General features: G+C 44.2%; 6 protein-coding genes across 14 annotated transcripts; 1 reads left to right on the top strand and 5 right to left on the bottom strand.

Moving 5' to 3' along the window:
- Positions 1-23,144: 23,144 nt before the first annotated feature.
- On the bottom strand, positions 23,145-27,149 carry LOC136491398 (uncharacterized). 3 transcript variants are annotated; one of them, XM_066487676.1, is made up of 3 exons: positions 26,567-27,149; positions 23,762-23,850; positions 23,145-23,461 (listed from the first exon to the last, which is right to left on the bottom strand). In XM_066487676.1, the coding sequence occupies exons 1-2, from the start codon at positions 27,000-27,002 to the stop codon at positions 23,783-23,785; spliced, it is 504 nt and encodes a 167-aa protein (XP_066343773.1). In that variant the 5' UTR covers positions 27,003-27,149; the 3' UTR covers positions 23,145-23,461; positions 23,762-23,782. The 3 variants fall into 3 exon arrangements, with proteins under 3 accessions (XP_066343773.1, XP_066343772.1, XP_066343774.1); XM_066487675.1 differs by having other exon boundaries at positions 23,747-23,850; XM_066487677.1 differs by lacking the exon at positions 23,762-23,850.
- Positions 27,150-27,174: 25 nt separating this feature from the next.
- On the top strand, positions 27,175-33,487 carry LOC136491395 (uncharacterized). The gene is made up of 5 exons (XM_066487671.1): positions 27,175-27,333; positions 27,625-27,824; positions 32,095-32,310; positions 32,431-32,573; positions 33,002-33,487. Exons 2-5 carry the CDS (start codon positions 27,625-27,627, stop codon positions 33,187-33,189), a joined length of 747 nt encoding a protein of 248 aa, XP_066343768.1. The 5' UTR covers positions 27,175-27,333; the 3' UTR covers positions 33,190-33,487.
- Positions 33,488-33,667: 180 nt separating this feature from the next.
- On the bottom strand, positions 33,668-37,152 carry LOC136491396 (putative RNA methyltransferase At5g10620). 3 transcript variants are annotated; one of them, XM_066487674.1, is made up of 8 exons: positions 36,760-37,152; positions 35,665-35,696; positions 35,277-35,419; positions 34,932-34,998; positions 34,727-34,804; positions 34,413-34,558; positions 34,116-34,232; positions 33,668-34,017 (listed from the first exon to the last, which is right to left on the bottom strand). In XM_066487674.1, the coding sequence occupies exons 1-7, from the start codon at positions 36,827-36,829 to the stop codon at positions 34,193-34,195; spliced, it is 576 nt and encodes a 191-aa protein (XP_066343771.1). In that variant the 5' UTR covers positions 36,830-37,152; the 3' UTR covers positions 33,668-34,017; positions 34,116-34,192. The 3 variants fall into 3 exon arrangements, with proteins under 3 accessions (XP_066343771.1, XP_066343770.1, XP_066343769.1); XM_066487673.1 differs by having other exon boundaries at positions 33,668-34,010; positions 36,742-37,152; XM_066487672.1 differs by having other exon boundaries at positions 36,742-37,152.
- A 642-nt stretch (positions 37,153-37,794) lies between these two features.
- On the bottom strand, positions 37,795-39,230 carry LOC136491399 (probable plastid-lipid-associated protein 8, chloroplastic). The gene is made up of 4 exons (XM_066487678.1): positions 39,020-39,230; positions 38,701-38,824; positions 38,243-38,419; positions 37,795-38,136 (listed from the first exon to the last, which is right to left on the bottom strand). Exons 1-4 carry the CDS (start codon positions 39,197-39,199, stop codon positions 37,949-37,951), a joined length of 669 nt encoding a protein of 222 aa, XP_066343775.1. The 5' UTR covers positions 39,200-39,230; the 3' UTR covers positions 37,795-37,948.
- Positions 39,231-40,129: 899 nt separating this feature from the next.
- Positions 40,130-44,273, bottom strand: LOC136491394 (glycosyltransferase BC10-like). 2 transcript variants are annotated; one of them, XM_066487670.1, is made up of 12 exons: positions 44,210-44,273; positions 44,028-44,136; positions 43,361-43,821; positions 42,631-42,729; positions 42,053-42,153; positions 41,898-41,969; positions 41,636-41,726; positions 41,467-41,547; positions 41,022-41,084; positions 40,796-40,918; positions 40,660-40,698; positions 40,130-40,572 (listed from the first exon to the last, which is right to left on the bottom strand). In XM_066487670.1, exons 3-12 carry the CDS (start codon positions 43,748-43,750, stop codon positions 40,444-40,446), a joined length of 1,188 nt encoding a protein of 395 aa, XP_066343767.1. In that variant the 5' UTR covers positions 43,751-43,821; positions 44,028-44,136; positions 44,210-44,273; the 3' UTR covers positions 40,130-40,443. The 2 variants fall into 2 exon arrangements, with proteins under 2 accessions (XP_066343767.1, XP_066343766.1); XM_066487669.1 differs by lacking the exon at positions 44,210-44,273 and having other exon boundaries at positions 44,028-44,197.
- A 5,540-nt stretch (positions 44,274-49,813) lies between these two features.
- Positions 49,814-52,948, bottom strand: LOC136494612 (spindle pole body component 110-like). 4 transcript variants are annotated; one of them, XM_066490780.1, is made up of 11 exons: positions 52,746-52,948; positions 52,337-52,443; positions 52,083-52,148; positions 51,896-52,009; positions 51,721-51,789; positions 51,556-51,612; positions 50,864-51,450; positions 50,677-50,757; positions 50,547-50,608; positions 50,347-50,458; positions 49,814-50,067 (listed from the first exon to the last, which is right to left on the bottom strand). In XM_066490780.1, the coding sequence occupies exons 1-7, from the start codon at positions 52,885-52,887 to the stop codon at positions 51,370-51,372; spliced, it is 636 nt and encodes a 211-aa protein (XP_066346877.1). In that variant the 5' UTR covers positions 52,888-52,948; the 3' UTR covers positions 49,814-50,067; positions 50,347-50,458; positions 50,547-50,608; positions 50,677-50,757; positions 50,864-51,369. The 4 variants fall into 4 exon arrangements, with proteins under 4 accessions (XP_066346877.1, XP_066346875.1, XP_066346874.1 ...); XM_066490778.1 differs by having other exon boundaries at positions 50,677-50,746; positions 52,286-52,443; XM_066490777.1 differs by having other exon boundaries at positions 52,286-52,443.
- Between the last annotated feature and the right edge of the window lie 16,529 nt (positions 52,949-69,477).

A 69,477-nucleotide genomic window follows, 5' to 3' on the forward strand; every position in this document is an offset into this window, starting at 1 on the left:
AATGCAAAAATAGTAACAATTTAAAGGAAAAAACAAAGTTATACCTAATGGGCAACATAGGCTCTGATACCACTTGATGTAGACTAGGCCCGATCTTTCGAAAGGTATGATAGCGTTGATTGGTGGAGACTCGATGTTCAGGATCTAGGCTTCGAACCAAGACTGGTTCGAATCCCCGCAACCGTTATACCACTGCTCTATTGGTTATCAACCACGTGAACGCGATTGACCTTGCCGAGAAGGCTTTCCTGCAAGCGAATCGAGAACACAAGTAAGAATGGAATGAACGCAATCTGAAATTGCAAATAAATATGAGGCTTATGATAACTAGAAGGAGATCAAGTCTTTATTCAAAATGACTAATCGCCATAGGTGAATAAGATCAAGAACTAGGGCCCTGGTTCACAACAAACAGCCTTGACGGCACAGTTGCAGCAAAACAATGTCTGTTTTATAAGGAAATCAAGAACTAAACAAAACCCAAACTCTAAGGAGAGCGATGGCTGCTAATTATAGAGTTTTGGATGTCATCCCCTGGACGCGCCCTCTAATGGGCCCAAACACGATACACGGTCCAACGGATCAAAAGACGGTGTCGCAGCACCCTGACAGATTCTGAATGCTAACTTATTTTGATGATTCTCGTTGATTTCAAAGGGATTTTGATGTGAGACCACTTGCATTGGCTTTCTTATCAAATTAGTTTTCCAACCATATGTGGATCGTCGAAAACGGAGTCCGAATGCGTCCTGGGTGACCAGTTTAAGGCAGACTGGTCCTGAAACCTGAGATGAGCTCCAACTTTAGTTGGACTGGGCGTCTGAGCCTCCACAATGAGAAAGATGAATTGGACGCCATGCTGGACCTCCTCCTCTCCTTGGCTTGTATGTGATGAAGAAGTGATATCCTCATCAGGATAGCCACTTTCTTTGTTTTGTGCTCAATGACTCACAAACAGGCATATTTGTGAAATATTGAAAGTGGCTAATTAGATTCAATTGAAAAGTATTTTATTTTACCATATGATGCTTTTAATGACTCTCTAGCAGAGCAATTTATTTGTTGAGATGCAGTGCATAAAATAAATACTATAGCTTAAATAAATAATCACAAGCAGCGGGGTTATTTATTTCTGTCCTACACCTATCGGACGTGTCCGGTATTACTATCGGACGTGTCCGGTATGGCCGGGGACAGAAAGAAAGTGTTTCTGTTCTACATATTCCGGAAGTATTCGGTATACCTACCGGACGTGTCCGGTGTTACAGGAACCAGAACATTAATAGAATTACAACTGAGTCTTTTGATCCATATATGTTTATATATCCTCAATTTACTAAGGGTCCGTTTGGTTGGGCTTTTGACTTTGGCTTTTGGCCCCAAAAGCCAAAAGCCCAACCAAAGGGGCTGCTTTTTCAGGCGGTTTTTTCAGAAGCAGCTGCTTTTCCGTAGTACAGTTTTGAAAGCTGGTTTGACCCTGCTTTTGGCTTTTGGCTTTCTGCTTTTCAAAATTGGTGGAATAAAAAGCTCTTCTATAGTTGTTTCAAGAGAGATAAATATAGAAGGTATATTTTATACTTGTTTAACCAAACAGCTTTCAGCTTTTCTACAGCTCACAGCCCACAGCAGCTTTCCCACAGCTCACAACCCACAACAGCTTTTTCCCATAGCCACAGCTCAACCAAACACACCCTAAGAAGCTTGTGGTTTACCGAATCTAAGTGGATTATAAGCATATCTTGAACTTAAATTTAAATAAGGAAAATTATTTGGTTATGGTTCAAAAAAGATAATTGACTCCCAAATTCTTAATAGAATAAAGTGCTAGTTGAAGTTATTCAAATTACTTAGAGCACTTATTTAGGGGAAGCTCAGTTTCTATCTTGCAATTTTATGGACTAACAAATTTATCTAGCATTCTTTGTAGTCCTTTGAATGAAAAATTGATTTCGTATCTAGCATAATTATTTGACAATTAAGGTCAACATAAAGATTATCGTGCTATGTATCTTCTAAGTGGTATGCTTGTGGCCTCAAGGCAAAGGTATGTATTTATATACATGCACTGAAAGTGCATCTAAGGCCCTTTATATGTTAGAATGTGCATTTGTATGACATAGGAGAGATATTTTTCAAAATCCATAACTAGCATGTGTAGGTGGTGTGAATTTGAAAAACTATTTGAATCTTGGTCTTTGTGACCTAGCCTTGTCATGTGATAATTATAGCTCTCCTTGATTGTTTGATTGGCTACTTACACATGACATAGCTTTCTTAAGTCCACACTCTACTATGTCTCACTATATATCTCTCAAGTGAGTAAAATCATGTTTATGCCATATATTTGGAAAAGAGAAAATCAATTAATGGCATTGGATAAGAATATTGATGATTCTCAGCTTGGATCAAGATTGTATATCTTTTTGGACTGAGTAATGACAAAGAAGGGGATTAGAATCAAGAGAATGAATTTTCAGAACAAAAAATAGCCAGCCCACAAATACCGAACATGTCCAATATGCACGGGTCAATAAAAGGCTCGTACCCCTTCGGTCCTAGTCCTCTATCTCTCTTTTCTCTCCTCCAAGTCATCACTGCCACCGCTGTTCCACCATATTGGCAATCGAGTGATTCCTCCAAGAAAAAAAAGAGAGGGAGATTGGATAGAAGGAGGTTTGCATCAAGATTGAAGGCTCTGGGACTTGGATTTTGAATCTCATCTTCATCCTCTCTCTCTCAAGGTACCCTAATCCTAGATCCCGTCCAATCTATGTGGTTGATGCTTCAAAATCAAATTCCTTCGGTAGAGATGGTACATTACCTGTCTAAAAGCAATGCCCAGAGTTTGGATTCAATTGGTTAAAGATTGAGCAAAGGACCCTGGTTAGGGTTGCTGTCCGCACGGTATGTGTTCGGTATGGGACAACAGAGCAGGTTTTGCTCCCTTGTTTCAATCTTCTCAGTGGTTGATTCTTAGGACCAAGTTTAATTGTCTATTATGTTTTGTGAACCTTGTGATCTAGTTTGGTTGAGGTGATTGTAAAGCATAGGAGAATTATTCTTATTTCTATGTTTGAACTAAAATAAGCTATCGTTTGGGCATGTATCTAAAATTCTTTGCAAATGTTTAGATACAGGATATCAACCATGAGTGGAAGACAGGAGCCTAGGTCCAAGCATAGGCATGATCCAGCACTAGAGAAATACAAAAAGGTAAGGCAGGATATGCATCCCAGATACAGTCAGCAGGAGCAGGGCAGCAACAGGAGATTCTCTAGAGCTACTAGGGGTGCTCCATAGTACAATGAGGGAGACAATAGTTCTTCCTCTAATATAGATATAGAGGAGTATAGAGTGGAGCCCAGTACTAGAAAGAGGAAGAGCACTGACAGAGGTTCAGATGGTGGCAGCTCAGATGATGAGCAAGAGATTAAGGAGGAGTAGGCAGTACCTCTAGCTCTGCACCAGCCTGGCTAGGGTATGCACTATGGATTACTTGAGACACATCCATCTAGTGTATCCTCTTATGTTTCTAGAGTTGACTATCGAGGGAAAGGTATGACCAGAAGGGCTAGAGATGAGAGGAGAATTGATCCAAGGGGCTTGCCTAGGATTTAGTTTGATCATCGATTTTAGACAGCCTTTCATATGGACTTCTACACCAGTGTGATCCTCACCAGGAACCCAGTGATTGCTAGGTCTTAGTGGATTGACTGATAGTACGTCAGAGATTTGTAGAAGTCCTCCATTGATCATGCTATTACTATTTGTGAGCATACAGGGGTATAAGAGATCATGGAGTTCTAGCATGACTAAAACACAGAGGTGATTGCTCAATTCTATGCCACTCTGTATGGTGAGGAGGATGAGAGGCGTATGCACTGGATGCTTGAGGGCCAGTGTTACAGTGTTGATTATGATGCTTTTGCAGCTCTTCTTGGCCTCTTAGATGATGATCTTCAGAGAGACATGATTCATATAGAGCAGGTACTCCCTCTAGGGCAACTGGCCTACATGTACCCACCAGGGGGTGAAAGAGGAGCAGTAGGGAAGGTTCTAGGTCTTCACCCTACTTATAGATACCTAGACAGGAAATTCAGGAAGACCATTGATTGCAAGGGTGGAGATAAGAGAAACAGTGCAGATTACTCCAGAAACCTGCTCCATAGGATGGCACCTGATGCACGACCCTTCAGTGTCTTTGACTTCATTTGGTGCGAGATCAGGAGTGTTGGAGAGAGGCCTCTCAAGGGCTATGGTTTTGCTCCCTACATTATGCACATGATTGAGCAGGTCACAGAGAATACCTTTGAGTATGACAAGGTACATAAGGCCCTAAAGATTGTTGCAGACTTGCCTAAGATTGGGATACCTCTAGCAGAACCAGGAGCAGCAGCAGCAGAGGAAGACACATCTGTAGGTGGTGCAATAGTAGGAGGAGCTTCCCCTCTACCACATGCTCCTTCACGTTCCTCTTCATGTCACCGCAGTCCTCTTTCTCCTATTCGTAAGATGTTCAGTGCCATCTTTGGGATGTGCAAGGACATTTAGGTCAGGCAACAGAAGGAGAAGGAGGCTAGGGGGAAGGATACTCAGACTTTGAAGTAGATTGTTGCTAGACTTGAGCTTGATCCTTCTAGGTCTCCACTGTCAGATGAGGGAGCTAGTGAGCCTAAGACTGAGGAGCAGCAGTAGGCCAGGTACGACACAGAGTTTGCTGAGTTTCTTCAGTGATAGGAGCAGTAGCTGGCACTAGAGCATCCTAACTCTTTTCCACTCTAGGCTCAGGTGCCTACTCACTCTCAGCCACGTCCCAGTGCTTTAGTCGAGTATGCTTTTAGACTGGTGGAGTGGCCTCACAAGTGGTTTCGGCTACTATGGGTCTGGTGGCTATGACCCATCTGGTGCGGGTGGTTCTCATCCAGCCGGTGCTTCACACTCAGATGATGAGGATGTTGGTGGAGATGAAGATGGTGATGAGTGATCACAGCTTTCAGAGACAACTTGCAGTCCCTTTATCCTTAGTATGTCATTGTTGGACCTTTGTGGTGATAGATGACAAAGAGGGAGAGAGGCTGATCAAAGCTTCAGGATATTTGTTTTATTTGCTTATCTTTGTATCTAAAGATATGTACTACAGGCTGCAGTTTCTTGAGCTTTATTTTAGTTTTTGAGCTTCATTGATATATCTTGAGTTTGAGATAGATTATATCATGTGAGAGATGAGACTTACTTATGCTTTATCTATGTATCTCTTGAGACATGATCTTTATTTATATATTAGTGGCTTGTGGACTTGAGAAAATGTGTAATGAGTGCTATGTGTGACATACATGTGTTGTATTTATTTTCATAACGACTATGCATGCTAGAATGAAAATATTTGATGTGATGCATTTATATTTATTCTTGTGTGATATATCTTGTCATATGCATCATGGTTTTACTTTGTCACACACACATGCACCCCACGGATGTAATGATTTAGGGGAGTCTCCTATATGTTTTAGTATGTGCAATTAACATTTAAGGTCATTTTATGAATTCTAATCATAAGCACATATTAAGGGGGAGCCTCTCATAAATCATTGAACCCAAAAGCTTAAATGTTTATATTCTTTTGTAAGCTTTAATTAAGTTGTCATCAATCACCAAAAAGGGGGAGATTGAAAGTGCATCTAACCCTTTAGTGGGTTTTGGATGATTGAATGACAACATGATTAAAGGTCTAACCCATTTGCTAAGTTGGATAGGTAATAGGTCGTCTCACAGGTACTTAATGAAAGCCAAAATAATATGTTGTTGTATAAACAATCTAGTTCAAGCACAAGACAACAATACAAATGGAATTCATGCAAAGGCTTATTTATTGTGAGGTTTCCATGTACTATGTGAAAGCAAGTCTGATAAAAATTAGTTGATGAGACATGAGGGATTGCATATGGAATGGTCTCATATTTGAAGCTTGCTAAATTGAGATGAAAAATATAACAATACAAATAAATGGATGATTCAACACAAGATGTGACTTGATGGCTTGAGATGGCGAAGATAGCAAGGAAAGACTTCGAGGTACTAAGCAAGGGTGAAGGACAAACGATGGCTTGGTGGTCGAAGAACCTAGCTAGGGTGAAGAAGAAAGTACTTGCATTTAGTTGAGGTACTAATCAAGCTATGATGGTCATATTGATGTGGAGGATCAAATTTATATTGGACAAAGTGTTGGAAGTGACTTGATGCATTTGGAGTTATTCAAATTTGATGAATGGAATCAAGTCACGTGCTCAAGATGGCTATGCTCAAGTAAGAAGATCAAATATCGACATGTTGGCACCCTCACTTAATGAATATTTAAAGACACGACATCAATTCAAAAGAGATAAACTCAAGTGGTATAAATTCATTTTTTCTTTGATCTTGAGTTTAATAGGTATGTCATACTATTAAGAGGGATGCATCATGTTGATAGATAATCATTCATAAGTGCTCATGCCGACCCTTGTGGGTTTTGAGTGTTTGAGAGACAAAAGAGCTAACCTATTTTTTTGCTGGTCTGGCATATTGATATTGGACGTGTCCGATATTTGCCCAGCAATAGTAAAATTGTTGTTCTCGAGTTGGTTCATCGGGAGTTCTGACGTGAGTCAGGAGTTCCGATGGTCGGGAGTTTCGATGTCTCACGCTAAAACTAACTTGGAGAGTTCACTATCCTGGTCATACCGGACATGTCCGGTATGGACGACTAGAGGCCAACGACTAGTTTTCAAATGTCTTAAGGGTCGGGGGTTCCGACGGTCAGGAGTTCCGACATGCGTCGGGAGTTCCGACACCACACACACTTTAACTTAGTTACTATAGTTTTTAAATGTGCTAAGGGTCGGGAGTTTCGATGGTCGGAAGTTTCGATATTCATCGGGAGCTCCGACGCCTCACAACTCAGTTATCGTTGGCGCAGTGTAAGTCATACTGGACATGTCCGGTATGGCAACGGCTATAAAATGGCTAGTTTTTCTAAGGGGGCTATAAATACGCCTAAGCCTCCACCTTTGGAGGCTACTAATTCTAGTGATCCTCTAGCATATTTTTGAGCTTTGCTAACTCTCCCAAACCCTCTCTTAGTGAGTGTGTGATCCAAATCGCAAAATCCATTTATGGGTTAAGAGAGAATTTGAAAAAGAGAGAAAGACACCACTTGAGCACTTGTGCATATTGTCAATCTCATGATTCATATTTGTTACTCTTGGACTCTTCGGTCCTAGATGGCTAGGTGTCACCGGAGGGCACCTGAGAGATTGTGGTGTGCCTTAGAAAGTTTGTAACGGTCGATTCCTCCACCTCGGAATCAACTAGTGGAAGGAGGAAAAGGAGTTGGAAAAGACTCTGACTAGAGTGACCTTTGTGGTACCCTCTAGACTAACCTTTGCTAGGCCGCCCACAGCCCCCTCAACGGAGAGTAGGACTCCAACGAGTTCAAACTTCGGTAAAACAAATATCATGTCTCAATTCGTATTTCATTTGATATTTATGTTGCTCTAGCTCTTGTGTAGGTTATCTGTAAATCTTGTCATCTCTAGTAGGTATCTACAATTTGGTTTAAAGTTAGAAATTGAAAGGAGCAAGTTTAGGCCTATTCCACTGCAACCGTGTATACCGGACACGTCTGGTATTGATCTCTGTGCCAGGATATTCTGTAGAACACGTGTATACCGGACAAGTCTGGTATACCTACTAGACACGTCTGGTATTATAGCCCAGTGTTGAATTTTATTTGATACGTGCACTAATCGTTGTGTTGCAGGATTGTGGCTCCTAGATTTATTTATTATATTTTACATACTCTGTGGCTAACTTGTGAGGGGTGGTATTACTCTTATTTAGAGTTTTCATTTTGGAAACTCCCTTTATTAATTGTTTTTGTATTTAAATGTGTTAATTTTTAGAAATGCCTATTCACCCCCCTCTAGACGACATCCTAAGTCCTTTCAAGTTGTAGTAAGCTCTTTAGTGTATCTAGAATTAAGAGATTGCTTTGTAGCTTAAGTTCATCTAGTGGAGCTCTTTAGTGTAGCAAGTGTGAGAGCTCTTAGTGAGTAGAGACTTAGTGAATTGTATGTCTAGTGATCATAGTAACTAGAATTATTGGATAGGTGACTTACAACCCTTATAGAGCTAGAGAAAATTTGCTTTTCGCTATTTGTCTTACTAATCAAATTGCTCTAGTTGGTTTGTAGATTTTTAAATAGGCTATTCATCCCCCTCTAGCCATATTAGGACCTTACAATCTGGCCGGTAGAAGTCGAGTGATTACCTGTCACTCGCGAGAGATATGAAAGATATTATTGTTGTTATTATATTACTATCACATGGAATATATATGGAGGAAAATTGGAGACCGAGCGAAATGATACTTTGGATCAGGACTTGGTTAGGCATTCGAGCAAGGCTCGGATTGCACTTGTTTTGCCTATGTCGATTGAGGACCGTCTATTGCTGTGGATGGTAGCCAGGTCACAGACTTATTATCTTGAGCACATACTTGCTTATGGGAGTAGGAAGACTTGTTACTCTCTTATCATGGGTTCTGACTCTTTTTGGACCAACTTTTAGGAGTGGGTATTAGGTGGAGGTCTAAGCACCATATTGAGACCGGTTCTTAGGTGTTGGGGGCTTGGGGTCCAAGTTTGGACTGGAACCTAGACCCCTTGACAAAAGTGGAACGGGTTGGTTTTGTTTGTGCCTAGGGTACAAGCGAGGCATGTGTTTCGGGGTACCCAGCTGAGATACATTGACTCACGAATCGCAGTTTCTGTGAGACGGTATGACTTGGCTATAGTGTAGCACTATAGTAAGAACTAGAATATGAAAGATGGTAAAATGGTTCTGATTGCTTACCACCTGCTTGAAAGTAGCATAGATGCTTACATAGAATGGTAAGTTAATGAACTAATGATGACTGCTAATAAAATTGAATATAAGGACGCATGTGTAGTAATACTTCCTGCGGATGCAATAACCCACAAGCCAGATAGCCTTGCATATCCTAGGAGTCTTTTATTTTCCTCCTGTCGGTAAGTCTTACTAAGTATAATCGAGTACTCAGGATTTTATTTCCCCCTGTTATAGGTAACCGAAGGATACATAGAGCTGACTCTTGTGTGTGGAAACCTTCTGGTGCACTCAGAAAGGATTCCTTTCGTGCTACGGTCGTAGTGTTTATTTACAACCCTCACTAAAGATTTTTATAAGAAAAGATATAAAAATCTGCTAGAATCTCTTGTACATAAATGTCCATTATGTTAATACTTCACCATGTCATTAAATTAATCTTTGTTTCCGCTGTAACTCTGATCATATGTTTATTTTCCGCTGTAAGATAAAACTTGTGAACTTGAAATGTATAAAGTCGATTACATGTAAACTGTTTTAATCTCGATGTTGAATTTAACTTATTTAAATACTCTAATGTTGTAATAAAGTGATGTAAGAAATAGTTAATAATGTTGTAAGCTTTATTCTCTTATTTATGATCCTGACAAAAAATGTGGATTTTCGAGTTCCCCTTGGGGCGTGCTCGACGGAACGGCACGATTTAGTGCACTCTCTTCGGTACTTAGTGTCTAATGGAAGACAAGTACTCTTGAGAGAGCATTAGATTAGGTGGTTCTACCATAATTGTGGATGCCCTAAGACCAGTTTAGTGGAGGTTTCATGGCCTAGTTTCCAATATATCTATATTTTAGAAACAGTGCAGAAGAATTTCATCCCATAAAACTCTCTCTGCTCCCATAAAACTTTCATCATCTCTCTCTTCACCAATACAGTATCACATCAACATATTTAATGCCCATAAAATTTTAATGAAACCCCATTAAAACTGACCTAAAGACCAAAACTAACGGCCATGTCCTTCCACTACCGAACTAGCTTCGATATCTGTGGACTGTGGTTAATATATCAAGTCAGGATCTATTGTCCCTCGTTGTTTTCCTAAAAAAAATATCAAACTATTGCATTTGCACCAGAACCGCTAGACTATGTATGCTTCATCACTTCTCCTATATTAAGGTGCTTGATATTTTGTTGCTTTTTGACAACATGTAATTTCATCATTATTTGATTATAAAAAATTATAAATTATCCTTTTAATTGTACTAGCTAGCTGTTTAAAATCATTATCTTAAAATTCAGCCACATAAAATATAGCAACACGTATACCCCATATCTGTTTTAAAATATATGGAACATCTTAACCCTCATGCATCCGTTTAGTAATTCATCCTTCTATATGCTGAAGTTGGCGATCTATCGTGCTCAACCCCATGCCTCACTTGTAAGCCACACAACATGGGGGGACTAATTGTGCTGGTGGTCGTTGAAAGGTCCTAATGGCTAGAGGGGGGGTGAATAGCCTAATAAAAATTTCTACAACAACACTTAACCAAATGGTTAGACAATTATGAGGCGAAGCGAGTGTTGCACTAGTCTACTTAAAATGCAAGCCACCTACCACAATTCTAGTTTAGATAGTGTCTATTCACACAATAGCAAAGACACTATCCTATGTTAGTGTGCTCTCAAAGACTAACTAAAGAGCCACACCAACCAAGCAAGCAAGCTCTCACAACTAGCTATACTAAAGAGCTTATCAACTAGTTTGCGGTAAAGTAAAGAGAGTGGTTAGGATAGTTATACCGCCGTGTAGATGAAGAACCAATCAATCACAAAGATGAATAACAATGAAGACCAATCACCTCGGAATCAATGATGAAGACAATGATTTTTTACCGAGGTTCACTTGCTTGCCGGCAAGCTAGTCCTCGTTGTGGCGATTCACTCACTTGGAGGTTCACGCGCTAATTGGCTTCACACGCCAAACCCTCAATAGGGTGCCGCACAACCAACACAAGATGAGCATCACACAAGCCACGAGCAATCCACTAGAGTACCTTTTGGTGATCCGCCGGGGAAAGGTCAAGAACCCCTCACAATCACCACGATCGGAGCCGGAGACAATCACCACCTCCGCTCGATGATCCTCGCTGCTCCAAGCTGTCTAGGTGGCGGCAACCACCAAGAGTAACAAGCGAAATCCGCAGCGAACCACGATCACTAAGTGCCTCTAGATGCAATCACTCAAGCAATGCACTTGGATCACTCCCAATCTCACTATGATGATGAATCAATGATGTAGATGAGTGGAAGTCCTTTGGCTAGGCTCACAAGGTTGCTATGTCAATGAAAATGTGCAAGAGCTATCCCTTGAGCCGGCCATGGGGCTATAAATAGAGCCCTCATCAAATAGAGCCGTTATACCCCTTCACTGGGCAAAACACGCTCTGACCGGATGCTCCGGTCACACTGACCGGACGCTGGCCCTCAACGTCCGGTCACCCGATGGACGCCACATGTCATCCCCTTCAAACGCTGTTCGTCAGATTCCAACGGCTACGAAGCTGACCGGACGCTCTGGTCAAAACTGACCGGACGCTGAAGCCCCAGTGTCCGGTCGTTTCCAGTAAGCTCCCCGAGGCATGTTTTTTCGACCGGACGCGTCCGGTCCACCTTGACCAGACGCAGCCAGCGTTCGGTGCTCAACCCTAGCCTACTGTGCCGTCTGACAGCTCGACCGGACGCAGCCTTTCAGCGTCCGGTCGCTGAGTGACCCAGCGTCCGGTCAGTAGACCGACGCCAGCATCATTTCGACCAACTCCATTTCAACTCTAACTTCTTCACCCTTGCTCAAATGTGCCAATCACCAAGAATTTTGCATCCGGCGCAATAGAGAGGGACCCAAACCCATCTCAACCCTGCAAACACCTTGTGCACATGTGTTAGCATATTTTCACAAATATTTTCAAGGGTGTTAGCACTCCACTAGATCCTAAATGCATATGCAATGAGTTAGAGCATCTAGTGGCACTTTGATAACCGCATTCCGATACGAGTTTCACCCCTCTTAATAGTATGGCTATCAAACCTAAATGTGATCACACTCTCTAAGTGTCTTGATCACCAAAACAAAATAGCTCCTATGGTTTATACCTTTGCCTTGAGCTTTTTGTTTTTCTCTTTCTTCATTTCAAGTTTAAGCCCTTGATCATCGCCATGCCATCACCATTGTCATGCTATGATCTTCATTAGCTTCTTCTACTTGAAGTGTGCTACCTATGTCATGATCACTTGATAAACTAGGTTAGCACTTAGGGTTTCATCAATTCACCAAAATCAAACTAGAGCTTTCAGTCGTTAGATCCGAGTCCTCTCTATCAAAGCCTCCTTGAACACTAGATAGAGGCGGGAAGGGATCAGAGTGAACCAAGGTGAGTGTGCTCCCACTAGTGAGAACACCGCTCCTCTTCGCCTCTTGTGGCTATTTTGGCCTTAGATGCATAGGGTGTGTGTGCTTCTTTGTCCGATGGTGTAGATTAATTCCTAGTATATCTAGGCTAATGAGTTCAGGCAACAATGGTGAGGTCATGGCATCGTTGGCACAATGGAATAAGTCCCTCTAATCCTTCCTTCGCCTCGGTGGCACTTACTCCGGCACTGGCGAAGGATTTGTGAGGGTTTAGTTTCTGGAGTCTAGTGCATGCCTCGATAAATGTACCAATTTCTTGTTGCTCTTATATAGGAGTCTGATGCTATTAGGTGCTTCGACTTCTCATAATGGCAGCGGCCTAGTTATGCGCATCTGGAAGAGCGGCCGGTTGTGTGGGTCTAGGAACAATGAGGTATGTGGATCTTAGGTCTTCTATCGCCTCCTTGAGGTAAGCTTAGATCCTTGGCTAAGGAGGCCTAGGGCGCATCCCCACTTGATGGATTTTAAGTTTTCATTTTCTTGCCTGGCGGGGCTTTACTTTGGCTCTTCAGAGCTTTCAATGGTGCCTTCCTTGGTTTGGGAGTGCTAGCAATGGTGTTGGGTCCTGACAGCGGTGGTCTTAGTGTTGCTAGAAAGCATGGAAACCCCAAAGGGCTTTGTTGTAATTTTTATTTTCATAGGGGTCTTTGAAAGTTCAGCTTATATCTTCGTTCGTTGCTAGCATTTTGTCTGGCTCAAGTTAAGTGATGGAATCTATTTCCATATAAAAATCATCCTTTTACAACTTAAGAGCAGCTCCAATGTAGAGTGAAAACGAATCGTGGGCAGGTGAAATCGAACAATGCACACCGCAACAAGCGAACCGTCGTGTCAGAATGTAAAATCGGACTTCAATGACAGTTCAGTTGGTGGGGAATTAAAGATATTAGATGAGGTGTGTCGTGGACATGCAAATTCCTAGACCTACAAGCTTAAAGTGATTCTTTAATCAATATGGGGTCCAAAAATCGATGTCTACACTATGATGGTTGAGCAGTGCAAGAGTAAATCGAACTCTGCTTCCACGGTTGGGATACGACACTGGAGCTACTCTAATAGAACATACAAGAACACACACACTTAAATTACATTTGATGACAGATCTAGTGGCCATGGCTACACTAGTAGAGAAATGACTTTCGATTCGCACTTTTAATCTCGGTTGTGTTGAGATCCAAGACAAATGTGAGCATTAGTTCTAGGTCTAAATTTTACTGGCATCAAAGGCCCTTTTATCCCGGTTGGTAACACCAATTGATACTAAAAGCCACCCTTTAGTCCTGGTTGGTGTTACCAACCCGGACTAAAGGTTGTTGGCGCGAAAACATGGTAATCGCACCGGGTGGACACGCAGCAAGCCAGAACGATCTGGAGATCTGCCTGGCTTCAATATAGCACCAGTCGATCCTATGAATTCCCAAGGGCGTGCCAGTTAATTTGACCTGCAATTAATATGGAGAGAAAGTTTATCAATAATTTAGGGTGGAACATGCTGGTTTTGCCCAAACATTCCAAGTATGCCGCTTCGGGAGCAGCCAGACAGAAAAATCTACTAAATAGCCGATACAAGAAGAAATCAACTGTTAAGGACTATAACGCTCGTGGGTCATGATTGATTTTATAGTAACGAATACGACACGGCCAGTTTTAATGATCCTTTCCCTTAAGCTATTAACATGTATGCGTCAATGATACATCAATGGCTAAATTAGATTTGATCAATACGTGGTGTAGATCCAATGAATCTGGTGAAAAGGGATATGCCACATAAACAATCGACTGTTTGATATAGATAGATCTATGAACTGTCTAGATCTAACCTATTACCGTCAACAGTGAGGTTCGACCGGATCAATGCAGCTATGATGATGATGATAGTCTAGAATAAAAAAAAATCATAGAACCGACCATACTTCAACAGGTTTATGAAAGCGTGCCATATCTATGAAAGCACAGGTGAATCGACTAAAATAGCCGATTCGGGTAGAAAAGGGATTACAGTATGTGAACAATCGACTGTTTAATATGGACAGATCTATAAACTCATCAAATCTAACCTATTATCCTCAACAGTGGGGTTCGACCGGATCGATGACAGACATGATAAAGATAACAGATCAAACCTTTAAAGTAAACAGATCTATTCACATTTAACAGAATCATAAAGATACACTATAAGCGTTAAAGTACCGGCAATCGGCTATTTAGCCGATGCAGGCATAGCAAACAACCTAGGTCATGCCTGGTCGAAAGCAAATCTACCAACTAGCATACTTCGATCTAAAGTGCTGATAGTGGGGATTGACCGGATCATTACAGCCATAATAGCAAGCTATAGACTAGATTCAACTAGCTAGTAAACATTCTTAAGATCAGACATGCCTTAGCCGCGTACTATGCATGATGAAGATCGAAGTAGAACGACCGATAAAACATAATATGTCGTTTAAAGTAAGAACCATCGCAATGTAACAAGATAAACGATAGACTAAAAGGATGTGAGGCCGATCTAGATCGATCTCGATCGGGCAGGTTGATAATATTGAAACTAATGTCAACAAGAACATCAACAAGATCGGTAATTTAATGAATCTACCTAAAGGATGCCACCCTTAGGTAGAGCCGATAACTTGAACTTAGTCTAATTCGAGCAGTGAATGTCGAACTTAACCGATGTAGCCGTACTTGAACTAGATAATGATCGATAACTAACTTATGCTAGAGCTCGTAAGAGGTCGGCCAGACCGATACAACCTTACAAATAAAAGTATAAGCCATGATGGTACTTACGGACAAGCTAGAGGTCGACCAGATCGATGCAGCCCTGCTTGTTGAAGAACTCGCCGAGATCTACAGTACTCCTACTCCTATGGGTTGGTGTGAAGCCAAAAAAAGTAATTGGTATTGATTGATTCGATTCCTTTTTACAATAGCCGGGGTTCAATATTTATACCCGAAACCTAAACATAAATCCTACTCAAATACGACTCATTACAATCTTTGGTATAAGTGAAAACATTTCTAACTTAAGATAACTTGGACCTTAATCTTTCTCTTTTTTTAGAGTCCGACATGTTTCCCCCTCGATGCCATCCAGGGGCGGATCCAACGGTGGGGCGGGGGGCTCGAGCCCCCCCTACCCATACCGAAGCAGTGGAACCCTCCTGGAGCCCCCATAAATTTTTAGGCAAAGTGCTATAGTGTAGGTGGGGCTGAGACTTATGATCGAGCAGCAGTCGGAGGTATGTGTTGTTCAGCCCCCTAAATTTTTTCCTGGATCCGCCGCTGACGCCATACGTACGTAGTCCGTTGATATTGTCTGCTGACGTCATCTATAGAATAGCCGATTCTGACACTGCATCAAAACCATCTGACCTCGATTCACACCCGATCGATCCCTTGATGATACAATTTTACAAGCCTTGAGTTCCCGCGTTCTTTTTTCTTAAATTTTGGTGTAAACAAAGGTCCTCCAACCTTTAGTCCCGGTTGGTGTCACAAACCCGGATTAAAGGTCTTCCACCCAAGACTAAAGGTCCCCTACGAGTGAATTCAAAAGGAGAGCGCCCAGGACTTTATCAAGTGTGGTGTGCAGTTCAGTTGGAAAGAAAGCTATGCACAAGGCAACGGGTCTTGATTTTAAATCTCACGCACTACAAGAACGGTCTCACATGTTTTAAACTATTTTTTAGTTCGGAGGATGGGCTTTAGACCCGGTTACGTGACCCGTCCTTGATCCACAATCCCGGTTGGAAAACCGGGACTAAAACCCAGTTTCTAACCGGGATTGAAGCCCAACCATATGTACTCTTTTCATTTTATTTAGCTAAGTAACCGAATAAATATATAGTGTTTGGGAGGAAAAGAAAATCATTGGTACGATGTGTGTTTGAAAACAGAAGGGAGTAGTATGTCCTTGCATGAAATTGCATGCAGTGCTGTCAACCATGGTCTACCAAATGCAAACGTCATTTGAAACACAGACACACACACAAAAAAAAATTATACTGTATTACTCTGGTAGACCTCCATGCAATCTATTTATAGTTTATTATATCACGACAGTACGTTCGTCTTTTGTTTCGTGCAGATGAGATCGATGAGCACATGTGAATGTGCTGCACGCCTGGCCCAGAGAAGAGGAGAGAGCAGCAGAGAGCGAGACCACCTCGTATACAGTATACGCACGTAAGCCCGTCGTGGTTGGTCGACGACATGGCACATGCAGGTCAGTACAGCACGTATACTGTGCCGCGCACCATGCGTTGCACGGTTCGTGGATGGATGCAGCATGGATGGGCCGTTGTATCGTGGCCGAGTACTTTGGAGTTTGGTACACCCAATAGTGTACGTGCTCTGTAGCAAGCACGCACGCCTGCCTGCCCGCCCGCCCTAACACCTGGTACCTTGTACGTCCTGTCGTAGGCTGGTCCGTTCAAGAAAACATGCAACTATGCGCGGCTTATCAGAAAAAATAGCTTACGTTTAAACAATATAGTGAATAGTATTCATACTTATGAATCCAAATTAATTTATTATAAAAATATGTTTTTGTAATTAATCTAATAATATTTATTTAATATCATAAATATTAATACTTTTTTTTATCTATAATTAGTCAAACTTAAGATAATAAAACGTGATACTATGCTAGAATTGCATGTTTTTCTAGACGGAGGGAGTACTGAACACGCAATGGCCGGTAGCCAGCCAGTTAATTAGGCTGAATCCGAGGCTAGCTCCATCCGGGGGTGGTCAATTAAGGGCCTGTTTGGCGCAGACTGTTGTGGGCTGTTTTTCTTACCAAACACTTATTTACAAAATAGCTTTATGGGTGAAGCTGTTTTTTTTCTTCTCTCACACAGATGTGAGTTGGAATGAAGCTGAAAAAGTAGCTTATCCCAGCTCTCTCCCTCGTTTCTCTTTCTCATCCATGCATGAAGCTGTTGGTAAAGCTATTTTGTCGAACAGTTTTTTCAAAACAGCTCACCTTCACCTACAAATTTGCTCATGAAGCTATTTTCAAAAAAAAAGTTTTACTAGTGAAGCTGAGCTGTGCCGAACGGGACCTAAAGCAAAACAAAATATATTACATCTGGTTTGATTGAGCTAAACACATACATAAACTAGCTAGAAAATTAAAGAAGGTTAGGTCACTAGTTCCAACTCAAAGAAAAAGCTACTTATTTTCACAAAAAACAAGTAGTTTCTTATTAAGGCTACAAATAAATTGGCTAGGAAAGAGGGTATTTTGTACTATAAACAGGTGACATATGAGGACCTGATGCATGGATTCATGTTGATTGATCAGTACACAAAAGTGTACGTCTGCGTTACAATTAGGCATATGAGAATGTTGCTTTGAGCTTTTTTTGTCGAGAGCTGGTTACCTTTTTTTTTTCCAAAAGAAAGGATGCAACTAACTAGTAGTAGTGGACCGGTTAACATGTTCGTTTCGTCGTAAATGATCGTGGATTATTTACTGCTGGCTGGTTTGGTGTGAGAGAAAAATATTGTTCTTATAATCCACGATCGTATACGAGCAAGCGAACATGCTGCATCCAGGGCATTAGCTATTGATTGAGATGATGTGGACATTGTACCTTCTCCGCCAAAAGAAACATACGAGCACAATATTTATTCGCATCCAGAGTACATCCTTCAATTTATATCTTTGAGTTAATCAAGGACGAAATTTGAACTTGTTGATGTGCAGGATATATGAATATAAAAAAAAGTCAATACGAATTGAGCGTAGTAGTTGGTTAGGTTATTTATGGTGAAACTTGCTCACACAATTCTTGGCTTGATGAAGATACTCGTATTTTACTAGATTTATTCCAAAATTTAGTGATGCTATTCTTTGGTTGATGGACATGCTTTGATTTGAATGCTCAAATATTTTAGGTTTATTTAGGATTTAATAGTGTTATTATTCTTTTAGTGTATATATAAGCGATGGGCCCTCAACTATCTATCGAGACTTTATCGATCCCGATTCCCAATGTCTCTTGGCTCGTCATCTTATTCTCAAAATGTATTTATAGGGATAGGTGTCTACGTCTATGCTTTGACTCATAAAAACAAAAATCAAATTCTTCATCTATCAAAAGATCAATTTTGTTTTTTTTTTTTGGATATAGCTGTATATATTCTATACGAGTGTAAGGCCTCTTCCAACAGGACGGACAGAGCGAGGCCACAATAAACCAATGCTAACGCGAGACTGAAGTCAAATGGGAAACCCAAACATAGCGAAAGAGCACCAATGACTTTGTAGTTTCATGAGTTTGATCAATGAGCTTGTTCATTATTATTATTACCTATGACTATTCACCTTAAAATTATTCGTATATTATTATTTACTACTTGTGTTTGTGGGCCGGCAGTTGTGCAGAGGAATCACACGTTTTCCATAATCCAGCAATATTCAATCATGCACCGACGACGAGTAAATTACAATATCTACTGATGCTGATCATCACCCTAGCTACGACCGAAACACCATTTATAAATATTTTAATTAATGGTAGGTTTTCTTCCCCAAAAGCTAGGCAACCACCAACCAGTTTATGACAGAGTCTTTTAGGAAAAAAAAATCACCACTATATACAACGGTTACTGACCACTACGTACTACTCGATCATCTGTTCATTTGTACATGTCGTAAGTGCATCCCTGTAACCCCCCAAAAAAACCAGAGCATGTGAAACTGGCTGACGAATCAGAACTTCAGAAGGGTCTCCGCTCTGAAATGGACCAGCAAATGGCAAAGCTTCGGAAAGATCAGGTCGCCGTTCACCCACGAATTTGCCTCAATAACCTCAAGATCGTGCGGTTGCATTGCCAGAAACACCAGGCAGAAAGGTAAAGGAGGTAGACACCAGAGGCAACTCAAGTGTACCGTCACTCACTCACTCACTCAGACTCATTCAGAGCCAAGATTCCAAGAAGGGACAAGGAGAAACTTGGGAAACCGGCCATCTCGTCGCTGTAAAAAGGCTACATGCACGCACGCAGATGCAGGTGCAGTGCCGACTGATGAGATTTTCACTCGCGGTCGTGGAGCTATTCTATCTCGAGGCTACAAACGGAGCGCGAGAACGGGGAGGGGGCACATGCGGTGATGCCGCATCGTCAAATTATTTGATGGCTACCTCAGGAAAAGGACAGATGAGAGGGGCGCCAACTAACCATGGCTGGTGATGCATGCTCAAACGCTAGCCTTCAGGCTTCAGCAGACATCTCCAGGAACATGTTCAGACTACAGTTAACATGTTTTTGTAGAGTGAAGAGATCTTTATTTTGTTCTGTTTTATAACCTGATAGCTGAGTTTTAGCTTTAGGATGTGAGTAGAGGCTGGGCCGTTTCTTGAGACATTTGTAATTTTTCATGTAAAAAAGAGCAAAATGTAGATGATGCCACCATTGCTTTTCTTTTGAGAACAGGCTGTGAAAAAATTTAGGATGTGACTAGGGATGGGGTCATTTCTTTTCTTTTGAGATACTAATTGGGAAAAGGAAAAAGAAGGAAAAGAAGAGGTGATATAAAATTAATCACCAAAAACTGTCGGAAGGTAGGTAGGGAGGAGAGGAGAGGAAAGCTCCGCGGGAACAGCTATGCTATGCTATGCCAGGTGCAATATTGAATTGATTGGCTGGCTCTACCATCCTACAAAACAATACAAGGCCATATTTAGTTCCACCAAAATCCAAACTTTGGCACTATGTAAAAAAAAAGATTCACCGTCACATCAAACTTATGGTACATGCATGGAGTACTAAATGTTGACGAAATTAAAAACTAATTACACAGTTTGGTTGTACTTTGCAAGACGAACGTTTTGAGCCTAATTAGTCAACGATTGGACAATTATTACTAAATACAAACAAAACGCTACGTTGCGCTACATTGCTGCAGGGAATCGGGCGGCGCCGATTGCGCAGGCAACTAAACGCGGCCCAACAGGGGACTCCGGCACATGCAAGCGATGCGACCCGTTGAAAAAGATTTGCAGCAGGGACGGAGACAGATAAGACACAAGTTAGTCGCCGCCGCGCCTGGGTTGCATACATACTCCTACATTATTTGTGCAAATATAATGCAGGCTACCTAGCCTAAGCATGCATTGGAAAAGGGTCTCCTCAGTTCTCGTCAAGTATCTGACACTAGTATCTAGTGCAGCGCATGTATCCAAACCTTCAGATTTTGTAGCTAGTGTGAGCTCTAGCTACCCAATTATGCTAGGCCTTGTTTAGATACAAAAAAATTTATAAAATGGCTACTGTAGCGTTTTCGTTGTTATTTGACAAATAGTGTCCAATTATAGTCTAATTAGGCTTAAAAGATTCGTCTCGTGGATTTCGTCTAAACTGTGTAATTAGTTTTATTTTTTATTTATATTTAATGCTTCATGCATGCGTCCAAAGATTCGATGTAACGGGGAATGTGAAAAATTTTGCAAAATTTTTTGCAAACTAAACTGCACCCTAGTCGCCGCCTTGCAAGTCTCACTGGGCTCAAGTAGAAAATGGAAGGGAAGCTGTAGACCCGTGGCAAATGTGAACCTATTGGGGGATGTGAAGCTCTGCTCTGAACACTGAAGACACAATACTGACATCAGTAATATAGATTACTCTAATAAGGACATTAGTTGTGGATTATTGTAGGCGATCAGTCATCAGTCCACTATACAAGGACAAACGAGAAAAACACCAGTGCAAAGGTGCGCTGCATGCTGTGGGGTTGAAGTTCTTTTAAACTTTCTAGCTAAGCTAGGGGGTGTGATTATATGTAATCATAGTAGCCTAGGGCACAGGGCGATGTCTCTCAGTTTTCCTTCCAGCCTTGACAAAAATGATGACATAAACCAAACATTGGACGACCAAGGCACCAAACAAACCACAATGGGAGAAACTGGCGAGGGCTACTAATAAAGGACCAAGCTACGGCCGTTCGTGGTCGATTTGCTCATGCTACTGGAACTGGAAGGTCCACCCATCGAACTCTTTGGCTTTCTTTCGCCATTTCGCAATCATTTTTTTTATAACAACCATTTCGCATTTGAAACTGTTCATTAAAAAACTATGGGCTCCCTAGCTCCATGATTGGAGCAACAACTAAAGAGGAAAGCGAGGACGGCGACCGCTGTAAGGGAACATGGCAGCAGCAGTCTCCTAGCCCAGTAGCTCACTCACGCACAGGGGCCATATAGCTACCTTGGTGAAAATGAAATGCTGCTGGGATGCATGGCAGGGTGATCGAGTGCATATATTATTGCTAACCAATCTCTCCTGTGTCCTGTGGCATGGCCTGTTCAGTTTTTGGATGATTTCGGATGATTTTGGATGATTCAATAGTATTCTAAGCTGAAACGAGGTGAGAAGTGATCAGCCGAACGGGCATGCATCACATATTCTTACTCATGGCGGTCAACAAGTCCTCGTCATCGTCACAGGACTAGTCGAGAATGCAATGAGCAATAACAATGATGGCTTTTTTATTAAAAAAAAGAGAAACCCCAAAAAACAGCGTCCTGAGAGTCCTAAAGTCGGCAGGGCAGCGATGGACATGACACTCGGATTTCAACGCCGACCGGCATTGCACCAACCGCGACGTTTACACCTGGTACCGGCCGGCGAGTAAGTGACTCACATTCTCGATCGATTAGTTGAAGGATCACTCTCAAAAGGAATTTACTTGTAGTTTCAATACGAGCAGATATTCGGGTGAGTATTGGAGCAGTCGGGCCCGTGCTGTAGCCACCAAATATGGCATTTCTTCGAGCCAAATATCGCAGGCCCAGCAGGGCTACATAACTCTGGATTGATTATAGGTGTAGTGCAGAAGCAGGGTACACATTCAGATGGCTGTTACGGACGCTATCGCCACTGCTGTCCAGTGCGTTACATTAGTAGCCCCTCAATTCCAAGTTTTGAAGTCAAAACGACCTAGGAGTACAATTTAAAATGGGGAGATCGCTACGTTGTGGCGTCATTTTTTTTGAACCCTGAGGAGAAATCAGAGTTTCAGTACAAAGGCTGGAGCTACGACTGAAGACGAAGCTGAGCCTGGCCTGGTTGTCCAGACGTAAGGGGTGATCTCCGGACGCCGTGGATGCCACCGGCCAAACCTCCGGATATTGCAGGTGGCCAGCTCGGCCCACCTGACTTGTGTCATTCTTTCCCTGAACAAAGTGCATACGATACCTCAGTCCTGACGATTTCATTTGGTAGCTTACTTAATTACGGCCTTGTTTAAATTCAAGGGGTAAAGTTTTAGGTTACAGAATCCGTCAATAACGGCGAGACAAATTTATTAAGTCTAATTAATCCATCATTAGCACATGTGTGACTGTAGCACCACATTGTCAAATCATGGACTAATTAGGCTTAAAAGTTTCATCTCGCAAATTAGTCACAAACTATGCAATTGTTATTTTCTTAGTCTATATTTAATACTCCATGCATATATCCAAACATTTGATGATACAGAAAGTAAACTTTAGGGGCGGAACTAAACAAGACCTCACAAATTGCTCCTGACAGCCCAGAGCTGCATGAAACTTCAAGCAGCCCCTCTGTCTGACCATTGTAGCCAACAACCCAACAACATGCAAGTCCGATAGTAGAATCAGAAAAAAAAACCCCTCAAAATAAGAGGGGCGAAGAACATCCCAGAAGCGCACCACCAGAAACACTTCAAGATCAGTGATATAGCTGGACATTTTCTAACAGTGGCCACAGCACACGTCTCAGTTGGAACATCGGAAGGACAACAGCCAAATTGTGGTTACACACCGAGAGGTATCATGTGCCACAAGTGTTCAGCATAGCACATGCTTTTATTCAAAACGAAAAGCATGGTACAAACACTATTACATCAAGCGCCACGGCTTCCGTGGACCATACACCCACCATGCCCCGGTGCTAGCGCACCGGGTTCTACCAAATACATAAGATTGAACCAGTGTCATTTTACCAGCTGTGAGCACACCATCCGAAGATGCTTGGGGGGATTCATTATTGCAGGGCTCCCTAGCTGTCTATATCTACAATCATCAGAGGAGGTTCACAGCCCCGAGCTTCCTCTTCGGTAGGAGCCTACACAACAAAAACAGTGAGGCCCCAGATTAGAGATAATATTCATATATGGTTATTGGTGCATCTCAACTACCGTTTCAGAATGTTCTTTTTATAACAGGGAGCCACTTCAGAACGTTAGCTAAAAAAACTAACTCTTGATACTGTAGGCATATATTGAGTTGAGGGCCAAGTGTTTTGGGACAGATTTAAGCATGGTAGCAATGGCAAGGCCTGAAATGCAGCCCAAGGATACACAATAAAGCGAACATAAAATGCTTCCTTGATGAAAGCGAATCAACTTACCCCGGATCAACTTACCCCAGGTGAAGCAGCAAAGGATTAGCTTTCATCATCGTCAGTTTGAGTAGCATCTTTCATTGATTTCTTCACTGGACGTGGGAATTTTCCTTTGAACAACATTAACTATTTAGATTAACAAGTAACAGACAATGACAACAGCAGAGCAAGAAGAGCGAGATGTCAAACAATCAAATTCTAGAATAAGAAATATCATGTCTGTCTCAGCGCAGAACCAAAGGTCCTGACTCCTGATAGCTAGCCAAACTGAAAGAAAAGGAAGGTTTTGTTTTATCCAGCTTAAGTAATCAGGATAAGCTTAGAAGTCTACACTCTACAAACCAAAACAATATAGTTTTCTCTTTTTTTTTTTCAAATCAAAATATGTATATATATTTGAGTGTTTGACAGACAACCAGATACAAGACTTCATACTTGTTAGATATAGCCAAAAAACTGTCAATTGCTGACAAACAAAACCATCAGTGAACTATAACCCAATCCCAGGTCTTATATGCAACATGAACTCACCACCCAAACTCTGCATGCAACATGGACTAACCACCAAGACAAATCCAATACAATGAAACATGGTTTCAACTCACCACACATACTACTGAAATTGTGACCTTCCTTACCAAAAATATTTCTGCCGCTGGACACTTCGGAGCCTAAGGAGACCAAAAACTCTGACCTCCTGTACATTTGTGAAAAATTGACCAGACACAAAAACAATCAACTAAACATCTAGATCTCGTTTATCAACTGTCCACCATCAAGCTATAAGCCAACCATTTTTTCTTCAATCCTCATTTAAACGCAGCAACCAGCAAACGTCAAAAATTCTCCAAACTAAGAGATATTTAAAGTCCACATCTTGCCTTGTTACCAGTAACATGACAAATCAAATACGAAGATGAATGTTTATGCTAGCAGTTTAGCGCAGCATGGCCGGAATTTTTACTGAATCAACAAGTGCCGAAAGGAATAGTATGCGCCTTATTTACAATGCTTTCAATTCCCGAAACGATTCTGCTTCAATAGCACATCTAACGAAATACTTTAATGCATAATTGGATGCAAAAGCTTTGCTTCACAGAAATTTGTGACGAACTGGGGACATACATAAATTAACTCTGTACGGAAAGCATAGCCAACTACAGAACCATGGTATCATGTATACTGATAGCAAAGAAGTTTTCAACTTAACAGGGGTAGGAGAGGGAATAATTGTAGGATGACACATAAGAAAGGGAATAACATGCAAAAAGAACATGCCAACATGGTCAGTGATAACTAGCTGTTGCTTCTGCCTTGCTATATCTCAGAAACTAGGCCATTGACAACACAAAAAACAATGGCTTTGCAATCTATCAGAACTAAATGGCATTACCAAATACCTTAAGGAATGACATATATTCTGAGTGAAATAGATACATAACCAATCTCCATGCAAATTTCATCAGGATTGATATGACAAGCGGCATGGTTATTAAAAAAATGCAATTCTATCGTCTGATCTTACAACTTTACAATCTTGTTGATCATGTTGATTTTACGATTCTATTTGGTACGATCTATGATTTTGCGATTCCATTAGCTGTGATCCTATGATTTACAATCCTACCATTTGAGTTCCAATGCCATTTAGGATCGCTATTTTGACAACCTTATATGCCAACTACCTACATGGACAATTCATCAGAGCATTCACATGTTTACAAAATAATATATTAAAATTCTAAGAACCTGCTATGGAGCACATAACCCACCATAGTTACAGGAGTCAAAGGCACATTGCTTTGCAGTACAGGCATTGTTTGGACTCGCGTTAAGTCATCAACAAACACAGGTTTCACCATCAGGTGAAGTTAAGCCAGAAAACATACTCCTTTACATCAGCATACATTCCGAAACATTTCAACTTCATTCGTGCAGACAATGTACCAATAAATTCTAGACTTATTATATCCCCATATCTACATGGTAAAAACTCATAGTTTGGAAAACAAGAAACAAGATATGCTTTGAAGGAAAGACTGTGAACAACCCTATTGAAATTGTATGCTATGCTTGTTCTCTTATGCGATACTGGGCAGGTCTATATGCGAAGGGAGATAAGGAGAGGCTGGTGGAAGGCGTGAACGTCATGCTCAAGATTGCCATTAAGCTCATCAGCAAGACAAAGGCGCCTGGTGACACAATGATGCAGATTTAGGATGCGGATCGTCGGGAGGATGATGAGCAAGACCCTAGTAACTAAACTGGAAAGAAAGACGTGTCAGGCTGGGGCGCATTAACCCATTTTGCTTCTTTTGGCGTAGTCTGGTCTGTTTGTTCTGTAAAGTCTGGCTGATTGAATTGTCAATTTTTTTTTTCTGTTTTAACTTTAGCGTAGGTTTGTTCCCTTATTCCTGTTAGTCAGGCTGAATCAGCTTGGCCGAGTAGGAAGAAAACAAGAAGGGCAAGCAGGGTGGTCTGTCTGTATCTTTTGCTTCCTGAACATCTCTAATGATGCTGCATTTCCGTTACTTGTTAAGGGAAATGGGGAATGCCTGAAATAAAATGGTAACAAAACCAAAACGAACCAATTATACGTCCACGTGGACCTGAAGTAATGTTTCTAACTTATGCATCAATCCAATGTAAACACCGCATTTAGCTAGCCATGTAAAGATAAAAGCACAAAGAATTTCAGGCACAGATTCCAAACTTCCCGCACAAGAGTACCGAGTTACCTATGATTCGGTGACAAATCAAAAATATGCAACCCTAACACATCATCATTTCGCAACCCCAATGAAATGCTAGCTTAATCCACCTCACCTCCCACAAAGTACGCCGAGGATGGCCACCCCCGCACGGTAGTGAAGCTCAACGCCTCCTCCTCCGTCATCGCCGCGTCGCCCCTCGCGGTGTACAAAGCCGCGCCGAGGAGGTTCGCCACCCCGAGCGGCCGCGGCAACGGCGGCACCCAGTAGGATGCCCCCGGCACGAAGGGGAGCCATTCAGGCGCCGCCCGGCGCACGAGCACCCCATGGATGGCGTCCTCCAGGCGCCGCGACCCCATCTGCGCCTGAGCCGTGGCGGAGTCGCCCGCGCCTCCCCCTCCGGATGAAGAGGTAGGGGACTCCTCGGAGAGATCGATCTCGACGAAGTCCACCTTGTCCGACAGCGCACGGGAGGGGCAGAAGCGGAGGGCGGATGGCGCCGTCGAGGGGCGGGACAGCGTAAGGGCTCGCGCCGCGAGCAGACGAGCCATGGATGCCGGACGGTCGAAGGATTTCGATGGGCGCTTATGGAAGGGTCGAGAGGGGCCGCGAGAGGGGGAGTCGAAGGCCAAGCACAGGCTAAAAGGGTCAAATTAAAAAAAAAAAAAAGGAAAAACACCAGGACTTCAGCAGTTGCAGTTCACCCCCTGCTTTTTCTTCTGCCTTGCAAGTTGCACCGCGTTCGCTCTCCCTGTCTCCCTCTCGCGTGCGGCAGCCAGGCGAACCGCCGGCGTCCTAGTTAGGTGCCCAGTCCTTCGTCGGTCCCTTCGGCAGGCCATCGTCGCGTCCTTCGTCGGGGACTGCACACGCACCCACCACCAGGTACGCGGATCCTTACTCTTACATTCCTGCTGTGCGAAACCGAGAACCCGAACCCTAACTTGAGCTATTTGGCTAATTGTATCCGGATCTGATCAAATTACAAGCCTATGCATGTGCACTAGCTTCGATTTTTTGCAAAAATTATTGGGTTGTACAATCATGTCCCTTACTGGGTCCGCCCCTGATCGAGGCCAGTAGCATCTTTTGTTCCTTTTAAAAGTCTTCTCTAATCTGTGCTGCCTCCTGATGGTGATGATATTACTGCTGTTGTTGCTGGTGATGATAATCCAGATGGCCGCGCCGAACGGTCCTGCTGCTTCTCCGATGGTGTACCCTGTCTACCTTACCGGAGCATTCCCCCAGCAACCCGGGGATGATCAGGCTCAAGGTCCGGGGATATATGCCATACAACAGAACCAATTAGGGGCGGCGATGGGAATGGGGTGCTTTGCTCCAACCACACTCATTCCCCTCACTTACAAGATCCCAACGTAAGTTATTACCTTTAGGTACTGAACAATCTGCTACATCTGCCTATTTTATACCATAATTGAATAGGTGAGATCTGCTTGCATGCCATTGCAGTAATCATCATAAGTCACTTGATGCAAGTGATATACGCAGTCATAGAATTGTGCTGTTGAAAACCTTGGGCACATTTGGGTGGCTGTACGGAACTAGTGTGATGAGGGGTTCATAGTAGATATGTTGTGATCCAGGTGCTTTTTACCTCGGGCCTTGGTACAAATTTTCTGTGTAAAAGCATGCTCAGCAGCAGCAGTATACAGTATAATCTTACTTTAAGAATGACGATATCCTTAGATCTTCATTTGAATTATACAACAACAACAATAACAACATAGCCTTTCAGTCTCAAGCAAGTTGGGGTAGGCTAGAGTTGAAACCCACCGAGAGTCCCAAGTCACGGTTCAGGCACTTAAATAGCTTCTTTCCAAGCACCCCTATTCAAACACAGATATCTAGGTATATCCCAAGCTTTCAAATATCTTTTTATTGCCTTCCCCTATGTTAATTTCGGTCTTCCTCTACCTCTCCTCATATTATTAGCTTGACTTAGGACTCCACAATGCACTGGTGCCTCTGGAGGTCTCCTTTGGACATGGCCAAACCACCTCAACCGATGTTGGACAAGCTTTTCTTTAATTGTTGCTACCTTTAGGCGATCACGTATATCATCGTTTCGAACTCAGTCCATTCTTATGTGACCACAAATCCATCGCAACATACGTATTTCTGCAACACCCAGTTGTTGAACACGTCGAATCTTTGTAGGCCAACATTCTGCTTCATGCAACATAGCCGGTCTAATCGCCGTTCTATAAAACTTGTTTTTTAGCTTTTGTGGTACCCTCTTGTCACAGAGAATGCCAGAAGCTTGTCGCCACTTGATCCACCCTGCTTTGATTCTATGGCTAACGTCCGCATCAATATCTTTATCCCTATATAGCATCGACCCCAGATATCAAAAGGTATCCTTCTTAGGCACTACTTGACCTTCCAAACTCACATCTCCCTCCTACTGTGCAGCTCCGCCAAAGTCGTATCTCATGTATTCAGTTTAGTTCTGCTCAATCTAAAACTTTTAGACTCAAGGGTCTGCCGCCATAACTCTAGTTTCCTATTTACTCCCGCCTGACTTTCGTCCACTAACACTACATCATCAGCGAACAACATACACCAAGGGATATCCCCTTGTATGTTCCTGGTAACCTCATCCGTTACTAAGGCAAAGAGATACGGGCTTAAGGCTGACCCTTGATCAAGTCTAATTTTAATCGGAAAGTAATCTGTGTTACCATCGTTCTTTCGAACACTAGTCACAACATTGTTGTACATGTCCTTGATGAGGGTCACGTACTTTGATGGGACTTTATGTTTGTCCAAACCCACCACATAACATTTCTTGGTATCTTGTCATAAGCCTTCTTCAAGTCAATGAAAACCATATGAAGGTCAATGAAAACCATATGTAGGTCCTTCTTCTGCTGTCTAAACCTCTCCATAACTTGTCTTATTAAGAAGATTGCTTCTGTGGTTGACCTTTCGGGCATGAAACCAAATTGTTTTGTTGATATCTGCGTCGTTCCTCGCAGGCGCTGCTTGATGACTCTCCTACAACTTCATAGCGTGGCTCATCAACTTAATTCCCCGATAATTAGTGCAACTTTGGATATCTCCCTTGTTCTTATAGATTAATACCAATATGCTTCTTCTCTAATCCCCAGGCAGTTCGATCGAAAGATATTGTTGAACATCTTGTTTAGCCATACTATAGCCCCGAGACATCTCCACACCTTGATTGGGATACCATCAGGGCTCATCGCTTTGTCCCCTTTCATCCTTGTCAAGGCTTCGCTGACCTCCGATTCTTGAATCCTCCGCACAAAACGTTTGTTAGTGTCATCAAACGAGTCGTCCAGCTGAACGGTGGTGTTCTCGTTCTCATCATTGAACGGGCGTACCCAATGCAGAGAGCTCCCGCTCTGTGCAGGGTCTGGGGAAGGGTGTCAGTGGCAAGCCTTACCCTCGCCTGTGCAATGCGAGGAGACCGCGACTCGAACCCGGTACCTTCCGGTCACAGGCGGTAAGACTCTACCTCTTGCATCAGGCCCGCCCTTCGTTCTTACCATTGAACAATTTATCAAAATACTCTTGCCATCTATGTTTGATCTCATCCTTCTTCACCAAGAGCTGCTCCCTCTCATCCTTTATGCACTTGATTTGGTTGAAGTCCCTTGTCTTCCTATCGCGAGCCATAACCATCCTATAAATGTCCTTCTCTCCTTCATTCGTACTCAAACGTTGGTAAAGGTCCCCATAGGTCCATCCCTTTGCCTCACTCACCGCTCTTTTTTTAGTCTTCTTTGACACCTTGTACTTCTCTATGTTGTCTGCACACCTGTCATGATACAAGCGCTTATAGCACTCCTTCTTTTCCTTAATAGCCTTTTGCACATCTTCATTCCACCACCAAGTGTCTTTCGAGTCGCATCCACTCCCTTTGGTCACTCCAAGCACCTCTGAAGCAACCTTCCGAACGCATGTTGTCATCTTCTTCCACATGTTGTTTGTATCGCCTTCATCCTTTCAAGGGCCCTCTTCAATGACCTTTTCCTTAAAGACATTTGATGTCTCCTCTTCTAATTTCCACTACTTCGTTCTAGCAACCCTAGCTTGTTTGTTCCCACGAGCTTGCGGAAGTCAGCCACCACCAGCTTGTGTTGAGCGACCACATATTCTTCAGGTGTCACCTTACAGTCTACGCATGTTCGTTTATCCCTCCTTGTAAGGACAAAGTCGATTTGACTAGAGTACTGACCGCTACTAAAGGTCACTAAATGGGACTGTCTCTTATGAAAGAAAGTGTTAGCTATCATCAGATCAAAAGCTATGGCGAAGTCTAAGACTTCCTCTCCCTTCTGGTTCCTACTACCATATCCGAAACCCTCATGAACCGCCTTGAAACCTGCACTTGATGTACCTACATGGCCATTAAGATCACCTCCTATAAAGAGCTTCTCGCTACTCGGGACAGCTCTAACCAAGCGATCTAAGTCTTTCCAGAAAAGCCGCTTAGCACTGTCATCATAACCTACTTGGGGGCATACGCACTAATTACGTTTAAGACCATATCACTAATGACAAGTTTAACTAAGATAATCCTATCCCCTTGCCTTCTCAACTCCACCACACCATCCTTGAGGCTCTTATCAATCAAAACTCCTACTCTATTTTTATTTAAAGTTTTCCCTGTGTACCAGAGCTTGAAGTCGGTATTGTCCACCTCCTTCGCCTTCTGCCCTTTCCATTTAGTCTCTTGGACGCATAAGATATTTACACGCCTCCTAACCGCTGTATCCACTAACTCTCTTAACTTACCCGCAAGGGACCCTACATTCCAGCTACCTAAACGGATCCTAGTTGGCTCGACTAGCTTCCTTACCCTTCGCACCCGCCAAGGTAGGTGTGAAGACCCTTGCTCATTTTGCACCACACCCGGGCGCTGATGTGGCGCGCCACTAAGGATGCGACGACCCGATACTTGCTCACTTGACACCGTGTCCAGATCGCGACACGGCGCGTTAGGATCTGTTATGAGCTAGCGGCAATCTCAGGTATCTAAAAACACAGGGAATCAACTTTCACTATTGTAGCTGTTTCCATGAATTATTTGACATGCACTTCTACTCATGAAGGAACGTTCATTACTGATTAACTCAGCAACTCGATATTTGGAAGGAAAAAAAACTAGCTATCTCTCTTATTTATCTAGGGATGTTGTAACTTGTAGAACAGGAGCAAGGCAGAACAGAACATATAATGATGTTTACTTCAGTCCTGAAATAATAATACAATTTCCATCATTATGACAGCAGGGACTTTTGCTATAACTGACTAGTTAGTAATGACTAATTTGATTGAGAATACCACAACACAAACATCTTTAATTTTTACTTGAATGTTGCCCAAGTGCTGTTTTTGTTGCTGCCATGCTGGAAGATAGAATGGAGCTACAGCTAACATGTAAAACTTGGTTACAAATTTTGATCAATTTAAAAAAGAAACAACTTTTGTTGCAAGAATGATGAAGCCAAATGTAGTTTGCTACTATGGGCTATGGCATTCCGTTTTATTCTGGTTTGGTCATTGGGGAGTGGGGATACTTGGGACCAGTTCAAAGCATTATGAAGTTTTGAACTGTCCAATTGCTTGGCTATATCTGCTCTTTTGTGCTTGAAGGGAAAGCGTCGGTGGTCCTGCTGGTGAAGAGAATGTACAGGATGCTAGGCAGCAAAATGGACATCAAAGACAAGTTGTTGTGAGGAGGTTTCACTTTGCTTTTCAGCTTGACTTGGCCCTGATCATCAAATTAGCCGCAGTGGTGTTTCTCTTTAGCCAGGAAGGCTCGAAACAAAGGCTGTTTCTTCTCATACTGTTTGCCTCATTGATTTACTTGTGAGTACTTTGCTCAAATCATCTCCAATATACTTAATGCTATTTCACAGTTTACTCTTCATTACTTGTATAGCCTATATATGGTGCTGCTAGATAACCTCGTGGTTCTGTATCCTGCAGATATCAAACCGGAGCTATTACACCTTTTGTAAGATGGCTTCAGCGGGCGGGAGGTGCAGCTGCTCATCCACCACAGGCCCCTGCTCGGGTTGAGAACCGTGCTCCTCTGCCTGCCCAGAATGATGGCAACGAGCAGCCCAATGGTAGCTTCCATATACTGCTCTTTGTATTGTTTGTGCTCTATGCATGATTGTTCATCATATTGCTACACCAATTTCACTTTTTAGTATATTTTAGTCTCACCATAATATTGTAACTTTCCTTTTCACTACCATCTGCTCTTCAATGGGAGGTTCATATAAACAGCAGTAGCCCTTGCATGAAATAAAATTGTAAATGGCCACGATTAGCACCAACGAATGAGACATGTTATAGCTGTCTAATGTCTCATGTTGATTCCTGTTTTGATGGAATGGTGTTTCATGCTTTAACAGTAAAGTTGTTTGTTGCTTTTGATTTGACTACAAGTACCAATAACGATTCATATTTCTCTTTTTCTAAGGAAGTGTTAATGCACAGTTTGCTAGTATCTAATGACTAAGCGCTTCTGCTGTTGTGGAAAATCTTGCAGGGCCTGCAAACCCTGACCAAGCTGCTGAGAACCATGAACAAGATGCTGCAGCTGGTAACGAGAATCCGCAAGAGGCAGAGGTAGAAGGAAATCAGCGCAATTGGCTTGGAGGTGTCTTGAAAGAGGTCCAGCTGGTTGTTGTAGGGTTTGTTGCATCGCTTCTTCCTGGTTTTCAGCACAATGACTAGGCCTCATCTCGTCACTGTGGAATAAGCTATCAGCAGTGATATAGTTATGGTGATATAGGGGAAATAATTATATGAAGCAGCTGAAAGATTTCTGTTTATGCAAATGAATGCATATTTGCTGTTAATGTTGTTTTGTTTCATGTTCAAAGACTTATTGAACAAATCCTGTGACTGAATGCATACTTGCAGCTCACATGTAAAGAGTAGCCTGACACATCATCAAGTGAACAAGTATTATTTTCGTTGCAGAAATGTGGGATGCTTGCACCTGAATATAGTATCAGTCCCTTCTGCAAAATGTCTGAAATGAAGGATGTGAAAGTTTTTTCAAGGCTGAAACCTTGATTTATAATGTGTGACAGTAGAGCAAAAAATTTATGTCAGATTGAAATACAATAATTATTATTTTTCTCGGTTGATTTTGTTCATCTTGGTCAGTTGCTCCCTCCGATGAATCAACTCAATAAGTGTGCAAACATTCAGCACAAAGACTGTCTGTTTCTTTTGTTCGAAGGATAGTGATACGCTCTTTAGTATTACATCATAATTTGAAAAAAAAAATTATATGCTCTATGCTCGTTTTTCATCTCACTTCCTGAGTTCCTTGGGAATGTTCACAATCTTTTGACATGCATGATCTCAGCCATTCTCTTGTCAGAAGTGTGCCATTCTTTTTTGCAGAACTTCAGTTGCAGATAGCATATTCCTTGGTAAGGCTGCACGAGGTCTCTATCTTGCTTACAGCTTGAAGCACGTAGCCGCCCAGCAACCAGTAAAGCACCCAGCAGAGTATCTTCTTATTTACAAGTGTCCATGCTGTGCTGGAAACTGACAGTCATCGATCAACGAACTTGTTAAATAAACCATTTTGAGCAATTTGGGGTTCTACACGAATGAAAAGTACAATGAGTCCTTGAACACTATACCTGCAAATTTAAGCATGCACAGTCTTCCATTTCCCAAGTCCTAGAAACAGCAGCGAATGATGATGATAAGCATAAGCCTAATGGTGATACTTCTGTCCTTTTATTATAGTCCATGCCCTGCAAATTAATGCAATAGCTAACGAGTGACCGGTCACAGTTGAAAGCAAGTATTTAAATGGTAGTGTTACATTGTGCCTATCTCATACCATAGGCCATACAGGATACAGCCATACAGGGGTATGCTCCACAGAAACTGTGTTCAGTGCAGAAATGGCATCAGATAGGCTAATTGCTTACCTGTAGAGCTGCTCCATTAGAACTATCAGAGCAACTTGATGGTTCAAAACTAGTGAGGACAGCCTAATTGTTGTATCTGCACGCTCTAGCACTTGTGCCCCGAGACCATATGGTCCACCAATACAAAATGTGAGCCTTGATGATCCCTATAAGATATGAAACATTATTGACTCCTTATAGACATTTTGTCATTCCTAGTTTTTTTTCAGGAGTTCAAACTTCAAATAGAAAAATTGAGATCACAGAAGTTACGATCGCAAAAATCAATGATTAAAGTATAGCTCAGCTATGATGGACCAAGTTCCAGAGCATACTGTGTTGCCAGCATCCCCAATCAGATCAGCTATCTGCTCGGATATGACATCCTTCACATTTTCATCCAACACAACCACCTGCCATACATGGGAACATCAGGAGACAAAAGCGACTGATAAATCATTATGCAACGAGAAAGGACAGAAAATAATAACAGAGCACATATGAGCAAGATCAAGAGGGAACTGATTAACTGAAACATACAAAATCATCAAACTTGAGTTGCTGCATCATAGCCGTGTCTTCTGCTTCAACTTGCACCTTTACATCACTGAAGAAAGCATCAGAAAACAGTACCGAAGGAGGAAGAACCTCTGGTATTTACGATACCTGTTCTGACTTCTCTTTTTAAGTTTTGTGAAAATTATGAGTCACAAGCTAGTCTAACAATATAAGGAAAATAGTACCATACAGGCATACACAAAAACAAAGTATGCTAATATGTTGTATGCTGATGCCGCCCACATTGATATGCACACTACAGTGAATCGCCTCTATTTATGTATTGACTATCGTCTTCAAAGTTAGAGAATCAATAACGAAGTATACCTTGTAAGTTTTGGGTTGGACCTGATAAGTGTGTCCTCGAAGTCGCAATATATACCGAGCTTCTCCTTGTATTCTTCAACAAGGAGTTGTGTCCCCCGAGACCACTTCTTTCCAACCGTTAACAAACGCATGGGCATTGCTTTCTGCAAACATGGAAATACAGACATCAGAATCACAAATTTGATAGAGAAAAACATCTGGCCATTGTAAAGGCTACACGGGCTATTAGGGCTGAAGCACAAACTCTTCACTCCACAAGAGACAAGACATCTTTTTTGCAAGCTTTTGCCTCGCGTCCATAAAATGCAGAGTATTTTTTTAGGAGAAATGAACCAAATGAATCGATGTGGTCAGTCAGCTAGAAAAGGTCAATGCGTGCACTCCTTACCACAGATTGTCCCGAGTATTTGGATCTCCTGCCTGCATGAAGGAAAAGTAAGAATTATCAATGTTAGAGATAGGAATCCTCGGCTTGTTAGGAGGATATTCAAGAACTGAACAGTGGAAAAGACAAAGGTAACTAAGAAAATACCAAGAGCTAAGAATTCATAAGCATAAAAAAGAAAGAGTCTGTCTACCCAACAACCATGTGTTTTATGCAGTTTCCACATATGAATTTTTTTACACCATAGAATTAAGATCCAACAACATTCATCTTCCTTCTACCTCTAGCCTCCTTCTACCTCAGCCTTCTTCTATCTCCAGACAATTATAAATCACAAGATCACAGATCCACATATCACAAAAAACAATTTTTTTTTCTATGCAAAGACAAGAGGACAAATCACGTCCAGATCTGATCGGAGCCATATGACGCGACTGGAACGCGCGTATACGAAGCGCTTGAGGCGGGCATGCATCCTTCCTTCTCAACACACGACTTCAAGACGTTACTGGCTCGTGCGCCCATGTGACGATAAGAGGCCATCATGCAGCCGGGCATGTAGCTATACGTGACTGCTTCTTGAGACGACATCGGAAAGGCGACCATAGATGTTTTTTTTACCACAGGTGTTGCACAAAGAAAATCCATGTGTTTTTTTTATGCTAAAACACATGTGTGTTGTATAGCATTTCTGAAAAAAAATGGAGGCATACTGAGGGGTGTTTGGTTTTTCCTCCTAAACTTTAGTCGCTGTCCCATCGGATGTTTGAACATATATATAAAGTATTAAATATAGACTAATTACGAAACTAATTGCACAGCTTGTAACTAATTTACGAGACAAATCTTTTAAGCCTAATTAGATTATGATTTGACAATGTGGTGCTACAGTAAACATATGCTAATGATGGATTAATTAGACTTAATAAATTCATCTCGTGGAGTTCTGACGGATTCTGTAATTTATTTTTTTATTAGTATCCAACACCCCATATAACACTTCCACGTGACACGTTCTAAATTTTAGTCATCAACACCCCTTGAGGCCTGAGGGGGAGTGGTTCGATGGCTATGGCTTACCAAGAGAAGGGGCGGACGCGCCTCGATTCTTGTTGAAGGATCGCTCGGGCCCGCGCCCGCATCTGCACCGCCACAGCAAGACTGCCATCGCCGAGACGGACGGGAGGGGGGCTGGAAGAGTGACTGGAGGTCGTGGGGCGCATCCGCTGGCGTCTCTGACCCGTCAGCGAGGAAGAAGAGCGGCCTACTATCCGCAAAGGCGCGTGTCTGCTCGAGACTCGAGAGGCGTCTTTCCTACGCTACTACACAGCCAACGAAATCTCCTGCAACCTCGTCCAATTCCAGCACTACCCTGACACGCTGTACGCCTGAAACCTCGCCTGGACTCTCTGGAGGCTGCGTCAATGCTTCCTCCAAATTCGTCTACAGAAGTCGATTTTCTATCTATGGTCCAAACGTGTCGTATTAATTTGGTTCATCAGTGGTGTATCAGAATCCAAAACATCATCTTTGTATATACAACTGATATGGCAATTGGAGCCGGCCCAGAGGTCCACGCGGTACTGGGAACAGGACCGCGTGAACAGTATCCGGTAGATTTGATTAGATGTATTTGGTTTGTTATGAAAGGAGTAAGATACATTGATTGGGTTAGTATATTACTTAGTTGGGTTAGTATATTACTTAGGGGTAAGTAAGTTGTCCCTAGAAAAAAGACCATCATGTATCAATTAGAGCTCAGCGAGAAGAAACCTTAAGATATCGAGGGTCTCTCTGCTAATCCATCTATCTATAGTCTTTTCATAACAACACTAATGAGTGCTACATGCATTATGGACTGTCGTCGTCCACAAACTACGCGACAACATTCATCAGGTTAAGGGCCTATTTGGTACAGCTTATAAGCTGCTTATGGCCAAAATAAGCTAAAATCAACAGCCAAATGTCTCGCTTTTCAGCAACTTATTCTGGCCACGCTTATTCCCACAGCTCACATTTGTACTAAAAAAACAGAAGCTGGATCGGACCAGCTTATTTTGACCACCGCTTTTACTCTATTTGTGCAGCTTATCTAGAAAGCGCTTTCCAGATAAGTTGTACTGGATCTAAGTCTGTAGAGAAACAGCTACAGAACCCAGATTGACTCCTGAATTTTACATGTAAAAACCCTGAATACAATATTGTACAGACGACCACATCAGTGCCACCCTTGTGCTTGTGGTCTCAACTTAAAAGCATATGCCGGTACACACATGCTGCCATTCTATCATCGTCTAAGGAAGACGAAGAGCGAGCCTCTGGATCCTTTTCCCAGCCTGATCTTCTCGTCGACATAAGTGATCTCCAGCTTGACTTCACTCTCGCCACCGTATTGAAACCCCAAGGAGCCTACCTTCAGTTCTGGGGCTTCAAATATGACCTGAATCCATTTACTGTCAAGCACATTCAGCTTACCTGCATGCCCAACATAGAAAGAACATAACAAAAAACAGATTACATAATTGCTAGATGCGCCAAAACCTGAGACATAAAACGGCTTGATAGAAAACATTTGGTTTACCTTTCAATGATACTGCACCCTCTAGGCCAAAGACGGAGAATAACACCTTGTTCCTGACTATGTCAGGTGCTTCCACCACCTGAATCATCTCATCAGTTTTGAATATCAGGCGGCCGAGAGGCGTCCGGTAAATCCCTCCTGGCGAGGTTGGCACCGAGCAGTATACAACCTCCCATTCTGGTCAATTGGACGAATAATGCAAATCAATTTAATCAGGATGGCACGAACCATGGAGAGCAAACAACAAACGTTGTAGTAGCAGCATCCATCAGATGTTAAATGCAACACATGTATGGCTTGTTAACTTGCCCACTCATTTGCGGCAACCGGCGACCTTGGCATATGATCGATTGCAAGATGTTTCTTTTACAGTGTGTTAATTGTCTGACAGTGCCACAAGTGACAAGACCACACAGAAATGGGATTGATTGGGCATACCAAGCATTTTTTTTTTTTACCTCCAAATATAAGCGGGGACTTGACGGGTTCGTCTATGCAGTACTTCCCCAGCTCCAGCGCGACATCAGCCACTTCCTGGTGCCCATCTTTAGCCAGCAACACTCCTCGGTCAGTTCCCTTCACCTGTCGGTCGGTAGTACCAAGCTGAGACTTCGCGTTTAACATTCAAACATCATCGCAGACATGTATGTAACTATACGAATCTGAGACTCTGAAGAAACCAAGTTTCTCGCAACAAATGAACTAAAGCAAAGCAGAAGCCATGAATCTGGGAATGGGCCAGGAAGCAAAGCAAGAGGCTACTGGCGTCGGTGTTACCTTGGAGAGGATGGAGTCGACGAGCTCCGGTGGCGCCCGGACACCGGGGGCCGCGGCCAGGGAGCACCGGACGGACGGGAGCCGCCGGCGGAGCGGTCGGCGGAGAGGAGCTAGTGGTGGAGTGGCGTCGGAGAAACGGAGGGCGGGGGAGGCGGCCGCAGCGGAAGCGGACATTTTCATCGTCTGCTCTTCGTGTGCGGTGGTTGTTGGTGGACCTCGTCCCTCACCTATTTCTAATTTTCTTTTTTTTCAACAAAAAAAAATTCCTGGGCGAGGGTTTTCCTGCCTCCTTTCAGTTCTTTTTCTTTTTTTTTTTATTTTGCAAAAACAAGATACTTCTGCCCACTGAATAGCATAAGTTTTTTGTTCTCTCTCGAAACATGAAGCGCTACAATGGTACTCAATGATGTCCACTTATCATATGTTTGTTTATCACTTATCCCAGCCAACTATAGAATAGCTAATAACTGAACGACCCGCAATCTTATCTTAAGTTGAAAGTTGAAACAACAAGTGGTCAGTCTTGGAGCTCTTCATTTAAGAGTTTCATGGCGTTATTTCTAGGACTGCCACGTCATATATAATGAAATAAAACATGAATAAAACTCTCTTAATGGAAAGATTTATTATATGGTTTCATAGACATTTAATTTGACTTAATTGATAATTTAGTCAACATAAAACTCATTTTTTCTACCTTTTTAAAAACGTTGTCACATCGTCAATAGAGCTTATGTAGCAGCTTATTAAATTCAAATAAAACTCTCAATGAGGCTGGTCTCAGTCTCAGGAGCTCTCCGCAACAAAGGACCGGTACATACAACGACGGATCTAGATTTTTACCTCTGGGTATGCGCAGCAAAAAAAAAAAATTCTTATACAATTCGATAAACCAAAAAAATTTCTTATGCAATTTTTTTACATTAAAAATTTCTACCCATCTCTATAACTGGCGGACCCCAGGATATGCGGTGGCCCACCCTGCATACCCTGTAGGTCCGTCCTTGGGTACATATATGATTCCTATATATGAAAAATTTCTTATGTATATCCCTTTAACTGCGATTTGGCAGTTGGAACCGAGTAACCGACAGCTTGAGAGGAAAAATATAAGACCATGATCTCAGATTTTCCATTTAATGCCCATTCCTTGTCAAAATAAGCTTTGATGTACATGGTAAAACGCCACAGCTAAAAATGTGGAGAGGAAAAACTATGAAAGTAACACGAGGCTAAAGGAGTAGCAATGGCCTCTCGTGGTAAATCCGAAGCCACTGTGTTGCTGCAACGAAAGCCTTCTCCTCACCAATTGCTATTCTGTTAATTAATCTCCTATTCTGTTGCTATCCAATGTACAAGGATTTCTATAACAAAATATTTCCTGTGTATCCCTGTAGCCTCTAGCACCCCCTCCCCCCAGAAGCTCAAATAAGTGTATAATTCGCAAACAAGGTCAAGAGATTATTTATGGATTCAGGGTAGAACTTCCTCGCAAACAGGTAGCACGGTCTCTTTGCTCCATTCCATAGGCAGGGCTTCTCTGTAACCACTTTCTGCAGGGCAACAGCAAAACATATAAGCATACTTGTGATTTTTTTTTGTCCATCACTGGGAGAGGAACAGGGGAAGGAGGGAGGTACCTTGCTATCACTAGTGACATGGTGGTTCATGTCAATTGACTGCAGCACAGATCAAAAGGGTTTAAGGTTAGATAAGGATGCTGTGGGCAAATAACCACCTGGAAAATAGACATAAGATGAGCTGGGGAACACATACTGTCATATTCTTCAGAAGATCAAAAGTGACATCCTTTGCCCTGTAAGCTTTCGGATGCCACTTCCCTTCAGACCAGTCAACATGGGTTACAGACCAATTAGCAATTCCATCTGGGTCCATCATCTGGTTGGTACAAATATGCAAATTTGCAACGTCAACAGGGCTGCGGCAGCATTATACAGATGACAAATTAATTTCAGCAACTGAAAGGTCATTGTGTACTGACATGGAATACTGTTGGCAAATAATGTTCATCAGCATAGCAGTTGCGACCATCTTCCATCCCAGGCTGCAAGGAGAACAAATAAGAACATTGATATAGACACATGTTATGTAGCATTGAAATACATGATCGCGAAGTCCAATGTGGTAAAACAAAGAAAAAAAGGGTGAACTAAATCCATCAACGTTAATTTGTAAATTAGTTTAAAAAGAACAAAATGAATACAGGCTAATACAAGGCCACATCTATCTTTTAGATCAAAATATTGTCAGTGCAGATTGGTTGCGGTATACTCTGTCCATTCCAAATATAGGTGTGGTTTGACTTGGGACAATTTCAAAAGATTGAAATGTTCTTTTTTTTTGGCGCTGCAATAGGACAAACATACATTTGGCTCCGATCCTATACTGCATAAAGAAAGCATAGTAAATAAAAGACAAAATCTCACCCTGCAATGAAGCTTGAACTTAGTATAATAAAGACTATCTGCAATAATCATCAACGCATGTTGACGTTTGACTGAGAACCACTGAAATAGTTAAAGTCAAAACAAACGCTTCCATCAAAATGACCGCAGATTAACTAAATAAATAAAGCAAAGATGATTGCAAGATTACCTGTGAACCCTTCCTAAAATCAGTCTCTGTAACCTCAGGTAACATATTCTGTGAATATCTAAAATTTCCATGTGGCCCAGGATCATAAAAGCTGATAAAAAAACAAAATATGATGTAAGCTGAAGGAATAATAGCCCAACTCAAAACCCAGCTGGGAAATCAACGAGATCATCCAATGTAAAAGTAGAACCAAGAGCTATTAGGTAGACTCCAATTATAGATTTATAGTTAGATATGAATTTGAGATAAAGAAACAAATTACCAGTCAATAAAACTGAGATTTGCCCCCATCAGGTAGTCATATACATAATCAAAATTGTGCAAAGGTACACAGCTGCAAACACACAAAAGAATATTAAAGACCTGAAAGAACAAATGCGAAATAAAATGGGATGAAAGCAAAACCATGATATGTACCTATCAGATAGCAAAACAAAATGCTGATTGTCAATGTCTTGTAGAGCATTTGCCAGCAACCTCCTCTCAGCATCAACCATAGAAATTTTACCCCAAGTTACCTGCAATGGGAACAAGATCATTCAGGTTATCACTTGTTTAGCTTCTGATGAGTTCTTACAAGTATCAATCTATGAAGCATAGGAAAGAACTTTGCCAAAAACATAGTGCTGAAATTAATCTTTTTTTTTCACATAGCTAACTCTTCATGTGTAGAATAAAAAGAGACCAACCTAGGAGGAACTAGCTAACACTGTTAATACTCCCTCCGTTCCAAATTATAAGTCGCTTTGACTTTTTTGGTACATCAATTTTGCTATGCATCTAGATAAATAATATGTCTAGATACATAGCAAAATGGATGAACTAAAAAAGTCAAAGCGACTTATAATTTAGAACGGAGGGAGTAAGAAATACTGAAATAGGCACACAAATTCAAGTCAAAGAGGACTTGAACTTGGGTAGTGGCCAGTGGGTGTGTACACCACCTCCCACCAACTGAGCTCAGTTCCTTCTTCATGTGGAACTAGGGTCATTACCTTTTCACTGTGTATCTCTCGACCAACAAATATGGGACTGACATGTTCTGGCTTCTCCCTTGAGGCATGAATATATATTGTATACCTTCCCTCATGGCCCTACAGAAATAACAGGAGGTCAAGGAGAAACAGACTTTTAAATATAGACGATGACACGATGGATTATGATATTCCTTCAAAGATTAATGGGCCTTGGCAATACCCATATTGTACCTTTAAACAAAATGCTCAACAGAATTTTTTGAAACAAAACATAAGATCGGTCTTGCTTGTTATCTTGAATGCCTGTTAAATTCTAAAATTTACATCCTTCCTATAGAAGTATCAAATTTGATTTTTCTTTTCTCGAACACGCAGGAGAGCTGCGCATCATTGTATTAAGATAGGAGAAAAAAATATGAGATGCAAAGCTGATTGTGCGCAGAGAAAAAAAAGAGCAAAACGAATCAACCTACAGACACAGCCAGCAGCAGAGCAGTACAGAGACACATGCCACAAGCAAATGAGTAACAACCACACACACACACACAAGCATGTCAAGGCCTAGTTGTACTGAAAGAAAACTGTTATACTACAAGATTAATGTTTGAATCTCGGAGGTAGTTCTACTGAAAGCCTAGTTGTATAGCATAGACCAATATCAATTATGAAAGACAATAGCGCATTCACTTTGCAAGAGCTATGATTAAAATGCATGAATCTACCAACAGAGCAAACAGGGGATGTTTACCTCAAAGAACTTTTCCCACAATCTTTCAAATGGCAATGTCCCCGGAGTCAAGAACATGAAAGCTATTTTCGAATTCTTGGACCGAACAGGAGGTGTTGTTAGGATCTGTCTGAAAACAACACGCGAGGCCCTCTCTTCATCAGTCAATTCCCTGGCAGGCTCCGCAGGAAGCCTTCCAGGAAGCCAGTCTCTCACAGGAGAAGTGTAATGCGGGGGAGAATACAGATAAGCCCAGGCTAGTGCGATGAAGATAAAAGCTGCAACGGCAAGTATCCACGCTCGCCTTTTTGGAGCTGCTCTCGGGCGAGGAAGTGGAACGGCCTTCATGTCCTTGACGCCTAACTGCCAAACTTGATGCAGCATCATATATTTAAGCTCCACAACTCTCATTACTCTCGGACTCCACCAGTATCAGTGAAATATGGTCGGCAGAAAATTTCCTCTCGCTTCTACAAGCCCGTCTGCAATAGTATAACAGTTTGGTTGATCACATGAACACCCGGTGATTTTTACAGAGGAATCGATGTTAATGGGGGAAATATCAGTCAGTATGCACTAGTTAAATCAAATCAGATCCGATTACTCGAATACGAATGCTAGTTTACATTAGGGTTTGGGTGGGTGCTCGGTTCCGCGCATCATTAAGGGACGAGGAGGGTAGGCATACCTGGTGGGTACTTGTCGCCGGCGAAGACCTGGCGAAGGGCCTGGGCAGGCGGCGCGCGCGCCAAGTCGTCGCTGGCAGAAAGAAAAGGCCACGCGAGAGCGCGTGCGCGCTGGGGAGAATAACAGAGGGAATCAGGAATCAAGTCGTGCCAAGGACGAATGCACAGATTGATTTATACGTGCCTGGGGTTCTGGGAAGGGGACGCGGCCGGCGAGGCGGCTGTGACCCGCGACCGCGATGAGGAAAACGGAAAGGAGAGAGAGACGAGGAAAGGGAGATTTTTTTTTTTTTAACACTTTTTTAAACTAATTTTAAATCTAACACCGTTTTTTTTTCTTCAAAACTAATACATTTGACTGCGTCTATTGCCATGGCGCAGCGAAACGCCTATGCCGCGTCATGCATGGTGACACGGCAGGAGGCTGACGTGGCTCGGCAGGAGGCTGACGTGGCGACGACCGGGACTGCTGACCGGTGACGTGGTAGGGTCTGCCGCTCCACTGATCTTGGCGCGGCACTGACGTGCTATGGAGCATGGCACGACAAGACCAGATAAATATCGCGAGCGAGCCCGCACGCACGCCCGCCCGCCGCCGCGCCGCGCCCCACCGCCAGCACCCGCACGTGCCCGGGCAGCCGCCCGCACGCGCCCGCCCACTCCCGTCGCGCCACGAACGCCGGCGCGTCACGGTCGCCCGCTCATATCAAGGTACTTCCCTCTCGATTTCATGTTATTATGATTGTTATCGATTTAGGATAGTTAGTGATTTATGATAGTTAGGTTAGTTAGGTTAGTGATTTAGGATAGTTAGGGTTTTATGATTGTTTTGATTTAGGATAGTTAGCGATTTAGGATAGTTTGAATTAGTGATTTAGGATAGTTAGGTTAGTGAATTTGTTTGTGATTTAGGTATGTAGTTTTTAGGTTTGAGGTTGTGTGTTGTAGTATAGTTAAGGTTTGGTTATGTAGTTAGGGTTTAGGTTATTGTTAGTTAGGATTTTGGGTTTAGGGATTGATTAGGTATTTATTATTTAGTTTATAGTTAGTTATTTAGTTAAGGATTTTGGGTATAGATGCTAGTTTTTAAGTGTCTGTACTTAGTAGTGCATGATACGTCGATTTGGATGATTTGACGAAGTTTCATCAAATGCTTATTTTTCTAGTGAAGTTGTTTAATATGTCTGTTAATGTTACTTTGGATATATACATGTGCTTTCATATTGTGTTCGTATTGCATAACAAGTAGTTTAAATTTTACAATGCTATATAATGTTAATTTGAATATTGTTAATTTGAATACTCTAACCCTTTGTTTATCAATTTGTAATAGGATGGCTCCTCCCACGCAACACCCGGTGCATCCCATTCTTGATATGGAGTACGACGACCAGCACCGAGCACACATCTTGAGTGACATCGATGCAGAGGTGGCCTTGCCTCCTTTGAGGCCCTACACGCACACCAGGGCGCACCAGTGGGACGAGCGTTACGCGCCGTATATACGGCGTGCCGGCTTCGTCGAGCTTGTCTGTGTTGTCAACTACGGTCTTTCGCCCCTTGACCTAGTACTACTTACTGCAGCTATAGACAGGTGCGAGTGTCTTCTTTGTACGTAAACATTCTTATAACAAATTTGAGTCAACTAACAGTCGTTCTATTCTTATAATAGATGGAGGCCTGAGACCCACACGTTCCACCTACCATACGGTGAGATGACCTTGACCATGCAGGATGTGAAGTCTATCTTTAGCCTTCGGTTGGGAGGACTTCTAGTGATGGGTATAGTTAACAACGATCACTGGAGGGAGCTGGTGGCTTAGTTCAATGGCTTTCTTCCACCAGACGATGAGGTTTCAAAGAAAAATAAGTGAGCAATTCAAGCCTATTTAATACTTGTATTGCTTTCCTACAGCCATCGGGTCTCATTTTCTTTGGTGAATTTCAGAAAAAGTCTCGGTGTTTCGTCGTCTTGGATCACAGAGCGCTTTGATTACTTGAATCCACAGGTTGAGGAGGCTCCGATCGACAGGTTCGCTAGAGTGTGGCTCTGGCACTTTCTTAGTGCTTTTCTCTTTCCAGACGTCTCGGGCAACACCATCAGCTGGATCTTTCTTGATATACTACGCCAGCCGTGGGAGAACATAGCGGCATACAACTGGGGCGGCGCAGTCTTGGCATGGACATATCGACAGCTATGCATTGCCTATCGTCGTACCTCAGGGTATGCGAACCTTAGGAGTTGCTCCCACCTACTCCAGGTTTGGTGTTGGGAACGATGGCTCGTTGGGATGCCCCTTAATACTGGTTTACCGGTAAGTACTTCAGTTCACTATATTCTTCGAGGCAGTTACATATGATGAGATTATTAATGGCTAATTCATTATCATGTTCAATGCAGCAATAGAACGGGCAGAATACACTCTCTACAGCTCTGTATATCTGGACGGAAGCAGAGTTAGTTAGAGAGAATACGAGACGCAAGTACATGGAGTACACGGACGGTCTCAATGTCCTGACACAGCACCAGGTTACGCTCTCTTTACTATCATACATGTGTCTTGTTCGATGTATACTATATCACAACTTAACTCAATTACGAAATGTTCAGGTGCATTGGTGTCCTTGGGATGCTTCGAAGCTCCAGTACTATCTTAGTCTTGTCACTAGGGACAAGTCCGACGAGTATCGCTACAACGTCTCTCTTATTTTCTTCCACGTGGTCGAGATTCACTTGCCCATCAGGGTCTGCAGATAGTTTAGAAGAATGACAGGCTGCCCACCACTGCTTTACTCCACCAACTAAGAATTACACGGGTGCGTTATCGATTAATAACAAAGCTACAATTCAGAGGTGTGTGTGGTACAACTAACATCGTTTTGTTGCAGGTATGACCGCGGGAAGAGGTACAAGACCAATGATTGGCGTGTGACATACAACGCGCACATCCACTTGTGGCAAAACAGGGAACGGCAGTCGGTCCATGTGGGTCCTCCACACGACCAGCACATCTTCGATGAGTACCCGTGGTGGCTTCATAGGTCTACGAGGACACATATCAAGCCCCCGTACACTGAGGATGCGTGAGGACTCGGAGAAAGATGTGATCGAAGATGTGTACGACGTTACCACTTGGGAGGACACATAGCTACAGAGAGCCCCGCTTCAAAGATACGTGGTAAGATACTTGAATGGTATAATTTATTATCCATTTGGTATTAAGTATTTGTACTAAAACTGTCCAATCGCGTTTCTGTACCCAGGCGCCACAATTGTCAAGGATGTCCAACAAAGCAGTGTTTCGACTTCATGAGTCTAGAGGGCAGGGGTCAGGCGTTCTTGAGGCTTTTGTGGAGGTAAACATAAACTTATCCATTTCGAAAATATTTCTTTAGTGTATATGCGTTTGAGAAATACACTAACTTTAACGTCTATTTATGCAGAAGGTGAAGAAGAGCTGCAGGAAGCTAGCTCAGAAGCTAAGCTGTATGGACACTCCTTGGGTGGAACCGCCACTCCCGGCGCGGTCGGGTGACACGTCTTCAGCCTCTTTAAGGACACCAGCCGGCTCTTCTCAGCCGGTGACAGGTGCCACTTCCGTAGTGCGTACACCACCACATCATAGCGATGGAAAGGACCCTGCAACCGAGGACAAATATTCTTCTCCATTGTTATCTTTCTATAAATGAATTGATAGAGATAACGCCGATTGATTAGATTTGAAAACACGTATAGCGTAAAAAAGACATGTTTGGATCACAACTGGATTTTTATAATCTAGATTATAAATAAAATTCTTATAATCTAGATTACAAACTATAATAATTGGATTGTTTCAATTCCTCGATTATTCTTAATTTATATAAAAATACTCATAAGAATTAAAAAAACAGGTCCATGGACCGTGGTGGATTATAGGATAATTGTAATTGGGGGTTCTAATTATAATAATCCACCTCATATATTAACATGTTTGGATCACTATTAGATCGTTTAGCTAATCATTACAACCACAGTGTACCAAATAGCCCTTAAATATATTGCTCCCCCTATTGCATAATTTTCTCGTTTCTCGAGAAGTCAAATACGTTTAACTTTGATCAAATATATACAAGAAATTAATAATATTCATAGTGTGTAAGTATAATTAGATTAATTATTAAATATATTGTTATAATAAGCTTATTTGGAGATATAATAGAAAATGTGACCTATGCAAATTCTAGGTGACTTTCTTTTTGAGATGGAAAGAGACTTTCTTTTTGAGCTTGAATCTATTTGCATTAAAAAAACTGATCAAAAAAAGACGAGCGAAGTAAGTGATCGAAAAACTTTCTTCTTTGTTCGTCCTATCTATAAGAGGAGAGCATATGAAAAATGTTATCCATTCTTTCGTTTTTTTAGCAAAAGACTTTCTTTTTGAGATAGAAAGAGTACAACGGAGGCGAACATAACCTCGATGCTTCACTTTTGTGTCGTATTTATCCTCTTGGTTTGGTTAGCGCTTCGACAGCAAGTGTCGAACTGACTTTAGATTAGTTTTTTTTCCACGAACGTGCAACTGCACGTATTTCATTAAGAAAGTAGACTTTAGATTAATTGTGTATAAAAACTCCTTGCCCCATAAAAATCACACGCGGAAGGATGAAGAGACGGCTAACCGAAGGAAGACGAGGAAAATGAATGAACAGATGGGAAGGAAAGAAGGCCAGGTGAAACAACAGGCGTCGCACACTACCTGCCACGTCGAGTGGCAAAGAATGGACTCCCTATTCGTTGCCAAATGGACCTCCTCTCGCGTAAAGACGTTTGTTTTCTTAGATTGTGGACACACGACACATTTGTATTTTCGTGGGGGGCATCGATCTTGTTCGGGATCAGAAGGAGAAGATGACGAATCTTATTGTCTTGCGACCGCTACACACGAGAGCACCACCGTTCTGAGCCCAACCAAACCTGGGTATCCCAACAGCGAAGCAACAGGGCTTCCTGGTTTCTTCCACGCTCTTCCGTCGCCGGCAGAAAAGGACCGAGACCCGGCCGCCGGGGCGGAGAACACGCGCCACCACTACTCGTCACAACCGTCTTCCACATGCCACATCCACGTCCCGCTACACCATCCTCCATTCCATCTACTAGTATTCTGTCGCGTGGACGTTAAGCGTGCGGCCGATTTGACATGGACGTGGGTTCGGCGTTCGGCGACCGACCAGTGGCCGTCGTGATCGACCCGAGCGCCGCGCCATTCTTCCGAACCTGACAACACCTTCCACCAGCTGACGACCGCCTCGGATCCACCGCCCGCGCGAGACGACTAGTGGATCATGAACTAAAGTTTACTAGATGTCACGTGCGCCGGCGCCATCGTCGTTGTCGCACCGATATACACGCGGGGCCCGCACGGCCACCGTACCGCTGGTGCCGTGTGGCCTTGTTTAGTTGTCAAATCTTGGATGTGCAAAGTTAGCAAAATGTATTGTAGCGGCACTGTATTATTTCGTTTGTATTTGGTAATAATTGTCCAACGGTTGACTAATTAGGCTCAAAATGTTCGTCTCGCAAAGTACAACCAAACTGTGCAATTATTTTTTTAATTTCGTCTATTTTTAGTATTCCATGCATGTACCGCAAATTTGATGTGACGGGGAATCTTCTTTTTACGTAGTGCTAAAGTTGAGAGTTTGGGAGGAACTAAACCAGGCCCGGGATGGAATATGCCAACTTTTTTGTTTCTGTTGTTGTCCTCGACTATTCGAGGACGCCAGATCATCAGAACCATACATACACATATAGAAGAAAGAAAAATACACACTTGTATACGCCGTGTCAAAGGAGAAACAAAACCACATGCAAATATGCGAATACACAGTGTCGTTGTCATGTAGTACGCGTATCCGTCAGAGTCACAGTTAACGGAATCTGCAAGGCACGGCCACGGAGGACGCTGTTGTTGCGCGTTCGACGGCGGTCGGCGCAGTCCATGAAGGAAGCTTCCGCTGTTCGGCGTCGTCAGCTTTCACAAGGAACACACCTGCTGCAGCCTGCAGGGAAGGAGGGAAAAAAGACGTCTCAGACCGTTTCGCGTCGCGCCGACCCGTGATGCGACGATTAGCTGTTTCTCTTCAGGCTCGCAGTTTCTGAACTTGTTCTGAAGACAAGACGGGAACGGGTCTCGAGTCGATAGATAACGCGTCGATCGACCCACCACCGTGTTCTATTCCGGGTTCCGTTAACGGTACGACGAGGAGGAGAATGTGTCCGTCCCGTCACGGAAGGTTGACCGGCCGTGTGTGTAATTTTCCATAGACTCCTTTTCTTACCTTGTCGTGGCGACGCCTCTACCTGTCGACTCTGCGTTCCTGCTTGCGGCTACGAGATCTGCTCCTGCCTGCCTGCCTCTGTAGTCCGTCCTTCCTCGCCTGATTTTTCCTACTGCAGAGCCGGCCGCAAGGGCATGAGTTGCAGAGTCTTAATAAGTCAAAAAAGAAAAAGAAAAAAGAAAAAGACGCTATTTGGGTACCGGACGATTGCTGAGACCATCTTGTAAATGCACAGCACCGGCAGCGCGAACAGAGCGGACGCCTGCAAGCGTTGGGGCGCACCGGTGACTTTCGGAGAGGCAAGGCGAGCTTGAGCAGTGGCGAACTTACCGTGATCCATGCCAGATTGTCAGCTGAAAGAGGCGCCAGCAGCCGATTGCCCTGAAGGAAGCGCTTCACTCTATTGTGAACCTGCATGGCACCACTGATGAGTTCAGAGACATCTGAACCAAAAAACATGACCAATGCAGCCATGCAGGCAAGACAGGAAACCAGTCCAAGGCAGAGAGTACTGTACCTGACGATGGCACTCGCTCATAAACGAGGCGAGGCTTCTCCACGCGGATGTTGCGGGCCTCATGTAAGGTTCGAGAACCACGCTTGCTCTAGACAGGTGAGGTTCAGATGCTGCGATGACGCGACTGACGTATGGCTGGGAGAATCTCATGGGTTCATGAATGAGACAGTGAGATGTTCAGAATCAGAATGGGAGTTCAGCAATGCAGGTACACGCTTGGATAACGTCCCTGCAGACTCTGTATGCTGTGGAGGTACTGTTAGCTACTGCAGATGCCAACGCCGCGGTAGCATTCATGAGTGCGTCGAGATGGCCTTTTGCCAAGTCAGGAAGTTGACCAAAAGTGAAGAGTAGAATATGCTCTATCAGCATGCATAAAACATGATTATGCATATACTATGAACAAGTAGATAATACTGATAAACAAAAAATGGAAGACGCTAGTTCCTACAAAAGTGCAGATGCTTAACATAACTGGACAGAAGTTGAACGCTACTGAAATCCCACTAATCTGATGCATGGGTCAGCCTGACCTGGCAACCTAAAACACGCACTGCAAGCCAATGGGGAAGCCACATGCCGTGAGCCTGAAAACAAGTCATACTGCCTTGATGAATACAGTAACGGAAACATCAGACAACGAAGGAAAAAAAAAAACTAAATCTTTGTGAAACCGGGAGAATTCCTAAAACCTTTGCCAACTCTTCAGCCTTCGATTTTGCCTCGTTTTCCAATAAAGAAACTTTGCCCTGAGCAAACCAAATCGCATGAAGCACATGTTTTTCTTATGACTCTGTGAAGCACAGGACCAGCATGCAGAGTGCAGGAGTTCTTTTTAAGTCTCTGCGTTTGCCAACCTGTGCATACTGAAGCCTGTCACTGAGGTCCTGAATCTTCTTCTTCTGCTCAATATTAGTCTTCTCAGCCTAAAAAAGGTGAAAATTTCTGCTATAAGTTTTGTGAAGATCCCAACAGTAGTATCTTATCCCAGGCTCGCAGTTACAGCATGTCTGTGTGTGTGCATGTACTTACATGCTCCAACTTGCGACCGAATTCATGCAAGCTTCTTTCTGCTTCAATAACCCGTGCTTCTAATGATTCGCCTTTCCTAATCTGGTCTACCCAATCGTTGCCCAGCCTCTCAATCTGCTTTGCTTCATGAGTCAGTGTCTTTCCAATTCTTTTGGAACATCAATTATCGGAAACACACTTATTTTACCTGCTTCTCAAGCATTGCATTATGTGTGTTCGCCTTCATCACAGACTCATCATCACCCAAGTTCACCTGCTAATTCAACATTGTAAACGAGAAGATCAAGACCACAGGCTCACAAACAAACTATAATAATAACAAGTACATATATATTGGAAGCAATTGACTGTTTCCGTGATTCAGTCTAAGAAGGAGAGTTCAGATCAGACCATAGTCTCAATTACAGTACAGCAGCCTGAGAAAGTCTTATATCCTCTGACCTGCAAAAGTTCTAGGTCGCCTACCAATGTTGCCATCTGTGCGGTCCTCTCCCTGACAACACTCTCCAGCTCCGAGGTCTCCTCTTTCCTCCTGCTGATCTCATCCTCTGAAACCAAAGAACTTAATTCTTTCAAACGATAAGGAATCAGGCTAAGTGTTGGACCCCTTGAAGTGCTAAGAGAATTTAACAAGAAACAACGTGCAATCAATCTGCTCTTAGAAGAACCAAGAACAACCAGGTTCTAGCTACTATCTCAGTCTGAAATTTCAGGGTGCATTCGAAATTTAAAAGTGATGCCTCTTTATGTGAACAAAAAGATCCGAACAGGCTACATGCTGCAACCTGCAAGACAATAACGGGAAATTCATCATGAAGGTGGTTTACTGAGGGGAGACGTGTAGGCTCACCTAAGGACGCGACCTTCGATCTGAGCATCTGAATTTCTTGTTCCTGCTCTGGCGACGGAGAGGCTGAGGCCGCATCGCACAGGGCTCGAACAAAGCATAGGCACAGGAGTGTGGCAACGATTGGAGCCTTGAGAGGATCCATCGCTCAATTCCTCTTCTATTCACTGCTACTGTTCTTCCGATAACACTCCGCAGGAGTGGCAGTCGTGAGTTGTACGGAGTATCTGGATTCGCAAGTAGTACTAGCTCCGTTTGCCAACGAATTTTCACTCTAGCAATTCTGACCATACGTTTTTTTAAAAAGATTTTTAGATACATCAAGTTTTCACATATATAATTTTTTATTGAACATACTTTATTAGTGTTATATACATTGAAGTATCTAAGAATTTTTTAGAAGAAAAAATAGATAGTCAAATTTGCTACGGTAAAAAATTGCTGACAAAGAAACCCAAACGGAGGGAAGTAGTACACAAAGTGGTTTCTGCTGTTCTGCAGAAGCGGCAGGCGAGTTGTACTCGAATTCGCATGCTCACTCGTCGAGAAAAAAGAAGAAGCAATTTTAGTAACCCAAAAATTTGACCAAATCATAAAGAAATTCTAACACTTCGTCGTTTCAAATTATAAGATTTTTTAGCTTTCTAGATATATATATAAGTATATATCTAAATACATAGTACATATTATATATTAAAAACAAAATATTTATAATTTAAATATTTTTTAGCTTTATATATATATATATATACTCCACCCGTTTCAAATTATAAGTCGTTTTGACTTTTTTGGTTTATTTATTTTACCATGTATCTAAATATAATAACATGTCTAGATGTACAGTAAAATAGATGTAACAAAAAAATCAAAGCGACTTATAAGAATGGAGGGAGTATTTAAATCCATAGTACATATTATATATTAAAAACACAATATTTATAATTTAAAAACAGACTAAGTACTATGAAACCATCTTAGATTAATACTCCATATGTGTAAGAAATAATGCAATTCCAATACCGTGTCATCATTTAGTATATCAAGTTTAACCAAATATAAATAAAAAGTATCAGTATTTATAATATTAATAAAATATCAATAAATTAATTATGAAATATATTTTTATAATAAATTTATTTGAGCTATAAATTAAATATTATTGATTATAGACTTCGTCGAGTCACTTTAATTGACAGGCAACCTCTAGTTATATTCTTTTTTATAGGAGACCACTTAGTTGAACGTACTCCTACACAAAAAGTTTGTCTATCTACAGCTAGGATATTTTTTTAAGAAAAAGTTTACTTAATCCCCTTAATTATTGACAGTTGTCTATTTCACCTTCTCACCTACAAAATCAGTTATTCTACCCCTCAAATTATTGAAAACGTCTAAATAACCCTTTGAGACGATTTTAAAGGTGGCTTTGCTGACATGGCATATTAAAAAATCTATATAACCCCTAGCATATAAGTATTGACTGCATGACGCCTCAACTAAAAAATATGATACTATAGCTATTAAAGCATCTAATAATGTTCAAATGACCCCTCGGATGATCATGCAGGCCGTTTGAACATTGTATCTCACTACACTGGTCTAAGCACACATGCTTGCATGCAGGCCCATCGGCTGTCTCCCTCTCATAATGTTTCCAAGCTTGCTACCGCCCCCCTGATCATCACCTTGTTTCCTATCCCACCTCATGCACTCCTCGATGACATTTAGCATATGTACTACGCCCACGCCCTTGTCATCCGGGCCCTCTCACTCTCACTCCCACATCCTCGCCTCCTCTTGCTTTTTCTCCTATGGCCAAGGTAATAAATAGCGGTGGTAGTGGCCTATTGCCGCTACCGCTATGAAGTAGCGCTCTGAACTTTGCAATCTTGAACTTTGCGGCCGCAGTTCAGAATAGCGGGGCGATATTGCGGCTGCAATTGCACGTAGCAGGCCGCAATAGCGTGGAAGCAAATAACCCTAATCAGCCCAGCCCACTATGACTTACACCCCCAACTCAAACACTCACGCATCGGCTGTAGGCTTCAAGTCCAAGTTCAAGTGTTCTTTGAGTGTAATTAAATGTCTATTTATACTCATTATTCATGTTACATGTACTTAAAATTATGTGGGATTATTGGGTGCCACTGTTGGAACTTATTATCCGCAATATCACCCGCTATCTGCAATCCGCTACTTCGATGCCAATCCTCTACCAACCCGCTTGACGCTATTTATTACTTGCCTATGGTTACTAAAAAACTAAAAGACAACTAGATGGACAAGGATGTTGTCGGTGCAGAAAGTGACCAACACGTAAATATTTATAGTTTTGCTGTACGTTGTGATCGGATGTGGCTTAGCACTCAATGACACATGGTTTATACTGGTTCAGGTGACGTGCCCTACGTCCAATTTGAGTCGGTCAGTGACTTTATTCTTGAGCCCAGGTGCTCAAAGTTTGCTGTGGGGTTACAAATGGAATGGAGAAAGATGGGGGTACAAGAGGTCTGGTCGAACTCTGGTCTGAAGGGCCAAGAGTGACGGGAGCTCCGCTATGTGCTAAGTGTTCGAGCGTGTGCTCGAGGTTTGAACCTAGTGGTTCTGTTGTGGTGTGTCAGTGAACTGAGGGATCTATCTATTGGGAGAGAGCGCATCCCCTTTTATAGATGAAGGGGATGACCTTACAAGCGAGAGAGAGAGTATGCATGCTACTAAGTCTTGTTGCCCACGCCGTTGGGTACAAGATGATAGTAGGCATCCATAACACTGTTGTTGTCAGACGCATGTGGGAGGTTTTACTATATTCACCAAGTATGGTAGATGATGGCGCCCACAACACTATTGATGTCCAGAGGCATGTGGGGGGAGCCTTACCATGTTTGTTTGGTATAGGAGTTGATGGCGCCCACAACACTGTAGGGCAAATGTCGGTGCCCACAACACTGCTTGAGTTCTGTTATGCCATGGAAGGTTGTAGGGCACCCTTTTGACATGTCCTGTCGGTTACTGTCCTATAGGTGTGTAGGGTACGGTCCTCGGTATCACGGTCGAGTGCCCTACCTTACTTGCTCCATCCGTTACCTAGTCCTCATCGAGCGGGCGTCCCCGGTCGGTTGGTTCCAGTCAGCTCTGACTGTGTCAGTCGGAGAAGAGCTATAAGCAGGGGTTCGGTGCATCCCCGGTTGAAGATATGGGTCAGAGTTGGAGGCGGTGTCTGGCTAGACCTTTCGATCGGAGAGGCGGGCCGGAGTCAGAAGCGAGCGTTGTTCCTCCTTGGCCAGACCTTCCGGTCAAAGATTTGATCGCCCTTCTGGCCTATCATTTAGGTATTTGGGCCGGCCCAAGAGTTGCGCATCATTCACAACGTCGTCTGCTGGGTTGAGCCTTTGCTAGGAAGTCGGTCCATCAGGGACCCTAGGTTTATGAACCCGATAGGAGCCTCCGAGCCCCTGGGCGATTTAGGTAGAATTGTCTATGGGATTTTTGTCTTGACGACGGGTGCGCGCGAGCGCACTCACGAGTGTAGCCCCCGAGCCCCAGGTGATTTGGGTAGAATTGTCTAAGGTTTTTTACATTGCTAGTGAGGGAATTTTGTGTTTCATCAATGGGTGCGCGTGAGCGCACCCACGGGTGTAGCCCCCCGAGCCTCCAGGTGATTAGGGCAGAATTGCCTATGGGGTTTTGTCAATGGGCAGTTTAGGGATCGGGCGAGATGGAGTTCGTGGATCCTAGCATCGGGCGTAGTCGAGGTAGTTTAGGGATCGGGCGAGACAGAGTTCACTGATCCTGGCATCGGGCGTAGCTGAGACAGTTTAGGGATTAGGCGAGATGAAGTCACGGATCCTAGCGTCGGACGTGTCGAGGCAGTTTAGGGATCGAGCAAGATGGAGTCGTGGATCCTAGCATTGAACGCAGCCGAGGTAGTTTAGGGATCGAGTGAGATGGAGTCACGGATCCTGGTGTCAGATGTGCCGAGGAAGTTTTAGGGATCGGGCAAGACGGAGTCGTGGATCCTGGCGTTGGAGCAGCTGAGGTTGTTTTTAGGGATTAGGCGAGACGGAGTCGTGGATCCTAGCGTCGGATGTGCCGAGGCAATTTAGGGATTGGGCGAGACGAAGTTCACGGATCCTGGCGTCGAACGTGCCAAGGCAGTTTAGGGATCGGGTGATACGAAGTTCATGGATCCTGGCATCGGACGTGCCGAGGTAGTTTAGGGATCGAGCGATATGGAGTTCACGGATCTTGGCTTTAGGCACAGCCGAGGCGTTTTAGGGATCAGGTGAGAAGGAGTCGCGAATCTTGGCGTCGGACGTGCTAAGGAAGTTTTTAGGTATCGGGTGAGATGGAGTCGTGGATCCTGGCGTCGAACATGCCGAGGCAGTTTAGGGACCGGGCAAGACGTTGTTCGTAGATCCTTGCGTCGGACGTGCCGAGGCAGTTTAGGGATCAGGCGATACGAAGTTCACGGATCCTAGCGTCGGGTGTAGCTGAGGCATTGGGCGTCTTGAGCCCCTAAGCCCCATTAGGATTTGGTAGGGGTCGGTTGAGTTTTGTGTGTTACCCCATCCATGGTTTCTCATAACCAAAGGGGCTGAGCTAACGTCACTTGCCTCAATGGCTCGAGTGACGCACTCGGTGAGCTCGCTAACGGGCATGTTCGAGTGAAATCTAGGTCCGTCGTTCATGATCGGGTCGGCATAGCTCTCATGTGACATTCCACTGCTCCTTAACCTACAACCTAATAGATGCCCAGGTCATTCCGGAGACCGACCTAGGTGGCCCGCTGGCCTCCCCTCGATGGAGATTCTATGGGTTTGGCTAAGGTTATGATCGAACAAGATAGTTGAGATGACCCTGTCTACTTCAGGGCAGACTGGGCGAGGGCCGCTCAAAGCTCATCTACGTTTTCTCCCCTAGCTCTGTTTGACGTGAGGCGGCCTTGAGCCCTTTATGGGCTGGCCTTCGAACCCCGGTCGGTCATTGCTCATGTTGAATGAGGCAACTGCCGCTTCATGACACAACACGGAGCATTGTGATGCATTTAACTACATATGCGATGCCTCGGATGTATAGAATGAATGAATGCGTGTATAGATGAATGAATGATTATATAAAGAAATAGTGGGGGTTGGTAATGTTACCTTGATGACTTGAGTAATGGGGTTTGAGGAGCTCTAATCAGAAATGTCTGACCGGGATCCACACTCGTCGTTCGTGATGAAGTCATCATGGCCCACATGGGGCGTCCCTTTGCTCCTTACCTATCTCTTAGCATTTGCCTATGCCGTCTGATTGACTCAGGAAGCCTGATGGCCTCTCCTGGGCAGAGATCCCATAGCTGGGCCTTTCTAAGTCTTGCCTGGGATGGTGGAGGGCCGCATGCACATGGTGGCGCTTTGTTTCTCACGCCCGGCGTGTAGTAGTGGTGGGCCATACCTAGGCCACGTCCTGTCTGGCCAGGCACCATTCCATTGAGCAGGGTGCGTCCCATCAGTCAGGGCATGTCCCGTTGTTTCCTATCTGCATTGAATAGGGGAAGGGAGAGGGTTTTTTGCCCCAATCCTTTGCCCGTCTTCAACTACCGCATCTCCTCCTTAAATAGGGGAAGGGAGAGAGAAAGGAGAACTCACAGACCCGTTCATGATTTTGGAGCACAATGTCAAGGCAGAGGTCATCTAGTGTGGATGGGGTGGTGCTGGCCGCCTTCGCTGAGAAGGGGCTGCTTTCGCTGAAGGAGGTGGCGCACTAGAGGGTACTACATGTCGCTAGCTTCGTCACTGTTTGCGAGGCTTTCATCGAGATGGAGCCGCACATGGACTCCTTCTGGTGAATCTTCTCTAGGCGAGCCTTGTCGGAGAGGAGGCCGCCTAGGACTTCGTTGGTGGGGGGTTTCGCCCTTGTAGCTGCTCAGGTTGGTCAGTGCTTGAAGTTTGATGAAACGTCCTCCAGCCATGGCGGCCATACTTCGGCGATTAGCGTCCCTATCTAGGAGCTGCCTCGACTGCATGAGAAGGTCAGGAGCTCCATGCTCTTTTGTTGAGCATCTATGGGTGTGACGCCCTTGAGGTACCCATTGTGCTCATCGAAGTCAAGGGAGTAGAACCGGGCAGGGCCCTTACGGTGGTGGTTGTGTTCGGCGACGTGTGCCATGGCCTCACCTTTGGCATCAGTCGATGCCACTGAGCGGCCACAATAGCATTTGGAGTAGTAGTTAGCAAATATAATCGTTAAGTTCATGGGGGAGCCCCCGTGTGTATAATTTTTGTATCAATGAATACATCAGTTCTGCTTTGTGATAGAATCACTATTCGTTCCTTGTTTTTTATCCTAGTAAAGTTTTATTTTTATCCTTTCTTTTTCGCACCTGCTCATTTGTTCCATAGGCTACAACTTTAAGAACCTGGGCGTGGCCCGCGAGGCTTGGCTGCTCCTAACCGTAGGTCATGGCGGGGTGCGCTCGGTCGGGAGTAAAAACAAAGTTATGTAGGGTAATCAAAGGAATAGAATGCCCTTTCATTCAGGTAAAAAGTTTTTACCATGTGATAGTAAAAAAGAGAGGTAGTATTTAGTATTGTACCCTCATGGAGTCCTCGATTGACCTGGGCTAAAAGTGCTCAGGCTGGGGTGCTTTACAGGAGCAAGTGTTGAATAAAAGTGGTAAGACCGAATTTAGGGGAAAAAATGATGTAGCTATTCAATGTTCAAAGTGTTGGTGAGAACATAGCCATTGTCGCCCTTTAGTCGGTAGGCACCCGGTCAGATCACCTCGTCACCATATAGGGTCCTTCCCATGGTGGAGAGAGTTTGTGTTTCTCCTTTGTTGATTGGGTCCTCCGGAGTATGAGATCATCGACTTCGAGGATCCTCCCCCTAATCTTCCTTTCATGGTACCTGCGGAGAGTTTGCTAGTAGCGAGCGGAGTAGATGACAGTCGTCTCGTGGACATCCTTGAGCAGGCCGACTATGTCTTGCTGAGCCTCCATGGCTCGGTCGTGGTCGAAAGCCTTCACTCTTGGGGCACCATGGTCGAGGTTGGAGGGCAACACTGCTTCAGCTCTGTAGGCTAGGAAGAAGGGTGTGAACCTTGTGGATTAGTTCAGGGTCATTCTTAGGCTCTAGAGGATTGCTGGGACCTCTACAACCCATCACTCGGTGTACTTGTTGAGTCGGTCGAAGATGTGTGGCTTAAGTCCTTAGAGGACCATGCCATTGGCACGCTCGACCAGACCGTTAGTACGTGAATGTCCGACCGAGGCTCAGTCGATCCTGATGCCGTATGCATCACTGAAGTCTAGGAACTTCTTCTGGGTGAAGTTAGTCTCATGGTCAGTGATGATATAGTTAGGAACGCTGAACTGGTAGATGATGTCGAGGAAGAATTTGACCGCCTCTTCTGAGCGGATGTTGGTGATGGGCTTGGCCTCTATCCACTTGGTGAACTTGTCGACTGCTACAAGCAAGTGAGTAAAGCCACCCAGGCCCTTTTTGAGGGGTCCTACCATGTTGAGGTCCTAGACTACAAATGACTAGGTGATTGGAATGGTTTGAAGCTCCTGTGCCGGCAAATGAGTTTGCCGAGCATAGAATTGGCATCCCTTACACCTACGGAGGACCACCTTTGCATTACGTAGTACGGTGGGCCAGTAAAAATCTTAGCAAAAGGCTTTTCTGACTAGCGACCTTAGGGCCACGTGATGTCTGCAGATCCCAACATGGACCTCGAGGAGGAGCTACTTCCCCTGGTTGGTAGGGATGTACTTCATGAGCACCCCCAATGGACTCCATTTGTAGAGTTCATCACCAAGCACGACAAAGGTCTTGGTGCATCAAGCGATCCATCAGGCTTCAGTCCTTTCTGGTGGGAGAACCTCCTCGAGGAGGTAGGTGAGTAGCGGTGCTCGCCAGTCAGTTTGATCGAGTGCCAACATGATGACGTCGGTGGGCAACATTGGCATGGAGGCACTAGGGTCAAAGCCTCCGAGCACTGGCTTGGTGGTGGGGTCGGAGCCCTTGGGTGCTGGCTTGGTGTTGGGGTGTGTCTAGATCGAACCTTCCAGGACACGGGCGGATGGCTCATGGAGATCGTTGATGAAGATCCCGCTAGGAGATGGATCCCGCCTGATGGCCAATTTTGCGAGAAAATCGGCGGCATTGTTGTCCTTTTGGGGGACGTGATGCAGCTCGATCCCCTAGAATTTGTCCTCGAGCTTGCGCACCTCCAGGAAGTATGCTACCATGAGGGGTTTTTTAAAGGAGGACTCCTTCATGACTTGGTCAACGACAAACTCTGAGTCATCGCAAACGTAGAGTCATGTAGCGTCGAGCTCGATGGCGATGCATAGCCCGTTGATGAGGGCCTTGTATTCTACGGCTTTGTTTGAGGCTGAGAAATGGAGGCGGATGGCATAGCGGAGCCTGCTCCCATCTGGGGAGATTAGAACCACTCCAGCCCCGAGCCGGGTGCCATTACAGACCCGTCAAAGTATACTGTCCAGTACTCATGGGTGACATCTAGGGTCGGTAGCTGGACCTCCATCCACTCGGCGACAAAATCCATGAGAGCCTGAGATTTTATAGTGGTAGGGGGATATACATGATGTCATGGCCCATGAGTTTGAGTGCCCACTTAGAGATCCATCCTACGTCATCGCGGTTGCGGACGATGTCCTCGAGCGGGTATGAAGTGATGACCGTGACTTCGTGGTCGGTGAAGTAGTGCAAGAGCTTCTAGGTCACCATCAGCATGACATATAGGAGTTTCTACACCTGGGAGTATCAGACCTTAGGGTTAGTGAGTACCTCCCCGATGAAGTATATGGGTCACTAGACCTTAAGGTGGTGTCCCAGCTCCTCCCTTTCGACAACCAGGGTGGTGCTTACCACATGGTTGCTTGCTGTGACGTAGAGGAGGTGGGGTTCTCCCCGTTAAGGAGCGACGAGGATTGGGGCTGACATTAGTGACGCTTTGAGGCTCTCCAGAGCCTACTGAGCTTCCTTAGTCTAGACGAAGGCGTCCATCTTTTGAGGAGCTTGTAGAGTGGCATCCCCCATTCGCCGAGCCAGGAGATGAATTGACTCAGGGCAGTCAGACAGCCATTAAGCCTTTGTATATCCTTGACGTTGCGTATAGGGCCCATGTTCGAGATGGTCATGATCTTTTTGGGGTTGGCCTCAATGCCGCACTCGGACACAATGTATCCAAGCAGCCTCCCCTTTGGAATCCTGAAAACACATTTCTCGGGATTCAATCTGATGTTGAACCTTTAGAGGTTCATGAACGTTGCGGCCAAGTTTGCGATCAGGTCGCAAGCTTGAGCCATTTTGACCACTATGTCATCAACATAGATGGCGATTGTTGGTTTTGGCCGCTCGGCTTAATCAGGCTGATCGAGCGGGTCGATTTGGTCGGTGAAGCATTGCTGCATGCACCTTTGGTAGGTGGCGCCAGTGTTCTTCAGACCAAAAGGCATGGTTACGTAACAGTACAAATCATACAAGGTGACGAACGAGGTTGCGAGTTGATCATACTCTTTTATCGCAATCTGGTGATAGCCTGAGTAGGCATCTAGAAAGGGGAGGATCTCGCATCCTGAGGTGGAGTCGACTATCTAGTCTATGCGTGGCAAAGAAAAGTGATCCTTTGAACATGCTTTGTTGAGGCCAGTATAATCAACGCACATTCTCCATTTCTTGGTCTTCTTTTTAACAAGAAGATGATTGGCAAGCTAGTCAGAGTGGAATACCTCTCTGATGAATCTGGCTGCTAGGAGTTTGGTGATCTCTTCGCCTATGGCCCTGCGCCTCTCATTATCGAAGTGATGCAGGCATTGCTTAGCGGGCTTTGAGCCTAGGATGAGGTGCAGTGCATGCTCAGTGATGTCCCACGGTATGCCCGACATGTCAGATGGCTTCCATGCGAAGACATCACGATTAGCGAGCAGGAAGTCGACGAGCTCGCATTCCTATTTGGCCGAGAGCTAGGTCCTGATCCACACCATCTTGGTTGGGTTAGTGGGGTCAATCCCGACCGCCTTGGTTTCCTCGAGTGGGCGAAAGGCCATCGAGGAGGTTGGTTTGTTGCAGTCCAGGACTACTAGGGTCGACAACTCCCTAAGCTATAGGAGCTCGAACAAGTTGATGACCATGGTGGTGAGCTTGAAATGCTCATGGTCGTACGTGAAGGCATGAGAGAAGGCGCTGCCCACGGTGATGACACTGTTTGGTCTCGGTATTTTTAGCTTGAGGTAGGTGTAGTTGGAGATCACCATGAATTTGGTGTAGCATGGGCGCCATAAGATGGCGTGGTAGGACCTTGGTAAGTCCACCACTTTGAAGGTGAGGACCTCCGAGCAGAAGTTGGCTCGGTTGCCAAATATGACGGGTAGGTCGATCTGCACGAGCGGGTATGCCTGCGCTCTCGGGATCACGCCATGGAAGGGAGAGCCCGCTGGGCGGAGTTTCGATAGGGGGATGTGCATAGCGTCGAGGGTGTTGACGTAGAGGATGTTGAGGCCACTACCTCCATCCATCAGCACCTTGGTGAGGCACTTCTTGCGAATGATGGGGTCGACAATGAGCGGGTAGCATCCTGGTCTGGCGACGTGGGAGGGATGGTCCCTCTGAACGAAGGTGATCGAAGATTCTGACCAGCTAAGGAAGGAGGGGATGGCCGTCTCGGCAGCGCATGCCTCTCTGTAGCATACCTTGTGCTAGCGCCTGGAGCAGATGGTGTCAGATCCCCCAAAGATCATGATGCATTCCTTGGGGTCGGGGAAGATATCCCCGTCCTTGCCCACCGTGTCTCCTTTCTTGGTTGTCGCCTCTTTGCCGTCTTCTTTCGGCTCACCAGCCTATCGTAGTAAACATTTGAGGAGCTCACAGTCCTTGTAGAGGTGTTTGATGGGGTAGGCGTGGTTGGTGCATGGGCTATCCATGAGCTTGTTGAAGTGGTCAGTTAGGCCCTACTTGCCCACGTGATCAGCTACGGTGACCAATGTGGTGTTGGTCGGTCAGCGCCGATCCTTTTTGTTCTTCTTGCCCCTCTACATGGAGGGGCTCTCGTCTTGGTCCTCGCGCTTGGCCTTGCCTTTGTCTCGGCCTTCGTTGAAGACCGCTCCAACCGCCTCCTCGATGGAGGCATGGTTTGTGGTGACATCGAGCAGGTCGCGGGTGATACGGGGCTTCAGGCAGCTAAGCTTGTGGATTAGGGACTCATAGGTTGTTCCAAAGAGAAATGGGCTGATGACGTCCGCGTCGACAACATCAGGGAGGGAGTTGCATCATTGGGAGAACCTGTGGATGTAATCCCGTAGGGACTCACTGGGCTCCTGCTGGCAGCTCTTGCGGTCCTAGGAGTTACTAGGGCAGACATACGTCCCCTAGAAATTTTCAACAAAGATCCTCTTGAGGTCCGCCTAGTCGCGGATGCTGTCATGCGGGAGGAATTCAAGCCAAGCTCGAACATGTCCCCCCACGCAGATGGGGAGATATTGAATGATAATGGTCATCATCCACCCCTCCAGCTTGACAGGCGAGCTAGAAATCTTTGAGCCAAATACCAGGGTTCATCTTCTTAGTGTACTTGGCAATGTTGGTGGGTGGTCGGAAGCGTTGTTGAAAGGTCCTAATGGCTAGAGAGGGGGGGGGGTTGAATAGCCTATTAAAAATTTCTACAATAACACTTAACAAACCGGTTAGACAATTATGAGGCGAAGCAAGTGTTACGCTAGCCTACTAAAAGTGCAAGCCGCCTACCACAATTCTAGTTTATATAGTTTCTATCCACACAATAGCTATGACACTACACTAAGTTAGTGTGCTCTCAAAAGCTAACTAAAGAGCCACACTAACCAAACTAACAAGCTCTCACAACTAGCTACACTAAAGAGCTTGACAACTAGTTTGCGGTAAAGTAAAGAGAGTGAGCAAGAAGGTTATACTGCCATGTCGAGGAAGGAGCCAATCAATTACAAGAATGAATAACAATGAAGACCAATCACCTTGGAATCAAATGATGACACAATGATTTTTTTACTGAGGTTCACTTGCTTGCCGGCAAGCTAGTCCTTGTTGTGGTGATTCACTCACTTGGAGGTTCATGCACTAATTGGCATCACATGCCAAACCCTCAACAGGGTGCCGCACAACCAACATAAGATGAGGATCACACAAGCCACGAGCAATCCACTAGAGTACCTTTTGGCTCTCCGTCGGAGAAAGGTCAAGAACCCCTCATAATCACCATGATCGGAGCCAGAGACAATTACCAACCTCCGCTCAATGATCCTCGCTGCTCCAAGCCATCTAGGTGGTGGCAACCACCAAGAGTAGCAAGCGAATCCCACAGCGAAACACGAACACCAAGTGCCTCTAGATGCAAACACTCAAGCAATGCACTTGGATTCTCTCCCAATCTCACAAAGATGATGAATCAATGATGGAGATGAGTGGGAGGGCTTTGACTAAGCTCACAAGGTTGCTATGTCAATGCAAATGGCCAAGAGAGTGAGCTTGAGCCGGCTATGGGGCTTAAATAGAAGCCCCCACGAAATAGAGCTGTTGTACCCCTTCACTAGGCACAACATGGGGTGACCGGACGCTCCGGTCATATCGACCGGACGCTGGACCTCAGTGCCCGGTCATGCGATGTGTGCCACGTGTCCCCTCTCTTCAAATGCTGATCGCCCAATCTCAATGGTCAAGTGATGACTGGACGCAGTAGCTCAAAGTGACCGGACGCTGAACCCCAACGTCCAGTCATTTCCAGTAAGCATCTAGAGACGACTTTTCACGATCGAACGCGTCCGGTCATCTTTGACTGGACACAGCTAGCGTCTGGTCAGTCACCTTCATCACTATGTGTTGCCATATCAGTAGGACTGGACACAGCCTTCCAGCGTCTGGTCAGTTTGTGACCCAGCGTCCGGTCACTGCGTGACCAGTGATTAACTCCTTTTCACCTCTATCTTCTTCACCCTTGCTCAAATGTGCCAATCACCAAGTGTATCACCTTGTGCATATTTGTTAGCATATTTTCATAAACATTTTCAAGGGTGTTAGCACTCCACTAGATCCTAAATGCATATGCAATGAGTTAGAGCATCTAGTGGCACTTTGATAACCGCATTTCAATACGAGTTTCACCCCTCTTAATAGTATGGCTATTGATCCTAAATGTGATCACACTCACTAAGTGTCTCGATCATCAAAACAAAATGGCTCCTACAATTTATACCTTTGCCTTAAGCCTTTTGTTTTTCTCTTTCTTCTTTTCAAGTCCAAGCGCTTGATCATCATCATGGCATCACCATCATCATGATCTTCATTTGCTTCACCACTTGGAATGTGCTACCTATCTCATGATCACTTGATAAACTAGGTTAGCACTTTAGGGTTTCATCAATTCACCAAAACCAAACTAGAGCTTTCAATCTCCCCCTTTTTGGTAATTGATGACAACCCTTTCACAAAGGTATGAATTGAAACTCAATTGAATCCATGTTGCTTGTCCAAGCATATTTACTATGTGTAAAAGGATATGGACAAGTTTCATGAACTCCATATGGTAGCAATTGCTCCCCCTACATATGTGCTAAGAATTTGGATTATAGCTTGCACATATGCTTAGATAGGAAATATAGTAGACAATATCTACCAAATGATGCTAAGGTATAAAAGATGGACCTTTGAAGCATGATACCAATCAGAGTGCACCAATATACCATCCTTAGCACCATGGTTAGCTTGATACCACTTGGAAACACTTGGAAATGAAATCACTAGATAATCTATGCATGCTAGATTTTCATTTCATCGTTCAAACCTATAACTAGCACACACCATACAAGCATGGATATTGAAATTTAAAACTTATGCAATGCAAGGAAATATATGAAATGCACATTCAAATGCACCATACAAGTTCATGAGCTTGCTCCCCCTACTTGTGTGCTCAAAATTTTAATTGATCCCTTTCCTTTATCATATCTCTCCCCCTATGTCAAATTCACCCCCTTTGTTGTCTTTTCATTATCTTAGTACACTAATATCTTTGTTTTTCTCCCCATGTACTAATATCACTAATATCTTTGTTTCCCTCCCCTTTGTCATCAATGACCACAAAGGTTCAAAATGTAGATAGATTGAGATTATCAATGTCAATCAATGGGGTGAGGATCATTTTCCCAAATTTGGTCCAATCTAGAATACTTGCCAAAGACATTTAACTCGGTTTGATCTAAGGACAAGCTTCTTCACATCGAGCCGCTTGCGTGCTAGTGGTCGGTGTGGAGTAGGTGCCAGGTCGAACCATTGTGCAGCTGCGGCCTCCTATGCCGCGCTTGGCGACTGTAGCAGTGAGCAGATGGAGCGATCCGTTTGGTGCGTCCCCACTCCCCTGGTGGGGAGAGAGGTCGCGAGTCTGAGTCATGATGCGGACCTTTCCACCTGTTGAACGGCGGTGGCTTCTACCAGCCCCTGGAGGTTCTAGTGGACTGCCCACTCCTAGGGGTCAACTGGCTCAGGAACACCGTGTAGAAGCATTGTCGTAGCGGCGATGTTCTGGCTAGCCTGAGCGAACTGTGGGGGGTCATTCCCCTCATCCACGATGTCACGTTGGACCTAGCGGGCATGACCCTGGGCATCACTCGTTGGGTTAAGCGCATGGGGTGCAACGTGCTGCACCGAGCGCATCGACACAGGTGGCGGCTGGTTTTGTCACCGTTGTCGTAGCTCCTCGACATGCTCTTGTGCAAGCACGAGGGCCCCCGCACGAGGGTCTAGAGGGGTGTGAGCCTGTAAGGACTCCGCTACCATTGGCAGCTGTCCCAAAGCATCCACCATAGCACACTCTCGGGACGGACGGTGGCTAGGTGCCATGTCGCCGATGCTGGAGCCGTCGCTCTCAACCTCGTCATCCAGGAGTTCATAGAAAGTGGTGGGAGCATAGCTCACCATTCCCATGAACTTGGATGTGAGAGGGGGCAGCGCCAGTGTCTTTTGGAGCCCTCGAGCATACGCATCCGTGGGGGACACAAGGCCATAGGGGAATCAGTCATACGGTGGTTGCGGTGTAGACAATGCGGTCCCTCTGGCTAATCGGTGGAAGATAGTAAATGGCGAGTAAATAACAGCATGTACATTACTCATAGCGGGGTTTGAGCAGAGCATTTGCTCAGAATGAAGCGTAGGAGCCTCATCGTTGAAGTCGTCATGTATCCTGGAGCCGATGGAGGGCGCTAGAACAGGTGCCTCCTCCCGAAGGTGCAGCACACCGAGCTGGTTGGCGACGAAGTCTAGGCTTCTAAAGAGGAAGGCATGGGATGGCTCAAAGACGGGTGGAACCCACATCCCAATAGGTGGGAGTGCGGGAAACTCTAGTGAGCCAAAGCGAGTCGTATCGCTTGAGCCCACCATGGCGAAGATGGTGGAAAAGTGGGCCATCCAATGACCAAAAAGTGTGAACGTACAACGTCTTCCCCACGGACGGCCCCAACTGTCGGTGCAGAAAGTGACCAACACGTAAATATTTGTAGTTTTGCTGTACATTGTGATCGGATGTGGCCTAGTACTCAATGACACATGGTTTATACTGGTTCATGCGACGTGCCCTACGTTCAATTTTAGTCGGTCGGTGACTTTATTCCTGTGCCAAGTGCTCGAAGTTTGCTATGGGGTTACAAACGGAAGGGAGAAAGATGGGGGACAAGAGGTCTGATCGGACTCTGGTCTAAAGGGCCAAGAGTGACGGGAGCTCTGCTATGTGCTAAGTATTCGAGCGTGTGCTCAAGGTTTAAACCTAGTGGTTCTATTGTGGTGTGTGAGTGAACTAAGGGATATATTTGTTGGGAGAGAGCGCATCCCCTTTTATAGATGAAGGGGACAGCCTTACAAGCGAGCGAGAGAGAGAGAGTATGCATGCTACTAAGTCTTGTTGCCTATGCTATCGGGTATAAGATGATGGTAGGCGCCCATAACACTGTTGTTGTCAAACGCATGTGGGAGGTTTTATCGTATTCACCAAGTATGGTAGATGACAGCGCCCACAACACTGTTGATGTCTAGAGACATGTGGGGGGAGCCTTACCGCGTTGTCTAGTATGGGAGTTGATGGCGGCCACAACACTATAGGGCAAATATCGGCGCCCACAACACTGATTGGGTTTTGGCATGCCCTAGAAGGTTGCAGGGCACCCTTCTGACATGTCCTGTCGGTTACTGTCCTGTAGGTGTGCAGGGTACGATCCTCGGTATCACGGTCGAGTGCCCTGCCTTACTTGCTCCATCCGTTTCCTAGTCCTCACCGAGCGGGCATCCCCGGTCGATTGGTTCTAGTCGGCTCTGACTGCGCCAGTTGGAGAAGAGCTGTAAGCAGGGGTTCGATGCATCCTCGGTCGGAGACACGGGTCAGAGTTGGAGGCGGTGTCTGGCCAGGCCTTCCGGTCGGAGAGGCGGGCCGGAGTCAGAAGCGAGCGCTATTCCTCCTTGGCCAGACCTTTCGGTCAGAGATTGGATCGCCCTTCTGGCCTATCGTTTAGGTATTTGGGCTGGCCTAGGAGTTGCGCGTCGTTCGCAACGTCGTCTGCTAGGTTGAGCCTTTGCTAGGAAGCTGGTCCATGTGGGACCCTAGGTTTATGAACCCGATAGATGTGGAGGGTCCAAATGACGATGACGATGTAGGTGTGGTGCTTGAGCTCAATGCTATCAAAACGAGTGACGGGAGGTGGACCAGTAG

The sequence above is a fragment of the Miscanthus floridulus genome, chromosome 11 (assembly GCF_019320115.1).
Source record: "Miscanthus floridulus cultivar M001 chromosome 11, ASM1932011v1, whole genome shotgun sequence".
Taxonomy (NCBI): Eukaryota; Viridiplantae; Streptophyta; class Magnoliopsida; order Poales; family Poaceae; genus Miscanthus; species Miscanthus floridulus.

Bases quoted from the DNA above. Each gene is read 5' to 3' on its own strand.
- LOC136491398 (XM_066487676.1), bottom strand. From the start codon at position 27,002: ATGGCTCGTCTGCTCGCGGCGCGAGCCCTTACGCTGTCCCGCCCCTCG. The intron at 23,851-26,566 runs GTGAGGTGGATT...TGTTGTTCAAAG, and splicing joins CTCGGCGTACTTTGTGGGAG to GAAAATTCCCACGTCCAGTG.
- LOC136491395 (XM_066487671.1), top strand. From the start codon at position 27,625: ATGGCCGCGCCGAACGGTCCTGCTGCTTCTCCGATGGTGTACCCTGTC. The intron at 32,311-32,430 runs GTGAGTACTTTG...TGTATCCTGCAG, and splicing joins TTTGCCTCATTGATTTACTT to ATATCAAACCGGAGCTATTA. The intron at 32,574-33,001 runs GTAGCTTCCATA...AAAATCTTGCAG, and splicing joins TGGCAACGAGCAGCCCAATG to GGCCTGCAAACCCTGACCAA.
- LOC136491396 (XM_066487673.1), bottom strand. From the start codon at position 36,829: ATGGCAGTCTTGCTGTGGCGGTGCAGATGCGGGCGCGGGCCCGAGCGA. The intron at 34,999-35,276 runs GTATACTTCGTT...TGCTTTCTTCAG, and splicing joins TCCAACCCAAAACTTACAAG to TGATGTAAAGGTGCAAGTTG. The intron at 34,233-34,412 runs GTAAGCAATTAG...ATTAATTTGCAG, and splicing joins CTAATGGAGCAGCTCTACAG to GGCATGGACTATAATAAAAG.
- LOC136491399 (XM_066487678.1), bottom strand. From the start codon at position 39,199: ATGAAAATGTCCGCTTCCGCTGCGGCCGCCTCCCCCGCCCTCCGTTTC. The intron at 38,420-38,700 runs GTAAAAAAAAAA...CCAATTGACCAG, and splicing joins GTCCCCGCTTATATTTGGAG to AATGGGAGGTTGTATACTGC. The intron at 38,137-38,242 runs GTAAACCAAATG...TTGGGCATGCAG, and splicing joins GGGTGCAGTATCATTGAAAG to GTAAGCTGAATGTGCTTGAC.
- LOC136491394 (XM_066487670.1), bottom strand. From the start codon at position 43,750: ATGAGAGTTGTGGAGCTTAAATATATGATGCTGCATCAAGTTTGGCAG. The intron at 42,730-43,360 runs GTAAACATCCCC...TTATTTCTGTAG, and splicing joins TGTGGGAAAAGTTCTTTGAG to GGCCATGAGGGAAGGTATAC. The intron at 41,727-41,897 runs GTAATTTGTTTC...TTTTTTTATCAG, and splicing joins AATCTCAGTTTTATTGACTG to CTTTTATGATCCTGGGCCAC.
- LOC136494612 (XM_066490778.1), bottom strand. From the start codon at position 52,887: ATGGATCCTCTCAAGGCTCCAATCGTTGCCACACTCCTGTGCCTATGC. The intron at 51,613-51,720 runs GTTGGCAAACGC...TGGTTTGCTCAG, and splicing joins ACAGGCTTCAGTATGCACAG to GGCAAAGTTTCTTTATTGGA. The intron at 51,451-51,555 runs GTTTTAGGAATT...ACTTGTTTTCAG, and splicing joins AGGCTGAAGAGTTGGCAAAG to GCTCACGGCATGTGGCTTCC.